At 42.9% G+C, this 72,089-nt stretch overlaps 3 protein-coding genes across 8 annotated transcripts; 2 read left to right on the top strand and 1 right to left on the bottom strand.

Annotated features, from left to right (window-relative positions):
• The first annotated feature begins 25,447 nt into the window (after positions 1-25,447).
• On the top strand, positions 25,448-29,354 carry LOC136460589 (receptor kinase-like protein Xa21). Its single transcript, XM_066460232.1, has 3 exons — positions 25,448-25,582; positions 26,104-28,663; positions 28,990-29,354. Exons 1-3 carry the CDS (start codon positions 25,448-25,450, stop codon positions 29,352-29,354), a joined length of 3,060 nt encoding a protein of 1,019 aa, XP_066316329.1.
• A 16,877-nt stretch (positions 29,355-46,231) lies between these two features.
• Positions 46,232-49,697, bottom strand: LOC136458243 (uncharacterized). 2 transcript variants are annotated; one of them, XM_066458220.1, is made up of 3 exons: positions 49,110-49,697; positions 48,575-48,749; positions 46,232-47,698 (listed from the first exon to the last, which is right to left on the bottom strand). In XM_066458220.1, exons 2-3 carry the CDS (start codon positions 48,695-48,697, stop codon positions 46,376-46,378), a joined length of 1,446 nt encoding a protein of 481 aa, XP_066314317.1. In that variant the 5' UTR covers positions 48,698-48,749; positions 49,110-49,697; the 3' UTR covers positions 46,232-46,375. The 2 variants fall into 2 exon arrangements, with proteins under 2 accessions (XP_066314317.1, XP_066314316.1); XM_066458219.1 differs by having other exon boundaries at positions 48,575-48,730; positions 49,110-49,696.
• Positions 49,698-49,969: 272 nt separating this feature from the next.
• Positions 49,970-69,559, top strand: LOC136456013 (uncharacterized). 5 transcript variants are annotated; one of them, XM_066455767.1, is made up of 4 exons: positions 49,970-50,324; positions 50,419-50,532; positions 65,212-65,359; positions 67,795-69,559. In XM_066455767.1, the coding sequence occupies exon 4, from the start codon at positions 67,812-67,814 to the stop codon at positions 69,246-69,248; it is 1,437 nt and encodes a 478-aa protein (XP_066311864.1). In that variant the 5' UTR covers positions 49,970-50,324; positions 50,419-50,532; positions 65,212-65,359; positions 67,795-67,811; the 3' UTR covers positions 69,249-69,559. The 5 variants fall into 5 exon arrangements, with proteins under 5 accessions (XP_066311864.1, XP_066311863.1, XP_066311862.1 ...); XM_066455766.1 differs by having other exon boundaries at positions 65,206-65,359; XM_066455765.1 differs by having other exon boundaries at positions 50,416-50,532.
• The last annotated feature ends 2,530 nt before the right edge of the window (positions 69,560-72,089 follow it).

Below are 72,089 nucleotides of genomic sequence, written 5' to 3'. Positions count from 1 at the left end.
CCCATCGTGCCCGTCGGCTTGGTGTTGAGCCCCGCCCAAAAGAAGTGGAGTCATAGCTCCTAGTGGGGGGTGATGCCTAGGTACCCCTCGTAGACAGCGACGAAGATGGCCGCCTGCGCGATGGAGTTGGGGTTGAAGTTGTGGAGCTCCATGCCGTAGTAATGCGGGAGTGCCCGCATGAACCGGTCCGCCGGCAAGCCAAGACCGCACTCGTGGAAGGCCACAAAGCTCATGATGTAGCCATCGCATGGCCTCGGCTCTGGCTCACCCCCCAGAGCAATCCACCCCAGTCTGTTGGGGTCAGTAACCGGGCGAAGGAGACCATCATCGATGAGCGACTGCAGCGTCGCCGCAGACATGTTGGACGAACCCCAAGGATTCGCCTGGACAACAACAGTGCCACCGGCCATGGGTGTGGTGGAGAATGCGGCTACGACGGTAAGGCGTGCTCTCGCTATCCCTCTCTCTCTCTCTCCTTTCCTCCCCCTTCTCCCTTCTTCTCCTTGGCGCTTCTTCTCCTTGGCGCTCTCTGTTCTTAGCAACCACTCAAGGGCAGAAAGGGTGAACGCGGGCAGGCAAGGTAAGGAGGGGCGGGGCGAGGCTCGTCATGTATTTATGAGGGAGGGAAGTGGGCGAAATGGACGGGCGATGAAACCAGGGAAGTTTCCCTCAGATCTAGCACAGTTAATCCAGATCCGACTAAACCGCCCACGCGTTCACCTCTTCCTTATTAACCACGCGCACACAGTAATGTCCCATCCACGGACATCGCGTCACATCTGACCACAGCAATGGCAGGTGCCGTTCTATCTCCCTAAGGAACCACCTCAAAAGGTGCACCCGCCGTTGTCAGCCTATGGGAGGGGAATATCCCCCACCCGATTCCTTTCAGACTAAGGAACTGGGCACCGAGCCTGTTACGGTCCAGGGGTTCGAAGGATGTGCCCCCGAGGGTCTCGACAGCCACCTTAGGACAAACAGAGTTAGGGATGACTATGGGCGAGCCCGTACATGGCCGAGGCCTAAGCAAGCAATTGCTTGGGATGCCCTAAGTCATATCCGAGACCGGCAGGGAGGTCTTTGAATAGGATCCCACCATAGGGAGGCACCGAGCCCCTAGGGCCAATTGAATGGCCCTAGGACCCACTAGAGAAGCCCTCTAGTACTCTTGGAGTGTGTCTCTAGACCGCTAGCCAACCCCTATCGAATGGGGAATGGGCCTCCACTTGGACTTACCCGATAATAGCTCACCGGAGGTGTCACTGCTTGCGCCCACCGAGGGTAGCCTGGCATACTCCACTCCTCCTTCTGAATGAAAAGGATGCACAAGGGCTGCACAAAAAAGACAGGGAAACTCCTGATCGCCCTCTTGCTCCACGTAGAGGCTTAGGGGCTCTTCCTGCAAACAAGCCAAGGCCCAGCAACCCAAACTCGCACTCGGTGGCTCGGCAAAAGCGATAAAAGGCACCGAGCCTATTACGGTCCAGGGGTTCAAAGGCTGGGCCCCCGAGGGTCTCGACAGCCACCCCAGGACAAACAAAGTTAGGGATGACTATGGGTGAGCCTGTACATGGCCGAGGCCCAAGTAAGTAATTGCTTGGGATGCCCTAAGTCATGTCCGAGACCAGCAGGGAGGTCTCTAAATGGGATCCCACCATAGGGAGGCACCGAGCCCCTAGGGCCAATCAAACAGCCCTAGGACCCACTAGAGAAGCCCTCTGGTACTTTTTTAGTGTGTCTCTAGACTACTAGCTAACCCCAATCGAATGGGGCATGGGCCACCACTCGGACTTACCCAATAATAGCTCACCAGAGGTGTCACTGCTCGCGCCCACCGAGGGTAGCTTGGCATACTCCACCCCTCCTTCTGAATGAAAAGGATGCGTGAGGGCCGCACAAAAAAGATAGGGAAACTCCTGATCACCCTCTTGCTCTGAGCGGAGGCTCGGGGGCTCTTCCTACAACCAAGCCGAGGCCTTGTGACCCGAACTCGCACTTAGGGGCTCGGTAAACGTGATAAAACCCCTCACTCAACATGAGAAAAGCCCCTGGAGGAATAAATCCACTCCTCCAGGGCCTTAGGGGCTACACCTGGTGGGTGCGCTCATGCGCACCCACTGAAGCCTCGAGTATGAAACACCATCCTGCTAGGAGCTGCCGTGAGCCAAGTCTCGTCAAAACCTTAGGAAGAGCGCTCATACTCTCCCCAAGGCTCGGGGGCTACTGTCGGATACCATAAAAAGGGGTCCCCTAAGCAAGAACCAAAAAAATCGCTTAGACCTTGTAAATATTGAAGCCAAGAGACAACCACCGGCAAACCCCCACCTTATCTGAGGCCTGGCTGGACCACCTGGTCCACCTCGGATAGTATCCCGACTCACCCAAAGTGGGCTCAGCCCAAAATGAAACCGTAAGGCCTCGGACAAGGAACCAATTCTCCGCCTCGCCCGAGGCCCCGCACGTAAGGCCTCGGACGAGGTACCGATTCTCCGCCTCGCCCGAGGCCCCGCACGTAAGGCCTCGGACGAGGTACCGATTCTCCGCCTCACCCGAGGCCTTGCCCATAAGGCCTCGGATGAGGTATCGATTCTCCACCTCGCCCGAGGCCCCGCCTGTAAGGCCTCGGACGAGGTACCAATTCTCCGCCTCGCTCGAGGCTAGCTCAGCAACAACCCCATCGCCTCTGCCTTGACTGACTTCTCTGACAAGACGTCATGTCCAACTAACACATTCAACCACTCCCACGATGTCAGCCGAATGATGGCTCGATACGGCAGAGTGGCCGACAAGACGTGAGTCACATCGACGCCATGCCATCCGAGACAGGACGAGGTAGGGGTTACCAGCCGCTGTGCTCGGTACTATGCCCACGACTGACACCCGTACTACACTATGCTACCTAACCCCTGCTCCGAGGATAGTGCGGCGTGGAGAGTCATGTCCGGGTCCCTATAGCCTTGGAATCGATGTACAAAGACCAACTGCTCCCTCCGAGCCTCGGCTATCTGCTTCTGGGTCCCTATAGCCTTGGGACTTGCACCCGCTGAGCCCCCCATAATGGTTCAGCCTCTGCACCAACTAGGCCTTAGCTCTCTACGTTGTCAACATACAGCGCCCGGTATGTCGTCCGCAGTACACACCATACCCTACATTAAGCCGCAGGAGCTCCCACGTCGCACAGGATCAGGCATGACCGACGCATCGCTCTAGTGCACCGAGGACAAGGCCGCTCCAACAACCATGTCACCATAGTAACAAGCTATAGGGCTCAAACATGCCGCCTCTACTCACAGAACGACAAATAGCAAATCCATGTACCACCCCCGTGCCTCCCTTCGACTATAAAAGGGAGTGACCGAGGCCGCTTCTAGAGGACAGACACACACACAGGCAAGCAACACACAATGCTCTATAACACACACGCTTCCTCACTGCAAGAGATCAACATCTCAAGCAACCCACGCCACTCTACGTAGAGACCTGGGACTAGCTCCCTCTCTCGCTCAGCTTGTAAGCCCCTACTACAAGCACCTCGGTGCAAGGAATACAAGATCGCTCTCTCAGACTGGACATAGGGCACCTATTACCTGAACCAGTATAAACCTTGTGTCTCTTTGCATCACCATCCGGGATTAGGGGCACGCAGTACACTTTCACTTATCGGTTGAGGTCCCGCCGGGCCCAAAACACCGACACAAACTCCAACGTATTCTTAGGGTTTATCATAGCTCAATCTCCATAATCACACAAAGGAGGTTCCTCGAGTTGTCTAACTGTGGCTAGGTGCTTCTCCTTAGCCATCATTGGTGGAGGGTTAGGGGGGTGGAACCCACTGCTTGAAGTGCTCACGTGGATGTCTCCCTCTAAACCAATCATTGAAAAGGAGGTACCTAGGATCAAACTTGTCTACACCATCGATCCACTGAAATAAAAAGCACCTCTCATGGTCCTACACAACGAGATTCCAACAAAATATTAGTACCATACTTACACAAATAAAGAAAAAGGATAGTGGAAACAATTTCTTACATTAAAACGACTGCATGCGTAGAAGCAACACGCCGCTGTGTCTGAATGTTTCGATTGAAAAATATGGGTCGGGAAACTACAGTCACAGTTAGGGATAGGGAGGTCAGGAGGGACGGGGGCATCTTTGCTGGACGCGTTGGGGTATAATTCTCGAGGACGACCCCATTTTCGCCAAAACTCCTCCCGAAACATTTCTTGCATCTAACAAAATGGATGTAATTTAACAAATATAAATCAAAACATCACAAATAAATGTCAATGAGAACCATAACTACAATACAACCAATTTCTTTCTAAGAACCAAAAGCAGTTAACATTAAACCCTAAACCTAGGATTTCCCATTTGATGCACAACAATGAACCCATAACATAACTACATGCGCCTAGGTTTGCTAGCTTTTCCATGCCTTGGCATCATCCTATGGTTGTATAATACATATATTGAGGGATAGAATGAAACCCTAAGTGATGATAATTATTACGTTCAAAAATCTGACTAATATATACCAAATCGATGCGAAAAAACTAGGAGGGGAGCGAGGATACCTTGCTCTCGAAGATCTATGGATCAAATCAAAGTTTCTAAGGTCTAATATGCCAATTCGTGAGGTAGGGTGAAGTGGGGAGAGAAAAAACCCGAGAAGGAGGAGAAAGAAGAGGAAGAATGCTCGGACAGGAAGGTTGGCCCGACATTAAATGGCAGGGAGCTCAGCGCCTAGATCTATGGCGCCGAGCTCGACGCTAGAGTGACTGGCGCTGAGCTCCCTGCCATGTCATCTACCAAGCCCAAGAGCTCGGCGCCAGGGATGTTGGCACCAAGATGTGTTAGCTCGCTGCCAGCATTAATGGCGCCGAGCTAAGGGTCCATTTTCTGAAATCTTTCCTCCAGGGGTCTATTTATGAGAAACTTTAAAAAAAAGGCTATAATGTAAAAAATTCAGTCATTTGGTTGAGCAGTTGTGGCTTTCGTAACGCTGTGGTCAGGTTCTCTCACTTACGGGCTCGCAATAAATATTTATCTACCTATATGCAATCATAAAACATTGAGTTTTCACTGATTTACATGTAAATGAATTATTTTTGAGAAAAATTTACCTTTTTTAGAATAATAAATTTTATTATATGGTTCATGTAATTTCACTAAAAAATAGGCAATTTGTATGTGTACTCTCCCTACTCCGCCATCTACTTCCTTCTACAGCAGAAAATCTAATCTCAGTTTCAAAAAAAAATCTAATCTCCACCATCTTCTATATGTATACTCTCCCTTCACCATCTACGATAAGGTAGGCAATCACGTGCAGCATCTCAGTGTCCTTGTACTCATTGGCAGATGAAGCACATGGCATTGTCCTCGGTAGCCCTGCTAGATTCTCTTCTCTAAAACCCAAATCACAGAATCTGCTTTATGTTGACACTTAATTAGGTAACACACTCGATAAGGAGCTAGATCACTCGATGTAGGGCCTAGCTGATTTTGGGATCGGTCGGTGCCTAGGTGATGTCCACACCTGGACCTTGTGCCTCCAGCGATTAGCGCAATATGCAAGACATGTCGCCGGAGGAGCCTCGCCGGGAGCGCGATACACAAGACACGCCGGCAAGGGACCCCGTCGGGGTGTGAGGCGGCTATGGGCTGCCCTAGTTGGCCTGACTGCTCTAGAGCATCGTTGTCATCAATCCTCTAGCCATGTATCACCGACGAAGAACAAGGAGAAGAGGTAGAGGGGAAGAGAGGGTAAAAAGAGGTAGTAGATTGATTTGTTGTGTTTTTGTGTTGATTGGATAGATGGGAACTCAATTGGCCATGATCCTCTTATATATAGAGAGGGGGGTCTTATCCTAGTAGGAAACCTCTCTAAGACTTATTTTCAAGTTTTCCATGAGTTTGGAATAGTTGAGATCGAGTTTGGACTCCCTAATTTGGACTGCGAAAATTAGAAGTTCTGACAGGGGGTTAGAAGTTCTGATTTTCGTGCAATGCTAGCACCTCTAGGTGAGCATTAGAAGTTCTTATAGGGGGTCAGAAGTTTTGAGTTTCACACAAAGCCAGAACTCCCATGCGAAAGTCAGAAGTTCTGGTAGAGGGTTAGAAGTTCTGATTTCCGCATAAAGCCGTAATTCCTATGCGAATGTCCAAAGTTCTAGTAGGGGGTCAGAAGTTTTGATCTTCGCACAATGGACAATTTTGGTTGTCAACATATGCCCCTGTTTTTAGGTGAATGATGCATAAACCTAAAAACACCTATCAAAACAAAACCAAACAGCGACGATACCCATCTCATCGGCTGCTCAGTGGCTAAGGGCGATGTATACATCGGCCATTTTTTTCTAAGGGCGATACATGTATCGGCCATTGTTTGGAGAGCACTTAGGCTTCTTGTCAAACACTTGGAAAATACTTTTTCAAGTACCTTCCATTGAATGCTTTGTTGAGACGTTCACCTTTGAATGTCTCTAGCAAATATGAATTACCGATATCACTTTGATCACTTTGTAAGGACCTTCCCAATTTGGTGACCACTTGCCGAACTTGTTGCTATTCGATCCAATTGGTAGTATGGTTTTCCACACTAATTCTCTCACTTGGAATGATTTGCTCTTGACTTTCTTGTTGTATGCCTTGGCAACTCGAGCTTTGTCTTTCTCTTTTTCCTTGAGAGCTTTTAGTCTTACATCAACCACCTCATAGATATTATCCATCATCAGATTATGATACATAACAGCAGATAGATCATTTTGTTTAGCAAGCCTATATGCATCCCAATTCACCTCAACAGGTAACAAGACCTCTTGACCATATACCAACTCAAAAGGAGTAACTTTTATAGTACCATGCCTTGAAATGCGATATGCCCATAGAACTTCAGACAAAACTTCATGCCACCTCCTTGGATTCTCCTCGATCTTCTTTTTAATAAGCTTGATCAAAGTCTTATTACTAGACTCAGCCTGGCCATTGGCTTGAGCATAGTACGGAGATGAATTGAGCAACTTGATTTTATATAATTCGGCAAATTCCCTAACCTCCTTAGACACAAATGATGTCCCTTGATCTGTGGTTAATGTTTGAGGGATGCCAAATCTATGAATAATATGCTTAGCGATGAACTAAATTACCTCCTTATGTGTCATATTCTTCAAAGGAACTACTTCGGTCCACCTTGTAAAGTAATCTGTAGCAACCAACATAAAATGGTGTCCCTTTGAAGATGGGGGATGAATTTGGCCAATGAAGTCTAGCCCCAACCATGAAAAAGCTATGGTTTGATGATAGGATGAAGCATAGCAGCAGACACAAGCTGAATATTTTCAAACTCCTGGCACTCTTCACAACCTTTGTAATAACAAAAGTAATCGGCCATCATAGTAGGCCAATAGAAACTAGCTCTATGCAATAACCACTTCATATTTAGGGCCAATTGATGCATACCACAGATACCTTCATGGACTTTTCCCATAGCCACTCTCACTTGATTAGATCCCAAGCATTTAAGCAACAAATCTTTGGCGGTTCTCCGATAGAGCTCATCATTATGCAACACATATTTAAAAGCGCTCCACCAAATATTCTTATCAATTTTGGCATTAGGATCACGTAAATATCTCAACAAGAGAATCCTCCAATCTTCTAAATCAGCTCTAACATCACTGGAAATTGCATCGGGCATATTTGGTAGCTTCTCGGGCGAATTGATTGGGCCGGTCACAAAGGAGTCGGTTGAGTCGACTGGGTCAGTCGACCTAGCCTACTAGGATAGTCGGCCTAGCTGACTTGGCTGCTACAGGGGTGGAGTCGGCTGAGCCAACTTTGTCAGTCAACTGAGCCGACTGGTCTGCATCTGCACAGGAAAAATTTAAATTTTATGCATCGGCTTTTCTTTCATGCGAAATTTATGCCCACTGATGCCAAAGCCAGATGCTTGTTGAGTTAACATGTTGGCCTTATAATTCTCATGCCTTGGAATATACTGAATTTGGAATTCGACAAATGTATTAATAATGCTAAGGCACATATCACTACTACAGATTGACTTTTCACCGTTGCCACATTCACTGCCTTAGCGATAGAAGCGATGGTGTGGTACCTCCACCGTCGGTTGACCGATAGCAAGGCCTCCTAGGGAAGGAAACCGACAGTGAAAACTGCTACAACCAATGGGTTAACGGTAGATGAGGCAACGGTATTGGGGTTGCATTTCCTCTATCGCATGAAAAGTCAGGCCGACTAGGATACACATTTTGGCTAGCAGTCCGAAACAAGCGTTTGGTCAACCAGCAATAAAAAATCAGCGTGAGTGTTGAATGCCCTCAACTTCCAAGACCGTCAAATCACCTTTACTTCTGTCGCCTAAAGCTAAAGAGTCGTACCCACTGCTCTACATATTCTTCAAGCCCGGTGCCCTCTGAAACCACCCCTCTTCTTTATCCGTCATCCCCTTCTCTTCCAATCTGCAAAGAAAATATCAGATAGCCCCATCAAGTTTCCAAGCAACTTGTCATCCAACGAGGACGACTTGCCATCCCACCAGTCCTCCGAGAAAGTCATGTCCTCCAACAACTGGATGCCTTATGATTGTAGTCCTCTGTGGAGCTCCGAGAAGGAGGACCTAGAGGAGGAGGACAACGCCGATGACGACAACTCTGACTCTGACTTTGACTCACCTCCTCCCAAGCGATCGATTAAGTAGTTTATAGTTAGTATAAGTAGTTTTAATAGTTTAGGTTAGTTATTATGTTTTTGGCAAGTACAATCATATACTCGTCCAAATTGTATGTATCTGTATATGCAATGAATCAATGAAAAAAGGGCCTGATTGGTTTATGGCCAAAATTTGCCATGACAAGGATTTGGCAAGCTAAAATTAGGTAAAAATTTTGCCATGGATTTGGCAAGTCAAATGTCAGAGGTTGGCAAGTTTTGGTAGCAAACCAATCAGGCCTAAAGTTCTTTGAAATATTAGGTTTCCTACTACTGTTCTTGCTACCTATCTTTGATCCTTGCTATTCCAGGAGATATTGCTATGCAACGAACGTTTTTTTCTTTTTCTGTATATATATGAATGAAAAGTAAAAACTATCATGTACAGTTCTGGTTGTTTCTAGGAGAATCTAATAGCATTTCAACTGCTGACAATCACAGTATTATAATGTTGGATTAGGGTGGCAATGGTCGTCTGAATACGGATATTGTTTATCTTATCCCGCGCCATCCGTTCTCGCTGCCGATCAATCTAGACCGTCCATTTGGAAAGGAACCTAGAACTACCCGGGCCATTTCTCAACTCCCCTCGGCCCTATCGGCACATTGGAGGCTGTTGGACCCACTAAAAACCCTAATACGAAGCCATTAGTTCTCCCCACCCATTGCTTCATCTTCATTCTCTCCACCAATTGCTTAATCCTCATTCTCCCCAACCACCTGTGCTTGCCCTGCCTCGAGCACCTTCAATTATCATCGTGGACAATGCCCCAAGATGGTTAGATGGATTCGGTCACCCCCTCCCCTCCTATTTGCATTTGGTTCCAATTGGTTTTAGGTTCGGTATCAGTTTTATTCATATTAGGCATTTCTTTATTGCAACAGATGTCATACTATGGAAGAAGCCATTTCAATGCGAGCAACCTTGCCTTTTGGCAGCTAGGGTTGGCACCAGGACCCTAGATGATGTTGTTTGCTACTTGGGAACGGAGCATTCACTCGGACCAATGGTTGATTATTGAAGCCACTATTCGTCACCTTCTTGGTCCATAAAATTTGATAAGAATCGTTGAAGACCCTATTTGTGGAGAGATTTTTGTGCTTTGTAGGACTAGACAGGAAGTAGACACACTTTATAGATACAAGTCCATGGATGGAGATGCTGTCATCTTCACTACGGTTCACTACCTCTGGCTTTTAGGACCGCATCAACCAATTGAGTACCTTAGCAACTGCCTACCCCTCCGACATTAAGTCTTAGAATTTGTAAAACTTTTATGTTAATGAAGTTTATATATACTGATGAAGCATGTGGATTAGTATGTATGAGTACTACATAATCATTGAACTATTACTTCGATTGAACTTTTAATTGAATTAGTTGGTCTTGATTGTGGTCCACGTGTACACCTCTATGTAAGCACAGAGGATGCAAAACAGGCCTTCTTCTATAGGCAGATATTACCCTGAACCGCCGGTGATACAATATTTCATCTTGGCAGGAGTGCGAGCGTTTTTCAAGGATGTTTTGGCATCTTGGCAGGAGGCAAAAGCATAGACAATAAAAGACCCGGGCCAACCTCTTCACTCAAAGTGTGCAACACTTTGAACCCTGACTGCTCCATGGCTACATCTAGCTCCAACTCCTCCCAGTGGTCGGCACCATCCCAGGGCGCCGTCGCAAGAAGAACACCGGCTTCTAGTGGAGGAGGATGCAATGGGAGGGGGCTGCCCATCCCGTGCCATGTCGACAACCACCCCTACGCATACTAGCCACCACTTTTGTGTTGTTGCAGCTTGAAGATGCCTTGGTGAATTTCGTGGAGTGATGGAAACCCAGGACGTCAGTACCATAGATGTTGCAGGGCAAATAATGTAACTCGATTTCTTTCTTGTTCATTCTGTTTTCGTAATGCAAGTGCTAAAATCCCACTGTACTTATGGTAATTTGGTTTTTCGTAGCCTAACTTAGATTGTGGGTTCTTTAGGTGGCACGATCCCCCATATGGAAAATTTCTAAGGACTTTGATTTTGAATTTACGTAACAAGATTTGAGAGCTGAAGGCGGAGGCCAATGTTACAACAAATGAATAACATCTGCAGGAGGAGGAAGAGATTATTACACAGATTGAAGAAATGGCCGGGGTTCCAACAAAGATGATGGAAGATTTCATACCATTGAGAAAGAAATGTGCTTCATATTCTTCTTTCATCTATTTTGTACTTACCTTAGTTCTTGGCATGTTTATTGGCAAGTTGCTTAGTTCACCGCAGTAGATTCAAGTATCAATTTATGATGTATCGGACTAAAACCTGTCACTTTTGTACAACTATTGTTAAACTAAATGCAAGGCAATTATCCAGGTGTTCAATTTATTGAAATGTAAATGCTAGTACATCCAAGTATCAATTGATATGTCGGACTGAAATCTATCACTATTGTTAAACTATTGTTAAACTAAATGCAAGGTGATTAACCAGGTGTTCAATTTATTGAACTATAAATGATAGTTGATCCAAGTATCAATTGATGTGTTGGAGGCATCCTACTTCCCTAGACACTGGGCTCTGGTACATGGGCAAATAATTTATTGAACTATATATACACTCCTATGGTCCTACCACACCTTCCTCCCATTCATTCCCCACTCTGCTCCCTTGCTTTGCTTCACCCTGCTAGTGTCGAACAAAAAGCAGCCTCTCACGTGCTCACTACCCCTTCACCACCTACCTCCCTGGCACACAAATCTTTAGCACGCCGTACTTGCTTGTCTGCTCCATCCGGATCTAAGGTAACTACACTGGATTTGCTCCTTTACTGGATTCTATATTCCTTTGTAATGTTCAGTCATCCTCTCTGCTCCTTCAAGCTAGCTACATTAATTTTTTTTATCTGTAGATGAAAATGCCTCTTCTCATTCTAGAGTTTGTGGCCTTTTACCTTCGTGGAGTGCAGCTTGTGAGCCTTATTATCCTCAGTATTGGTTCACTGAATCAGTACTTTGTGAACAAAGTCGATGAGCTAAATGAAAGTGTACCAATGAATGTGGGCAAGGTTGTAGTGGTCAAGGCTCAGGATGACATGGAGATTGATAACAATCCCATGGACGTCAACAATGATCTACAGGATCTTATCGAGATTGACAATGATCCCATGGACATCGACTAGGATCTGCATGGAGAGTGATTAATTATGTAACCAATGATGTACATATGAAGGCCTTTTAACTTTTGCATAGTATTGGCCTAATTAGTATCTGCATTTTAGCTTTCAACATGCTTGTTAACTTGGTAGTGTCAACCTATTTATTCGGTATGAACGTATGGAACTCAAGTTGGATACCTTTCAATCCGAGGGTACTGGCATTGTGCTTTCCTTATGTTTTCTAAGTGCGCAATTTGGCTTTCTTTTAATGTAAATCTATGTGTCTTATTATTCACCATCGAGCTCAAGTTGGCTTCCTTTCAATCTGAGTACTAGAATTATGCTTTTCTTAGTTTTCTAAGTGCGTAGTTTTGCTTTGTTTCAGTGCCAAACGTTAAGATTGTGTGCCTTAGTGTTCATCACAATATCATACGGAGGTCTTCGGGTGGTAATAGGACCCAGCCATCAGTGATGGTACTGTGCATTCACCACCGCTTAGTTGCAAAATTTCCAATCCCGCGTTTGAACCCTCCCACATGGAACTGATGAAAGTTTGATTCCTGCGTGCATAAAAGTTGCATAGAAAACCCCTACCCCAACATCCCCCCTAATCCCTCCCCCGCCCCCCGCTGCCCCCTCCATCTCCCACACACATAGCTTTTCTTGTCCTCATTGCTGTTGTTTGTCATCGCCGCTTGTGCTCATCACCACTACACAGCTCTTGCTCCTCATCGATGCACATCGCTAGCTTGCCTACATAGATCCACAAGCATACGAGCTGCTGCTATCACCGGTTTTGCCACTCATGCTCACCACCACCAGATCCAAAAGCAAGTGTAATAAGGCCTTACTTGCATCGCCGTCCCTTCTCCTCAAAACTCATCTCCTTACTAATATTTATTGATGCAATTCCACGGTAGGGCAGCCTCATCTCTTTGGCTAGTGGTGTCCTTCTAGATGAAGGACGCCCACAACATGAGGAACACAGTGGATAGCCTCTCAGATGATGTGCTTGCCAACATCTTCAGCTACCTCCCGCCTGGTCCTTATACTACTGCAAGTGTGTCTGTCGCTCCTGGAGCACATCATCTCCGACTCCTATCAATGTAAGAAGCTTTCACAAACTGTTGTTGGCTTCTTCTATGGCAGTTGGTGGAAGGGAAATCACCACTTCACCAGCATCACCGGTGAACAGTCCTCCTTGTCCTTCTTGCCCTTCCCCCTTAAAAAGTCCTAGTCTCATATTGTTGCAGCGGCCTCATCCTTTGCTAGTGTGCTGGGCCTGATTGATTACATCGCTATGTTGTCGCAATTTGGCAACCCACAAATGGTATGTACTGCCGTGTAGCATCCGTTCTGTTAGTCAGGCTCGCTTAGGTTTTGACCCAATGTCCTCGCACTTCCATGTGATTGAATTTGTTGAGGTGGAGCGTGTGTGTGTAGGTGTGGAGATCTACTCATCTAAAACTACAGCATGGACCTTTAAGGAATCTAAATGGGGCGAGGCTAGTATTGTTCTACATTCAAAATCAAGAAGTGTTTTTCTTAATGATTTTATGCACATGCTTAAGTACTATGTGATAGTTGCTGTGGATATGGATGGAAATACATAGAGGACAATTCGTAAACTAGGTGGTGCTGAAATATCCATCCATCAAGCTTAGGGTCACCTGTGTGTGTGCTCTGCTGATTTTCTCAATAGGTCTTGGCTTTTAATGTGGATACTTGAAGACTATGGCACTGATAAATGGATTTTGATGCATGTTGTGGACACGGAGGATCTGTTTGGACACATGAATATTAAAATTGGTTCTGAGCTTTGTGATGAGGAGTACAGAGTGATTACAATTCACCTAGAATGGAATTTTATTTTCCTTGTTGGGAAAGATAGAACATTGATTGCATATGACATGAACCGTAGAAAGGTTCATGTCAGCCATGCCCGTGTCATCCACTTTTGTAGATCAAGAGGGCATTTTCATATGAATAGGCCTTACTATCTTCCTTATGTTCCCTTGTTCATGGAGTCTTTAGCAGAGCAATAAAGGTGCATTTTCTGCATTTCGTCGTCGCGATAGTTTTTGTTCAGGTAGGGAGTTGTTTTCATTCTATGTATGTATAGGCCAATTTTAGCTTGTTAACTAAAGGAATGGTACATGCAATGTTATTAATTCTACTACTTTGTTCATGTTATGGATCAGAGATGAATAAGAGGGGTTCCATGGTGCATTGGCTACCAATCCGAAGGATGCACTAATTATATTCATTTTGCCTTGCAAGGAGTGCCACATAGAAGGAACACAGCTACATCGTTTCAATATGTAAGCCTGTATAGATCAGTACCTTTAGTATGCTCTATGTGCCGCTTGTGTTAGGATCAGTTGAGAAAGATGTTATGGTAGCATCCATTGTTATTGTAAACAATTGTTTATGAACATGATTTATGGATGTAATGATTATATATATGTATGTTTTGTGTTCATGAAGCTATTAAGGGCCCAGTTGAATTAGTATCTATTGTGAAACCGAATGAAATTCTATCACCGTCGGATGTAAGCGCCATTCATTGTTTTGTTATCACCACCGTCGCTATATGTATGATGCGGCAGGGATCAAAAGAATATCACTGTCGAATCATTTAGTAACCCAACACTGACTAAACGATCATCAAAGGTGGATCATGGTGCAAGGTGATGGTGACCATGACCTTTGTACTGGTGGTTTATACGCTGAAGCAATGGTGGTGTTAACCGGTACATAGACGTCTCAGCCATCGAAGCGACAGCGAACCCACACCACTGATATGGAGTCGATCATCAATCGACTCTAGAGAAACGGGAACAAAGCCTCCTCTAATGACTCAAAACTAGCAAGGTCTCTCCCTAATAAGCAAATCATATCATCATGCCCCCCAAGCAAAGGGACATCGACCATGGTATAAGCCGATGAGTCTACATGGATGATCTCAACTTCATTATTCACCCACTGGATGAGGAACCGGTGCAAGCTAGAAGGCACACATCGATTGCTATTAATCCATTCGCGCCCAAGAATCAAATTGTAGTTCCCTTGCACTTCTGCAATGAAGAACATGGTGGCCAACATTTTGCTCCTGATAGTAAGTTTCATCAAGGCAAATCCCTTGGCCGAAATAGAATTTCCTCCAACACCTTTGACCGTCCTCTTGGTCTTAATCAGCTCCTCATCAGATCCACCAAGCTTCTTATAAAGTTAATATGGCATTAGATTTATCGTGGCTCCATTATCCACCAACATGTTGTTGACCAACTTGCCATTAATGAAGCCCTTCACATGCAGTGGCTTGAGGTGATTCACGTGGTCTGCTGGCTTCTAGAAAATAGCTTGACCTCTAGAAAGCTTGTCAACACCGGTGGAGACCAGATCAACAACAGCGGGAATTGAATCAACTAGAGATGCCTAGGAGGCACCCAAGCCTAAGAAAGTCGGCTCAACCAACTCTGAAGCTGGCTTAGCCGACTGGGGATCAGCCAGGGCAGTAGGTACCGGGGGAGTCGGCTCAGCTGACTCAGGAGTTGGCTTAGCCAACTGGGAAGTCAACTCAGCCGACTTTGAGCAGGCAGCTAGTTCTTTCTTGCTTGATTGAGACAAATTGGATCCTTGTTGAAGATTTCTTTCCCCACCTTTGTTAGCCCTTCTTCCTTAAGCTTCTTGCAACGAGCACGCTGGAGTTTGCACTTTTGTGCTCTCGACAAACCTGAAAGGCACCATGTCGGTTGGAAGTTCTCAAAAGCCAATGTGCTAATCTAGGCTTCATGATTATTAACATCAGCACCCTTTGATATCTTCTCCACATCAGATTGGTCCAGATTATCAATGACAATCGGTCCTTCGCTTTCTTTGATTGGAGCACTTGCAGGGCCGATTTTGATGACTATTTGCTCATCGGCTTTCCTTGTGGGATTAATTAGAACTTTCTTGTCCCTCAACACATATAGTTGCTTTGCTGATGCCTTACCCTTTTGTTGGACCTGATTAGCAAGTTTAACCAAAATTGGCTTAATCATCCTACCTTGCTGGAGCTTGATTGGCCGTAGCTCAATCGGCTCTGAGGGACATACCGTTGCTCATTGTGAGCTACACCAGCACACATCCTCCATCAGTGAGGATTTTGACATATTAATGGGTAAGGAATCAACACTCCATCTTTACATGTGTGCATGCAATTTTTGTTTGTAGCTAGCTTGACCGATTTAGGAAATCGGTCTTGCAGTTTTTTTCTGTCCACCAACATTAAAATCAGTTTGGTCAACTTTTAAAGTCGGCCTAATCAATCCTCTTTGAACAATAGTGTTAGTGGCTGATTTTTGCTTGTCGGCGGGAGTCTGAGCTTGCCCCACGAGCCCAGAAGATTTGATAGTGATCTTGAGACTCTTCAGATTGCCATTGGACTTTTCTAGCACCACCTCACGATCTAAGACTTTCTTTCCCTTCTTATGTTCTCTGGGCTCGCCGATTATCATTCTTTCCAATAGTGGAATCAGCTAGCTCCGGTCGTATCAAGATGGCTGGATTATTTATCCCCAAAATTTCAGCCATGGAAAGTGTCTTATTGCAAGGCAAAGGATGCATATCTCCGTCATGCGTAGCTTGCATGCCCAATTTTGCCTCTTTTTATTTTCAAAACCGATTAATAAATTTTTGTGAATTGGTTTGGGAATCATCACGTGAAGCCTCAGGCATTGGAACCACGCATGATGACTTTAGAGAGTTAGACAACACTGTAATATGATGCAATGAAGCATATGGCGCTGCTGTCTCATCATCGGTTTGAGAAGTACAAATCAAATTGGGTGTGTATGTAGCAGTAGGAAGAATAGTCAGTACTACAAAAAACTTTTTGGAGGCCGGCGTTTTGGATTTTTGGAGGCGCGCAAAGCAACCACCTCTAATCAAAGGTCACGGTTAATGCACAGACCTTGGTCGTCCACCTCGGTTAATCAATACAAAAAATAGAAAAAGAAAATCCTGTGGATAGGCCCGTCGAGCCCAACCACAGGCCCACCGAGCCCACCCACAGGCGGCGGCCACCGCTAGCTGGATCCGCAGCTCCACTCCCTAGATCCACCGCTTCGCTCATTGGATCCGTCGCTCCGCTCGCTAGATCCGGGCTGGGTTGGAGATGACTGGTGCCCGCGCATGATGCTAAAGAAGGAGAACACTTGGCCACACTGGAGGAGGAGATCCGGGCGTGGCATCACCTCACCGGGCCCAGCGCCATGCCTCCACCGGGTCCAGCAGCCGCCAGATCTAGCGTGGAGAAGCAGATCCCGTGCTAGCACTGCCAGATCCCGTGCGCCGCGCCTCCACCGGGTCCCGTAGCCGCTGGATCCATCGCCAGAGAAGGAGATCCCAAGCCAGCTCCACCCATGAAGGCAGCGGCCACCCCAGCCGGAGGCATGGCCCATCATCGCTACGAGCGCGTCAACCCGAGCCAAGGCATGGCCTGCCGCCGCCGTGAGCGTGGACCCTGCACCGAGGGCATGGCCCCTTCCCCGCGCGCCATGAGCAGTACCGAGCACGCCCCCCAGCTCGAGAGAGAGAGGAGTACCGAGAGGGAGCATAGACCAGGGAGAGAGAGCGCGCCAGTGGATCTGAGAGAGAGAGAGAGGGGAGAGGACTGAGGGAGATGGGCGCTCGGTGGGGAGGGAGAGAAATGGGAGGGGAGGGGTGGGCTGGGAGAGAGTGGCATGGGTTCAAGCGGCTCTAGGAGAGCGTAACCCTAAGTGCCGCTTATATATGAGCCCGGGGGAGGATAGATGTGGGCTTTCACTTGGGCTGCGAACCGGGCCACTATTTGTGGAGGCTGGCTTTATAGTGTGCCTGCTTCTGGAAATGAATTTTTGGAGGCGGTTGCTTTAAGATGACCGCCTCCAAAAATAGATGATTTTTGGATGTGGTTGTCTTAATACGCCCGCCTCCATAAATCAATTTTTGGAGGCGACCAAAAGTGCCTGCCTTGGTAAATAAAAAATGCCCGCCTCCGTTAATCGTAGGCATTAACAGAGGTGGTTGAATTTTTTGACCGCCTCTATTAATAAAAGTGCACCGTCTTGCAAAATCATTTGTGTAGCAGTGAGTGCTAACCCCTCCTGAATTGGTCTTATCGGTTTCAAGCGCCAAAGAGACCAATTCGGGTTGCTTTCTAAAAATAATCTTGCCATTTGGATCAATATAACAGTAAGACAACCTCTTACTAGGAGGTATAGTGCTAGCCCCTCCTAAATTGGCCCTATCGGTTTCAGGCGCCGAAGAGGCTAATTTGGATTGACTCTTTAAAATCACCATACCATGTTGATCAAAATAATACGGCCTCTCAGCAGGAAGTTTAGTGCTAACCCCTCCGGAATTGGACCTATTAGTTTCAGGTGTCGAAGAGGCCAATTCGGACTGATTATCAGAAACAAACATGCTATGTTGATCAAGATAGTAGTGAAACGACCTCTCATATTGAGGCTGACTAAAAGCTGAGGCCGATTCGCAGTATGTGCAGCATGAGGTAAAGTAACAATAGGAGCACCTAACATCCTTTCCTCTAATTCATCAAATTTAGACATAATCCTATTCATAGCATGACAAAGAAGAGAATCTTCGGTGGACCCATGTGCTTTTACCTCAGCTATGATTGTATACTTGACGATGCTCTCCTGACCCATTGGACCGGTGAACTCGCCGTTGCAACCGTTGTTCCACATCTTGATAAAAGGGGATCAAGACCAAATGCTATCAGCCTTTTGGACCAGATGCAACGGTAATGATAAACACAAGAAGGATAGATTGGAACCAACGAATAGGCTAGGTCAGAAAGAACGGCTATAGGAGATAGCCAAACCAATCGTTCCCCAGCGGAGTCACCAAAAAGTGTGTTGACGCTTAATTAGGCAACACACTCGATAAGAAGCTAGATCGCTTGATGTAGGGCCTAGCTGATTTTGGGATCGGTCGGCGCCTAGGGGATGTCCACACCTGGACATTGTACCTCCAGCGATGAGCGCGATACGCAAGACACGTCGCCGGAGGAGCCTCGTCGGGAGCGCGATACGCAAGACACGCCGGCGAGGTCTCTTGAGACCCGAAACCCCACACGCCCCGGAGGGACCCTGTCGGGGCGTGCGGCGGCTATGGGCTGCCCTAGCCGGCCTGACCGCTCTAGAGCGTCGTCGTCGTTGATCCTCCAGCCATGTAGCACCAACGAAGAACGAGGAGAAGAGGTAGATGGGAAGAGAGGGTAAAAAGAGGTAGTAGATTGATTTGTTGTGTTTTTGTGTTGATTGGATAGATGGAAACTCAATCGGCCATGATCCTCTCATATATATAGATGGAGTTGGGCTTATTCCAGTAGGAAACCTCTCCAAGCCTTATTTTTCAAGTTTCCCACGAAATTGGAATAGTTGAGATCGAGTTTGGACTCTCCCTGATTCGGACTGCGAAAATCAGAAGTTTTGACAGGGGGTCAGAAGTTCTGATTTTCGTGTAAAGCTAGCACCTCTAGGCGAGCATCAGAAGTTCTTACAGGGGGTCAGAAGTTCTGAGTTTCGTGCAAAGCGAGAACTCCCATGCGAAAGTCAGAAGTTCTGGTAGAGGGTTAGAAGTTCTGATTTCCGCATAAAGCCAAAACTCCTATGCGAAAGTCAGAAGTTCTGGTAGGGGGTCAGAAGTTCTGATCTTCGCACAATGAATAATTTTGGTTGTCTACACTTTGTTAGCTGTTAAAGATATGTCCTTAAGACTATCTAGTAGGTCCAGCCTGCTGTCAAACTCCTGCCTAGAGAGGCTCCTTTCAAAATCCATCACCCAGGATCCCTCCTCCGAGCAATCTGCCACTGAACAGGAAGGCAACCATCCTGCCACTGAACAGGAAGGCAACCATCCTGCCACTGAACAGGAAGGCAACCATCTTGAAGACATTCTCATATGAAATATTCAGAGGAACCTACTGAAACCAGCGGTCTTCCCAAAACATGCAATATTTGCCATTTCCCACTCTGTACACAGCTCCTCATTTGAACAGGTGCCTGACCTTGTGTATCCCTTTCCAGAACCAGAACTAGGAACCCCCCCCCCCCCCCCCCCCCCCCCCCCACCCCCCCACCCAAAAAAAAACCTCCTTCATCCAGATATTTAGCTTCAAGAATTTTGAACCATAGCTCATCAGGTTCTTGAAATTTTTTCCAAATCCACTTAACTAGTAGGAATTCATTCATTATCTTTGTGTTTATAATTCCCAAGCCACCCTGGTCTTTGGGTCTGCTAACCATTTCCCACCTAGCCATGTGGTATCTAAATTTTTCTTCAGCACCTTGCCAAAGGAATTTAGCTCTAATGCTGTCAATTTTCTTGTGGATCCCATCCTGAAGAAGATAGAAGCCCATACAATATAAAGGTATACTACTTAAGCACGAGTTGGTCAAAATCTGTCTCCCACCAGAAGTTAGGAATTTGCCCTTCCAAGCATCAAGTCTCTTGACCATTTTCTGAGTCACAGGAGCAAAGGCCCCCATGGCTAGGTGATGTCACTAATTGGGATCCCCAAATACTTCATGGAAGGACCCACAAAGAGCAGTTAAGCATATATGCCAGATTCTCCTTTTCTTCCCGTGACACTCCAAAAACTGGCCAGCCAGCGCCTCACTTTTATGGTAATTGAATTTTAAGGCCAGTTAGCCACTCAAAGCATTGCAAGATCAATTTTAGATTTCTAACAGATTGCTCAGAAGTATCAACCATACATTGATAGATTTAGATTTAGGAGCAACTAAAAGAATTCACCATACATTGCTGTAGGAATTAACGATGGCTTTCAAATTAGTATTATGGAGGATGGAGTATTTACAATTTTATTATAATTTGAGATGCGTATTGGACAACTCAGAAATTACAGTAAGCACTCTTCTCGTGCAAAAGACCAGAAGTATTAAAATGTAAGATCCAAAATTTCTAAGACTATGCACAACTTTTTTAAAGTAAAACTAATAAACATGGAAAAGTGGAAATCAAACTAATTAAAACAAATCAGTACATCATCCATGCGACCCATTGATAAAGACAACTAATAATGACATTACTTGAAACTATCGATACAAACTCATAGTTCACGTCTTCTCATCAGGGTTGGGGAACCAGAGCATCTGTGTTGGACATTTCCAGTTGTATCTTGTGTGTGTGTGGTGAGCTTGTAAGGAAGATTTCCAGTGAGATATGATGGTATTGCCAAAAACGATGTACAGATGTAACGCCTATCAAACGAGGACAACCGGTAGCTCTTCGCTTGTTATTTCAGTTTATTGTTTGCATTCTTTGCACTTTTCTTCACCCTGTAAATATTCAGACTTTGTTCTCTACTGAATGAAAAGGCAGCGCACCTGCCAGTTCCATTAAAAAAAATGGTATTGCCAAAGGAGGTGATTAATCACAGAACCCATATTATAATATAGGTTCTTTATTTATTTTTAGAATGAAATTAGGAATGATTATGAAATAGGAAATTGATAATTTTTTTTAGAATTATTATGAATCTATTCCAATCGAACATTGAGTAATGAAATCCTTCAATTCATTGTTTTCGAGATATTTTAGAAAGTGGATTAATCAGATAAGGATAAAGAGAGAGTCCCATTCTACATGTCAATGCTGACAACAATGGAATTTCTAGTAAAAGGAAAACCCGTCGACATTATAAGTCATGAGGGTTCAAGTCCCCATCCCCAAACCCTCTTTTATTCCGTAATCATAGTTGTTGTCCTTTTTGTTCTTTCATCAGTAGATTTAAAATTCACTAGCTTTCTTATTCTACTCTTTCACAAACGAGTGTGACAAGAGCTCAATGAATCTTACACTTTATTAAATGCATGTGACAGTGGACGGCATGACAAACTAATGCCGTGTCAATACTGCTAGTAGATGGCGTGACAAAGGAACAGTCCACTAATCTAAAAAAAAGGAGCAGTCCACTGGCGTGTCACGTCTATCACAAAGGAGCAGTTCACTAACAGTATGAATTATTAGAAGCAGACAAAAGTTCGAGTCACTTGATAGGAAGACCTGATGTGGTGACTAAAGGCAGTATTACTGCTAGTAGATGGCGTGACAAAGGAACAGTCCACTAATCTAAAAAAAAGGAGCAGTCCACTGGCGTGTCACGTCTATCACAAAGGAGCAGTTCACTAACAGTATGAATTCTGCCTGTTTGTTTGGCTGTGGCTTGTCGTAAATGATTGTAAATTTTCAGTCGAAACAGTATTTTTCTCTCACACAAATCAATCAGCAGTACTTCTTCACGAACCAGCAACGAAACGAACCAGCCAACCGAACCAGCTGAATTATTAGAAGCAGACAAAAGTTTGAGTTAGGCCTGGTTTAGTTCAAAAATTTTCACCCCAAACTATCACATCGAATCTTGCGGCATATGCATGGAGTATTAAATATAGACGAAAAAAAAACTAATTGCACAGTTTGGTTGGAAATCGCGAGACGATTGTTTTAAGACTAATTAGTCCATGATTAGCCATAAGTGCTACAGTAACTAACATGCGCTAATGATAGATTAATTAGACTTAATAAATTCGTCTCGCGGTTTCCAGGCGAGCTATGTAATTAGTTTTTTTTATTAGTATCCGAAAACCCCTTCCGACATTCCCGAAACATCCGATGTGACGCCCAAAAAATTTCGTTTCGTGAACTAAACACAGCCTCACTTATAGGAAGACCTGATGTGGTGTCACGTCTATCACAAAGGAGCAGTTCACTAACGTGAAATTTTTGCATTTTGGTCCCTTTTAAAAACATTTTTTACAAATAGCTTTCTGTCGAAACGTTTTCCGATAATAGACCATTTTTCGGCGTATTAGGACACGACGCCAAGGTATGAGGCTCGGCGCTGTGTCAGACAACGCCGAACTTTTGCCACGTCAGTGCGGACTCTGGTCGCAGTTGCCACGAAAGCGTTGGACGCCGCGTACCTCGGCGCTATGTTACTTCACGCCGAGCCGCTGACCTCGGCGTGGCACTGCTGGACGCCGAGGTCTGGGTAGTCACGCCGAGAGTCGTTTTGCGTCGTGCTGGCTGCTGCGAGCGCAGAATCCTCCTTGGCTGCCGCGTTGGCATCGATGGAAATCCCATATGTATGCATGCGCCATTGCGCCGATCGAATCGGCCCGTACGGGCATGCATGAACCATCGCATCGACTCCATCCATCTCACCTTCTGTACCTGTACCTGTACGTCCGTCCGTCCCGTCGAGTGTGCGTGCGAGCGAGCACCGAGCATGCACGCAGGCCGACCGGCCCCGTGCGTGTTGTCACCTCGTGGCCCCGTGCGTTTATGAACGCGTCCTTTACCACCAGGGCAAAGCGGGCCATGTGCTTGATTATATGTACATGCATCGATCAGCAACATCTATCAAATCTTGCTTGTAGATGCGAATGCATGCGCAGGACTGTGAACGTCGTACTTCAGTTTGACCAGACGCTCAGATATAATTAAGCTATCACAGACCGAGAGATTATTTAATATACATGCACATCCTACTAGTTAGCGATGCAAATCAGCATGCATCTTAGATATATACCGAATATTATTATGTACTCCATCCGTCCCAATTTATCTATCGTTTTCGGTGTCCGTGCCACGACTTTGACTCAATTTATACAAAATATGTGCAATATTTGTGTCTCCAAATCAATTTGTTAAAAAACTAGATTCAAACATCTTTCCAATGATGCTAATTATGTATCATAAATAATAATATTTTTCAATATATATTTTGTTAAAGTTGTTTCTCGTGAAGCGAGAACGACAGATATTCTGGGACGGAGGGAGTACGAGTTTTGGGAGTGCTAGAATTTCGAGTTGTATTTGATAATATAGGATAGAGTTGGAGTCGGACTCTGTAACCTAGTCTCCTCGTAAATATGATAGGAGGACTGATGTTGTAACCATGACGGCACAACGACATATTCACAAGAGGGCGGCAACACGTTGCCGGGACCTAAAACGGGCAGTTTTGCTGGTATTGGCGAGAAGCACCCGTCGTAGTCATGTCCCGGGGATGTCGTAGGCTTCGGTTGAATCTCGTTAACAAATATTGTGCCTCTTTTGTGTCGTCTGTGCATATTCGTTTTGTTAGATCTAAAATCGATGTTTCCACACGTGGAGATTAACAGACAACTTGTCGTTGTGGGTCTGATTTCTAACACAGCAGATGTAGTGGTATTAGTAATAGTACGTCCGTATCAGTTAACTATAGGGTTGTTGTAATTAACGGGTGAACAGGTGTTATGCCGGGGGGCGGGGGCCGCCATGTGCATTGTGCATTCCACTTCCACCCAGATATATCGAAGTATAATGCATGATCTGAGAGCTCGACGCAGAGAGACAGACCGTGTTGCCGTGCTCCTTTAGATCGTCCTACGCATGCATGCACACAGTGTATTCTACATTGCATGCATGCAGCTACGAGTACGTGCGGGAAAAAATCAGTACGGACCATCTCTACGGAAACACGGTGAGGATGTGTGGCTGACGTGTGGCCATAAGCATCTGCTTTACTATCCGTATGCTTAAAAATAGTACAGTAGTCCACCAACTAGTTGCACAGTCCGCACAACCGATGGTTCCCACCCAGTTTTTTTTCGGTACGTGCAGTGTGCTATTGGAATATACCGTGTTTAGTTGGTGAAAAGTTGGAATTTTTTGCTATTGTAGCACTTTCGTTTTTATTTGGCAATTAGTGTTCAATCATGGACTAATTAGGCTCAAAACGTTCGTCTCGCAATTTCCAACCAAACTGTGCAATTAGTTTTTTTTGTCTACATTTAATGCTCCATGCACGTATCGCAAGATTCGATGTGATGGGTACTGTAGCACTTTTTGGGAAAACTTTTCGCGAACTAGGCCTGTTTAGTTCCCAAAAATTTTTGCGCAGTACCCATCACATCGAATCTTGCGGCATATGCATGGAGTACTAAATGTAGACGACAAAAAAACTAATTACACAGTTGAGTGAGAAATCGCGAGACGAAACTTTCGAACCTAATTAGTCCATAATTAGACACTAATTGCCAAATACAAACGAAACTGCTATAGTAGCCAAAACCCCAAAAAAATTGGATCTAAACGCCCTCTAAACAAGTATATACATAGGCCTAGTATACTATAGGCTCTGCTCAGTCTCACTAGGTCTGGGCGCCTGGCTGGGCTGGGGCTAGCAAGCTAAACTAGCTGACGATCGCGCGCTGCCTGCAGCCCTGCACTGCCACTGGTCCACACTGCATGCAAGAACCAGCTGATGCTGATCTGAGCTGAGATTACCCCTGCCAGTATCCATCGCCCATCGATCGATCCATCAGCATTCAACAGCAGGTGACAACACGCACGGGGCCGGTCGGCCTGCGTGCATGCTCGGTGCTCGCTCGCACGCACACTCGACGGGACGGGACGGACGTACAGGTACAGGTACAGAAGGTGAGATGGATGGAGTCGATGCGATGGTTCATGCATGCCCGTACGGGCCGATTCGATCGGCGCAATGGCGCATGCATGCATATGGGATTTCCATCGATGCCAACGCGGCAGCCAAGGAGGATTCTGCGCTCGCAGCAGCCAGCAGGACGCAAAACGACTCTCGGCGTGACTACCCAGACCTCGGCGTCGAGCAGTGCCACGCCGAGGTCTGCGGCTCGGCGTGAAGTAACACAGCGCCGAGGTACGCGGGGCCCAACGTCTTCGTGGCAACTGCGACCAGAGTCCGCGCTGACGTGGCAAAAGTTTGGCGTTGTCTGACACAGCGCCGAGCCTCATACCTTGGCGTCGTGTCCTAATACGTCGAAAAATGGTCTATTATCGGAAAACGTTTCGACAGGAAACTATTTGTAAAAAATGTTTTTAAAAGGGACCAAAATGCAAAAATTTCACAGACAAAAGTTTGAGTCACTTGATAGGAAGACCACCAAATTTTTCATCATAATTAATTAGTAAAGAAATAAAAACTAGCTTTCGCTGAGTATATATAGGAGTGAATGACCCTGTGGCCTTGCAAGTATTCGCTCCTAGCACCAAACTCAAAACAATGGGAAGTTCTCGCTTCTTTCTCACCCTTCAACTCCTCCTTTTAAGCTCCTTTTGCTCAGTTCGTCTTTCCAAACCATTTACCACAGCCAAAACTGATTTTTTGGCACTTCTATCCTTCAAGTCCCTCATATCAAGCGACCCACTTGGAATATTGTCGTCATGGAATGGTTCAGTGCACCACTGTCTCTGGCCTGGGATCAAGTGTGGCGGCCGCCATTCTGATAGGGTCACTGCTCTTGTCCTAAGCTCCAGCCGTCTTTCAGGTCAGATATCCCCATCTCTCTCGAACCTCTCCTTTCTTCAGGAGTTGAGGCTCTCTGACAACCACTTTACGGGAATCATCCCAGAGGAGCTAGGGCAATTGAGCAGATTGCGCAACATGAATCTGTCTGTGAATTCCCTTGGTGGTAATATACCATCAACTCTCGGAAACTGCACCAGGCTACAGGACCTAAATTTGAGGCGAAATAATCTCCAAGGCACCATCCCTAACAGCCTTGGCTTGTGCAAAGAACTTGTTTACCTATTACTGAACTCTAATAACCTCACGGGTAACATCCCACCAAGCCTTGGTAATCTAACTAGGCTCCTACTGTTTCGTCTAGATGTCAATAATTTAACTGGCACTATCCCTGATTCTCTCGGCCAGCTCCAAGTCCTCGAAACCATTTGCCTTAATGAAAATAGTATTTCAGGTGAGATACCAAGTTCCTTGTACAATATTTCATCCATGCAGGTCTTCCAATTAGCTTACAACCAATTCAGTGGAAATCTTCCTTCGGATATCGGCGCTAATTTCCCAAACTTGTTGGCACTTGTAGTATTTGCAAATCAACTACAAGGACCAATCCCGAATTCCTTATCCAATTGTTCGGAGTTATATATGATTGCAGTTGCGTATAACAAGTTCACAGGTCCAATGCCTTCTAGCATAGGAAATTTACAAAACCTTGAGACTTTTGAGTCTGCATCAAATTTACTAGAGGCCACTGCACCTAGGCAATGGAATAATTTTATGGATGCACTAACAAATTGTACTGGTTTACAAGTATTGGACCTTGGAGATAATCAACTCCAAGGATTTATACCCAGTTCCGTAGGCAATCTTTCAAGCGATCTTTACTTTTTCAGTTTGCAAACTAATCCTATCTCTGGTAACATCCCTGCTGATATTGGGAAACTAACTGGCCTGACAAGAATTCAGCTGTCCAACATGCAACTTAGAGGCACTATCCCACAAGAAATTGACAGACTTTGGAGACTTGAAATGATAGATCTAGCAAATAACACCATTTCAGGAGAAATTCCACCGACTTTTGGCAACCTTACCAAGATGACCCGTCTCTTCCTCCAAAACAATGAACTTGTAGGGAGTATACCACAGGAGCTAAGTTCGATGCAAGCCTTAGAATCAATCAACCTGTCAACTAACAATTTTTTAGGAAATATTCCAAAGGAAATTATGCTTCCCTCCCTTTCTCTAGCCATGGACTTGTCACACAACCATCTTAGTGGTCCACTGCCGCTAGAAATAGGCAAGATGAACAATGTACAAAAGATTATCTTATCAAATAACAAAGTATTCGGTGACATTCCAAGCACCATCGATGGGTGCCAGATATTACAGACACTCTATCTTGACAGAAACATGTTTCAGGGTTCTTTCCCTTCATCCTTCAGCAACATGAAAGCACTGCTGGACCTTAATCTGTCCCATAACAATTTTTCTGGTCCAGTGCCACAATTCATCGATCAGATGGAGCTCCAACATCTGGATATTTCTTTTAACAATTTCGAGGGGAAACTACCCATAGGAGGAGTGTTCAAAAACATTACTGCAGTGGATGTAAGAGGTAATCCCAATATTTGTGGTGGACCACCACAAATGCATCTACCTGGATGTGTTGCACATATCCAAACACAAAAACAACATCCCAGGAGAATCATTGCAATAATCTGTATAGCTGCTGCATTAGCATGCCTATGCACAGCCATATTGTTCTTTGCTATTCGATACCGTAGAAGGCCAAAAAAGAATCCAGCCTCCATTATGAACTTGAAATTTGAGCATAAGAAGGTGTCGTACAATGACATATTCAAGGCAACCGAGGGTTTCTCCTCGGTTAACCTGATTGGAAAAGGCACATTCGGAACTGTGTACAAAGCCACCATGACCTTTGAGAATCAGCCAATAATTGTTGCCGCAAAGGTAATAGATCTAGAACAACATGGTGCTACTGAATCATTCTTCAGAGAATGTGAAGCATTGAGAAATATTCGCCACCGTAACCTTGTTAAAGTCCTCAGTTCATGCTCTAGTACAGATCACAATGGTAACGATTTCAAGGCTCTAATTTTCGAGTTCATGCCAAATGGTAGTTTGGAGACATGGTTACATACTAGAGCATGTACTGATAATAGATCATTGGAAGCTCTGAGGCTAATCAAGAGGATGGACATAGCTATTGAAGTTGCCACAGCACTAGACTACCTCCACCACCACGGAACTGTGCCAATTGTCCACTGTGATTTGAAGCCTAGTAATGTCCTTTTGGATGAGGAAATGACTGCACATGTTGGTGATTTTGGATTAGCAAAATTTTTGGTTCAAGAAGGTATGATGTCTTCTCAGTCAGCAACAAGCATGGGCATCAAGGGTACCATTGGCTACATTCCTCCAGGTACAGCCTTCTCTACTAATATACGTTGTTTCCTCAGTATCATCCTTTCTCAGTTGTTCTTAAGAAAAATAGATCAACTTATTTACCCTTCACAATTTTATCCGGTCCTTATTTATTCTGGAATGTCTGTAGTTTATGAGTTCTTTTTCATTTCCAGGAAAGTGGACAACATAGTATACCTTTCATTCCCTTTCTTTCTTTTATTCGGTCGACCTTTTCCCTGAAAACTGAATTAGATTATATTTATGTTAAATTATGTGATCATTTGAAGCTATAACTCTGCCAATGATATCTTGCGATCTCTGACTAATTATTTTCGTTGTCAGAGTATGGCATGGGGGGTCAAGCATCAACACAAGGAGACGTGTATAGCTATGGCATTCTGCTGCTTGAAATGTTTACCGGAGTGAGTCCCACTGATGAAAGATTCACAGACGGATTGAACCTACTCAGGCTAGTTGAGATGTCTTTTCCCGATAAAATAATGGAAATAGTTGATCACAAACTGATTCTGACAAATGGAGAAATAGAGACTGAAGACAATGCCTATGCGCCAGGAAAAATTTATGAATGCTTACTTTTGGTGACACAATGTGCACTCATGTGCTGCAAAGAGTCACCAAATGAACGCATCAGTATAACAGAAGTTGCCAAAGAGTTAAACTCAGCACGAGAGAAGCTATTGGCATGAGAGAAAATTTAACTGATTAGCGGGTGCAATATTGATAAGTTTCTCTATTTGGAGAATCATTGTGATATATATATATATATATATATATATATATATATATATATATATATATATATAGAAAATTATTGCAAAACTGTTTTCTTCTGGTAGTATAGGATAATTGACCTTCTTTTGGAGTTAGGTTTCCTTTACGCTTCATTTTAGGATTTCCGTTCGCAAGTCATATGATACACGTTGACTAATTGTATTTCCATCTTTTTTTTTTGAGGTGGGCTAATGTCTTGTAAGCAGGGTGAATGTGTGATAGTAATAGTATGTATAAAACATCCACAACAAGGATGATTTCAGTAATGTCATCCACAACATACATTAATGATGAATACATTCATACTATTCATATCTTGTGTTTTTGTTATAAAAAGTTTTCAAAATGTGTTCGCTTATAATGTTATAGAAAATTTTCAGGTTTTCTGGCCTATTTTTCGAACTAAATCCATCTTTGGAAGCTTCTGCAGATGTTTTTTGAGCTTTACATATTTTATTGAGATTTACCGTGTTCCAATCTATCTCTAAGACTTTTATTGAAATTTTTAAAAATTAAGATGTATTTTTTGTGGTTTTAAAATTCTTATCACTACTTAAAAAAACATTTGTAGGGACACCTCTTTTTTTATGGACGGCTCAACCTAAAATCGCTTCTAAAAATGGTTCCCAAAACAAGCCATCTTTAGATATACATTTGTAGGGGCAGCTCTATATCCTTCCACCCTTAAAAGTTGATTTCAAGAGACATCTGGATCTACAATCACGTCTAAAAATAGGCACCGAATAGTAAAATTATGTATTGAAATTAGAATTTTTAAACGATTTGATCGAGAACGACCAAAACAAATGTTGTAGATCTCGAAAAGTTATATAACTTGTAGTTGATAACTTTTTCATTTAAATTTATCTATTCAAGGAAAATTACGTTTGAACTTCTCATATTTGAAATTCAAATTCTTCAAACGACTTTGAATAGAGAAATGACCAAAATGAAAGTTGTAGATCTCAAAAAGATACAAACCTTTGCAGTTGACAACTTTTTTTATTTGAAATCATCTATGCAAGGAAAATTACGTTTGAATTTCTCCCTTTTGAAATTCAAATTCTTCAAATGACCTAGGATATAGAAATGACCAAAACCAAAGTTGTAAATCTCCAAAAGTTCTAAAATTTTGTAGTTGACAACTTTATCATTTGAATTAGTTTAGGGCTCCAAACACTCATTTTAAAACCCGATGAAGAAAAAATGAGAAAGACGAATGTCCCGATTGGACACAAGTGTCTTATGGGTGGAGTGGTCAAAAGAGAGGAGCACGCAAGGGCTAAGATCACGAGGTTGAGTCCCGCAACCACGCAGCACGTGTTTTTCCCATGAAAAATCACACGACTTATGACGACACGTGCGTGTGGCTGCTCTGTAGGGGTGTCTTCAGAATAAAAACTTTTTTTTATTGTTTAAAGCCTAGATTTGTGATTTCAGAGAAAAACGTTTTGCAGGAGCAGCTCGTTTTTGAGCCACCACTAAAATACCCAGCTGCCTTGTAGCCGTCCTAAAGATCCTGTACTAGTGTATCCTATGTTTACTGGATATATTAAATAAAAAAGGATGAGGCACTTGTCGGGATTTTGTACCACCGACTAGTGATCTTGGTGAGACACAAAGTTCAGACAGAGCTGGGTGTCCTACTAGGCACTTGTCTGTACTACTTATGCCCCGAGTGCTTGTTTGATGTCAAGTATGGGGTGAAATGTGAATTTGAGATTTATGTACGGTCTAGTGCTGTGTCATGTCATTTGGTGATGGGCCCTCGCATGGTGGGAGAGCTTGTGCATATTTTTGTTGAGAAAGCACGGTTGCATATGTGTCGATTGTGATATCCTCATAGCCCTTGATACTTGAGCAACCAAAGGAGAGTTTCATCGAGTTCTTGATCGAGTATGACCTGACCTAAATATTAGTATTTGTTAATGCAAAAAGATCCGCAAGCGCATGGAATATCATTGTAGATTTCACCTGGGAGTATTCTAAGATATTGACTTTTTAGAGAACGAGGAGTGTACTAATCAAGTATCAAGTTTGTCAATAAAGATAGAAGAATCAATAAATGTTTTTGTGGGTAGGGTAGATTTTCCTAAGATTTTTGTGGGTTTACTCAAATTTACTTTCTTCCAAGCAGCGATACGTTTTCGACCCTCAGTGGGGTGAGAAAACAAGGTCAAAGGAAGGTTGATAAAAAGCTCTACGTTACATCAATCCAAACGTGGTGCATTACATCAACCTAATAGGACTATCACCCCTAGGACTAGCTACCACAACTATATCCTGGTGTTGGGCGCAACCTCAGGTATAGTCTAGACACCACATTGACACCAATGATAGCTACTCTAATTCAACGTTAAAACTAGAGCACTTAATGTGAGCGGATATCCCATAAGTAAAGTAAAGCTAGTAAGGAGTAAATTAAATAAATAAATCAAAGTTATAAATAAATAAATCAAAGTTATCAGAGTAGTACTTTTTTAGATAAAATCATAGTTAGATATTACTAAAGGAGTAGTTGCATATGTCGAGATACTAACTAGAGGAGGCATTGACAGGTCAGCTTCTCCTCAGCTCTCACCTCACCTCACCTCACCTCTCTCTTGAGTATGGATGGTATAGGACCCGATAGGCATGGGTACGTAGGAAATAATCTCGCCCGCGGGTACATGTGGGGCAGGTACCCGCAAATATGCTGGTAGGATACGGGTACATGTCTTCGCTCGTGGGTATCTATCGGGTACCCACAATTTAAAAAAAAATACACATCATGCCTTAGACAGCATATAAAGAGGCCCATTTAGTTAGCCTGGCCCATAGAAAACACTAATATTCCACTTTCCACATGACCATATCCACCCACCCGGCCACCCCAGTCGCCTAGGGTGTGTTTGATTTCCTTCATCTGACTAGCTTGGCCGGCTGGCCTGGCTATGACCAGCCAGAGTCTGGTCCAAATGGTACAAATGACTATGATTGATCGCATGTTCCTTTGCAGAGCCGAGCTCAAGTGAGAACGTGTTTGTTTGCTTGTACAGAAATAGTATGGCTACCTTGCACAAGAATGTGGTAGCCTTACCATCAGAGCTCCTCTCAACGCTCCTCATTAGCATTTCATCGAGCAGTTGGTGGGCATGAGCTGCTAATAAGGGCAGGCTTCTCCATCCCGTTTGCTTCCCTCATGGAGCTGCTGCCGTTGGCGATGGCCGACGGTGGCGTAGGGGCCCCGGCCCTAGGCTCGGGTACCCCAAGACCCAAATCGTGGTCATGGACCGGCACGTGTCGCTCGCCAACATCCAAGCGCACCTCTTGTGGTCGCTGCTGGGCGGCCGCCCGTTCACGCTCAAGTATGAGTTACCCAACTAGGACCTCGACTCCCTCATCTCCGACGAGGACCTCGACAACCTCATTGACGAGTATGACTGTATTGCTGCGACCTCCTCCGGCGAGGGATCCTCACGCACCTCCCAGATCTGCCTCTTCCCCGCCTGGCCTGACTCCTTGTCCTCGCTCGGCATGGCGGCGGCGGCACCATGCCCGCGCGTGGTCGGCTCGGCGCGGCGGCGGTGGCCAGAGCGGCAGGGAGGATGGGTGAGAGACACGGGGGCATTGAGAGGTGACGCGAACTTGTGCTTCAATGCTTCACCCAGCCAGGCTGTGAAAAAATGGAGATGGATTGCGTTTCCCCGGAGCCAGGAGAGAGAGCGTGTTTTGCATCAAGCTGGCCAAGCTCGTAGGTGGCCCGAGGAAATCAAACAGCCGGTGTTGTATCTCACGGGTTTGGCCAGGCCGACGGGCCAGCAGTCAAACATGCCCCTACTCCCCGCCTCCCCCGCAGGCCATAGTCGACACTCGGCGCTCGTCCTTGGCCCTCCGTGTCTCCACCAGGCCCCGCCACCGCGCCAACCGTTCCCCGGCCCCGCCCAGCCCTGGTGCCCCATGCCCTTGCGAGCTCCATTCGGCGCTCTAGGTGGCGAGGCCTGACCACCCAAAGCCAGTGGCGCTCGCTAGCTCGCCTGCTTGAGGAAGGCCATGGCAGCCGAGCGTCCTGCCTTCCTGCATGTTCATGTGTACTTGTGATGTTGTGACTTGTGTGATTGACTTCAAGTTCGAGATGGCTTGTTGGCTTCCTGCATGTGTACGTGTGATATGTTGCGAGGCTGAGACATCAAGTCATTAATTGATTGTGTGATCTAGCAACTACTGTAGTTATGTTGTGATATTAGCATGAACTATGAATGTTTTGTGGCTTGTTCTAGAATTCCAGTCACTGAGTCACCGGTGCAGGACCGAGCATCAGTCCCGGTTGGGAAAACCCCTTTAGTCCTGGTTTCCCAATCGGGATTGCGAATCTCGGACTAAAGGCCCCTTTTTAGTTCCGGTTCTAGGAATCGGCACTGAAAGTGTACATTATCAATCGGGACTAAATGCCCCCCCCCCCCCGATATTGCACCGGGCCTGGCATGTTTAGTCCCGTTTGATGTTTCCAACCGGTACTAAAGGTTCTTTTTTTTATTTTATTCCTTTTTATTTTATGGTTTCTTTTAAATTCAATTCTTTTTTATTCGATTAGCTTTTCGTATACGAATTCTACACTGTTAATATACGTCCATATATACGTACGTAAAAGGTTCCGTTCGAGCATTATACATAAATAACACACTAAAATGTATGAAACTATATATATATACAAATATGCATGCATGAAATATGTACATATATAATAAAGTCACAAATGTACTCATGTCCTTGGGATTTCTTGCAACCCTAATCTTCCTCCATCGTTTGGCTACTAGGTATGAATTCTTTAGGGTCATATTAGTACGCGCCCTTAGCATCTATGACCTGCTCCAAAAGAAATCCTGACAATGCCTCTTGAATTGCTTTGATCTGGTCACATCGTATGACCTTTTGCTTTCTCCATTCAATTTTCAATTCGAATGAAAGTAAAAGTATGAATATATATGATTATATATATCAACACATTGGTAATAAATAAATTGTGTATATTTTTTTATGTACTTCGAGGATCTCTTCACTTGTTCCCCTTGAGTACTCCATGAGGAACTCGCAGATGTAGTATCCACATAAGTTGTTTCCCGATCCCTACTGCAGACACCACTTTATAAGAAAAAGATTCATCATCAACCAATGAAGCATGGTAATAATGAATTGAATTAAATAAAGATGCGGTGACCTAGATAGTACTTACTGGGTATTGGACTATATGCAGAGGCACTTCCCAATTACCATAATGGTGTTTTTCGGTGAATGTTTTCCAAGCACTGCTCAACAAAATAAATAAATAGAGTTATATCATTAAAATGGCATAAGAGAGTATACAGTGTGTGCGAGTCCGAAATTACCACTGGAGTATATCGATGATTTCTTGGTAATCTGCTCGGGATTTTGTCGCTGAGTCAAAGATTTTTACACGACTCCTGGTCATATCGATGACTAGCAGTATCCAGTGAAAGCTACATGTTTATACGCTAGCATAACTCATTAACTAAAGTCAACATGCAGTAAGCAAAATAAAATATGCACAAGACATTCACACTCACTTGAAGCCGTATGGGAAGAGTATCAGTGCCTTGTTAGTGTTCTTATCTAAGAACCTGAACATAAGCTTCTCCACTTGAGGTTGCCATTTATCATATGGAGTAACCCTGTCCTTGAATACATGATTTGGATCAATGAAACCAACCTCAGTCATCGCTTTTTTCTTTAATTTCAGTATATGCATATATATAGTACAATATATATAGTGTGAAGAAAACTATATATGAACAACGAACTAACATGCAAGTTACTTCAATTCAATTGTAGAAAGAATCACTTACAGACACCAATAGGTGACGAGAGATTTGTCGAGAGCATCTCAGTGTAATAGTTGGTGTAATTCATTGAACTCAATATGTACAACTTCATAGCCCAAGTAATGCTCTGGTCTCACTCTGGCAACAAGCCATGCTGCTTTGTCATTCTCGGTCACTTTTAAGAACCACTTGTTCAACAAGAACATCTGCGTACCCAGTGATGAGTAGTACTTAGGGTTCACAAGACTCTGGCCATACACATAGGTCCGATAAATATCATTGTTGCCTGTTGGTATCGATGCTCCCCTCATGAGTTCAGCTGTGAGACCTGTGGTGACCATGAAGTCTTCCAGTGCCTCCTTATTTATTGAACCGCCTTGTGCGTTTGTGAAATCACCCTCAACAACTAGCGGGTCGATAGATTGCTTAGATTGCTGCCCGAGTTGTGCAATATCTTTCCCTGTTCTCTTCGCTTTCAGCGATGCCTTATTTGATTTGTTGAGAGAGCATTCATAGTCTGATAATGGCGAGGGCTTACGTGTATCATGCTGCTTTTTCTCGCGCTCATTGATTTTTTCCTTAGTTCCCGTTGAGCTATGTAGTGCGGCTTTGGCGGGTTTTTCTCAAGTTCTAATCTCCTTACTCTTGATTCTGCTAAACCTTGCATCCAGTTAACCAAATCCTTTTGTGCCGCCGCTTTTGATTCCTCTTCAGACTGCTCGTAAGGTAGCTTCTCCGGAGGGGGCTTTGTTTTACGATGGCTGGCTTTCTTCTTCATTGGGGACTTCACCGGGGGCGGGGGCCTCTTCTAGCTCTGCGGCGCGGGAGGCGGAGGAGGGGGAGACTACCTTGGAGGAGATGGAGATGCAGCCGTGCCATGGAACACATCATCATCGTTTAGAGCACTCTGATGATCATCATGGGATGGAAGTGGACTCAGCTTGGGAGACCTATGAGTACAAAAATGATTTGGAGTAAATGGTTATTATGCGAGAAGCCAATAATTGAGAATGATTAATTATTGAAAAACAGCTTCGTTCACTTTCATCTGCACCTATCATGAGGTATTTGAGGAGGAGGCGATAGTACCCTAGCCGCCACACCGGAAATAATGATGTAGCGCTTGCGCCATAAAATGAATGAATGCTATGCTTATCCTAGGGTCTTCTCCCCATCACCTACAGGAAAGTCAAGAGGTACTTCCCTATAGTCTTTGATAACTCTATCCACCGAGACACTATAATAGCTAGATGAAATTGGATTCCCATGGATTGTTGGAGTCTTGTCGGGGACCACAGGAGAAACAATACCATGCGCCACCAAGACTATGGCACCGGTATTCCCCAAGGGAATGTGCAGCTCACATGGCGTCAAAGGCACGGTGATGTCATCCACGGGGAAGTGCTGCAATGCTTCATCTTGATTTGGGAGCTCAGTGAAAGCGCAACTACTTCTTAGCTGAGGGGGGCTAATGTTGGTTGCATGGTTTGATGTTGATGACTATCTTTGGCTACTCAACTGTAGTGCCACTTGCCATTTGATTTCCTCTCGCATTCTCGCCTCCATGCTTAGTTCTTGTGTACCTCGATATACGGATCCACCAAGGAGGAGTTTTGTAGAACTATGTAGTGTGCTTTACAGAAATAATCATCCTCCATGCTAATATATGCTTTCTTCCCTAGTGTTCCCTTTCCATTTAGTCTCCCCTCATGCCGTGATTCAGGAACACCAATCGAGTTGAGGTCAGGAATAAAATCAACGCATAACTCAATGACCTCCTCTGTTCCATAGCCCTTGGCGATGCTTCCTTCTGGCTGAGCATGGTTGTGAACATATTTCTTTAGGACTCCCATGAACCTCTCGAAGGGGAACATGTTGTGTAGAAACATAGTACCGAGAATATTAATCTCTTTGATCAAGTGAACTAGGAGGTGCATCATAATATTAAAGAAGGATGGCGGGAACACCAACTCAAAGCTGACAAGACATTGGACCACGTCATTCTGTAGCTTTGCTAGATGCACTGGATTGATCACCTTCTGAGAAATTGTGTTGAGGAATGCACATAGTTTCATGGTGGCTAATCGTACATTTGGAGGTAGAATCCCTCTCAATGCAACCGGAAGCAATTGTGTCATAAGCACGTGGCAGTCATGAGACTTTAAGGTTAGAAATTTCTTCTCTACCACATTTATTATCCCCTTTACATTCAAGGAGAAGCTAGATGGGACCTTGATGCTATTTAGGCATTCAAACATGCTTTCCTTCTCTTCTTTGCTAAGAGTGTAGTTGACAGGACTTAAGTACTGGCGTCCATCATCTACCTTCTCTAGATGCAGGTTCTCTCATTCTTTCATACACGGTAGGTCCTATCTTGCTTCTAGTGTGTCCTTAGACTTCTCATACACAACCATGAAGCCTAGTAGGTTCACACAAAGATTCTTCATCAAGTGCATCACGTCGATCATGCTACGGACCTCTAGGACTTGCCAGTAGGGTAGCTCCCAAAATATAGACTTCTTCCACATGGGTGCGTGTCCGTTAGCATCATTCGGAACAGGTTGGCTGCCAGGTCCTTTCCTAAAGACTACTTGTACATCCTTGACCATATTGAATACATCCTCACCATTACGGTTGTTAGGCTTTGTTTGGTGCTCTACCTTACCTTTAAAATGCTTGCCTCTTTTTCCTAGGGCGTGATTCAATGGAAGAAATTGACGATGGCCCATGTATATGCCCTTTCGACATTTTTTCAAAAATATACCTTCCATGTCATGAAAATAGTGCGTGCATGCATTACATCTCTTGTTTGACTATCCTAAAAGATTACTAAGAGCAGGCCAATCATTGATTGTTATGAACAACAATGCTCGTAGGTCAAAGTGTTCCTGTTTGTACTCATCCTACACACATACGCCTATGTTGCTCCACAAAAGTAGAAGTTCCTCGACTAATGGCCTCAGGTACACATCGATGTCGTTTCCAGGTTGCTTTGAGCCTTGGATGGGCACTAGCATCATAATGAACTTCCGCTTCATGCACAACCATGGAGGAAGGTTGTAGATACATAGAGTAACAGGACAAGTGCTATGACTACTGCTCTGCTCCCTAAAAGGATTCATGCCATCTGTACTTAAAGCAAACCTTAAGTTTCTTGCGTCATCTACAAACTTTGGGAATTCTCTATCGATTGCTCTCCACTGGGACCCATCTGCGGGGTGTCTCAACATATCGTCTACCTTACGGTCTTCTTTGTGCAGTCACAGCAACTTTGAATGCTCTTTATTTCTGAACAAATGTTTCAAGCGTGGTACTATAGGAGCATACCACATTACCTTGACAGGGATTCTCTTCCTAGGATGTTCACCATTGCCCTCAACATCACCAGGGTCATCTTGCCTGATCTTATACCGCGATGCACGGCATACTGGGCATGCATCCAAATTCTCATACTCCTTGTCGCTGTAGAGGATGCAGTCATTAGGATATGCATGTATCTTCTAGATTTCTAATCCTAGAGGGCAGACGACCTATTTTGCTGCGTATGTAGTGGCAGGCAATTCATTTGCCTTCAAAAGCATCTTCTTTATGATAGTCAGTAACTCCCCAAATCCCTTATTGGATACACAATTCTTTGCCTTCCATTGCAGCAATTCCAGTGTGGTACCTAACTTTTTTTGCCCCTCTTCGGCAGTCGAGTATAGCAATTTATTGTGATCCTCTAGCATGCGCTTGAACTTGATCTTCTCCTTACCACTTTCTCATTCTCTTTGTGCATCACGGATGGCCTGACCAAGATCATCATCGGGCTCATCTTTTGCCACTACCTCTTCTTCAGCTTCCCCCATTGCAGTATCATCAAAGGCACCGTATTTAGCAAAACTATGAATAATCATGTTGTCATCATCCCCTTCTTCTTCATCATCTTCTTCCATTATAACACCTCTTTCTCCGTGCTTAGTCCAATAAATATAGTTTGGCATGAAACCTGACGTAAGCAGGTGTTTGTGAATTTTCCTTGAGCAAGAATAATCCATCTCATTCTTACATAGAACACATGGGCAGCATATGAAACCATTCCGCATGTTTGCCTTGGCCACATTTAAGAAATCATGCACACCCCTCATGAACTCTAGGGAGTAGCAGTCAGCATTGTACATCCATTGCCAGTTCATCTAGATCACATGACATACACCATATCAAAAACTTGTAATAACCCATATTATACAACATGCATGGTTAGTAGTTAATTAAAAGATCCAAAATATCCATCAATCAACATGATTAATTAATATCCTATACCACACATCTTTTTCACGTACTCTCGAACATTAATTTATTAAAGCCTTGATACAATGTAGACAATTCCAAATAGCACTAAACAAACTAAACCTACAATGCACTTCAGCAGAATAAGGATTTCGTGACCAATTCCAACTAAAACAGACAGATCATTCTTCTGTTGGTTCACTGCCTCATCATACATAGGTGCACTCTCATCAGCCGCCACAGTCTCCTTTGCAAGAGATTTTTGGACGTGCTCAATATACTCTTCCTCCTAGTACCAACCGTCACATGATCCAGTGCCATCCCACTAAAATTACAACAACAAATCAAGAACTTTAATCAAAATCATCACAAAAAATGGCAACAAAATATAGCAAAACAAGACAAAAAAATTACTCACTTCATGATCCAGACACGTGTAGAAGATGCGCCCTTGGTTGGGACCCTTCTTCTTCACCCTGTACTCCCTCACAATCTTCTACCCACACTGGCAGCACGCAATGAGAGGGAGGTCCAGCCTCAGTCGCTTAGGGACCCCATGTGAGGCCGAGGACCCAAAAGCAGTCGCCATCTACGACTCTCTATACTCATTTTCATTAACTATTATAAGTTTCTCATTTTGTGAACCATGAAATTAAATGAGCTATATACTAAAAAAACCTTTTATTTCTTAATTTCTAAACCATGCATGAAATGAGATAATGAAAGGTGCATACTAGTTTTGATGAACTACTATAAGATTCCTTTATCTACATATGCAAACTATCAAGTGATTTTGAGCTCAAATAGCATATAAATAAAAAATATCCACCATTATTCCCAATCTAGAAAACCAAAAATTTCTCTATTTCTAGACCATAAAATGAGGCAATGAAAGGTGCATACTAGTTTTGATGAACTACTATAAGCTTCCTTCATCTTCATATTCAAACTATCAAGTGATTTCAAGCTCAAATGGTATATAAATAAAAAAATCCACCATGATTTCCAATCCAAAAAAACCACAAATTTCTCTATATTCTAGAGCAAGAAATGAGCCATGCTAGTGATGAAACATGGGAGGATGAAGTTGTTAACCTTTAGAACCAAAGAATGGATGGAGGAATGAAGTCTTCACCAATCCCACAAGCATGAACTCCTTCCACGAGCTAGAACAGAGAGCAGGCAGAGAGCTTGAAATGGCTCGGGCTGGGGGAGAAAGAAGGAGAAAGTATATAGCCTGGGACATCTAGTCTCAGTTTGTGGTATAAACCCGGACTACAGGTAGAGTTCTAGTCCCGGTTGGAGCCACCAACCGGGATTAAAGGTTTAGTCACGACTGGTAGCTCCAACCGTGACTAGAGGGTGACCTTTAGTCCCGGTTTGAACCACGAACCAGGACTAAAGGTCCCCTCCTGCTCCCCTCCTGCAAAAACTGCACCTCTAGCCGTTGGACAGGGGACTTTAGTCCCGGTTGGTTGCTCCAACCGGGACTAATCCTGTCTTTAGTCCCAGACCCAAAAGTGGCCGGGACTAAAGCCTAGAACCAAAAGTCTATTCTCTACTAGTGAGTATATGTATGTGACACTGTTATTTGCTTTAACTAGTTGCTATATAAGTCTTCCCTTGTTGGTATGGTGGAAATAAATATGTGCTAGATTTGAATTATTCTTACTACTGTGATCACTATGATATATTATTGATATGTACCCGACGGATACCTAATACCCGGCGGGTGCTGGACCACCTAGTTTTCCTAAGAAAACCAAGCACTCGCTATATGTGTGCCTAGGAAGTCTAAACATACAACAACAAAAATAGAGATTACCAGAAAACAATGTTATATAGTGAAAACAATCTTATATTAACACTTACATCCAATCAGAGTATAGCAGATTGGTTGCTAATCTTTTCTTTAGGCTCCAACTTCATAGGAACTGCTGACTGGGGGTAACATATGCCTAGCACTCCGGGTACTTCTTAAAGAACTCACTAAAATCCAATATTTGGTACCCATCTAGGACTTTGCCAAACTATTGAAAGTAAAGCAAGCATAAGCACATGAAGTACTCGACAAATATAGCATGGGGCATATGAAGGCTCAAAAGGCTAAGACGGTTGAACAACGTTAAGCACTTCTAGTAGGTCAATTTTTATCATTAAAATCTAAGTTACTAAGTTATGCTTAAGCTCCAATTCCCACATGGTAATAAATAATGGCAATATGAAATGAACAAGCATAAATAACATCATATAACCACATTAAACATCTATTCATAAAGACACTCTATAGAGGTTGTACAACTTTACCACGAGTCATGATTCCCATATGCCCAAGGGGATCAACCACTTGACTCACTTGCAAGGTAAGCTCCAAAACACATCCATCCTTTCTCCAAACTTTCAGAAATGTGGGCAACAAATTATTCAAGAGAGAGTCAAGTTGGATCAAAGGTGGGGGTCACTTGACATCACATAGTGTCGACTGACCCATCATTGGCCCAAAGACGCCACAAATTTTTGTCATAGGTTCATCTCGAATTCATAAGTTTGAAGGAAGAGAGGTTGGTTTGCAGCTTAAGAATAAAACTTACAAAATTTAAGAAAATGCCTATAGAAGTAGGGATGAAATACGTGTCAATTTTTACCTTGAGGAAGGGCTCATGATTTTGAGTCCTCGAGCTGGACTTCTCTTTTGATTTTATCTTGAAACTATTTCATCTGGCTCCAGAGTGGATGACATAGGTGATTGCGCTCTTTTCTTACGCCAGACTTGCTTCTTGGTCTTGATCATCATCTCATCATCTATGGGGAGTTAGCGGTAGTTACTTCATCATTTACAACTCTTACGATGCATGGAGCATTGCTCAAATCATGGTTTGAATAGAAACCTCTCTTCCTTCTCATTGATGTTCAGGTGAATAAATTCTCTGGCTCCTACGTCGATGTGTGTCTTTGTAGTTCGCAGGAATGGTGTCCCAAGAATGAGTGGTGTTTGTGTCAATGCTCATATCCACAACCACAAAGTCAACTGGGACAAAGCAGTTTCTGATTCTCACAGGAATGTCTTCTGCTATGGCCGTCGGGTAACGGACTAATTGATGATCGGCTAGTTGTAAGCACATTGAGTGGGGGATGTTGGTATTTATGAGTGCAAATTAAAATATACAAATTCTGCAAGCGCACAGAGTACCATTGTAGCATTTCACCGGGAGTATTTCAGGTATCGTTATTTATATTTTTACCACTAGGTGGAATGATGGCAAAGGAAAGATTGGCAATATATATACACTTATGATGCAACCATTAACTAAACACTTCCTCTAAGTAGGGATAAACCAAAAGATATGTGTATGATAAATATATAATAATTTGGAGATAGAGATAGATGCTCATAAATGTGAAATAGCTAGTCTAAGCAATAAACAAGAGAAAGATTCTTAAGTTATTTCTACTTATTATGTCATAATTCACACAAGTATATACTCTTTACAATTATAATTCACCCTCCATCAATGCATAAGGGACATCTCTAAAGAGGAGCATAGAAAAATATAGTACCTCCCTCGTGACATGTGTAACAGAACCGTCCAATTTATAAGAGCACAAGTACAATGGCCACCACCGAGGCAGTCAAACCATCACACTTGAGCCCATATAAATCCGGTAGTCCGTCGAGTATCACGAAGGATCTCGAATCAACCAACATACAAGCCAAGATCGTACATGATTCAACATACAAGTCACATGTTACAACAAGTTCACAAATAGTTTGTCATACATCGGAGTTCCATCACAGTTGTTACAACAACAATTTAATAGTAGTGGAAGAAACATAGTTCTAAACGACATCAATAGTAGTTTAGATACATAGCCAGTTTTCACAGTCATCTCCAACCAAAAGCACAAGGGTGAGATGATATATAGAATGACCATACCCATGGTCTTATTCCTCATCCACTGCAGGAGCAAAGCAGTGCTTACAGTAGCCGTGGTACATCACGTTATCTACAACAATAGGGAAATGAACTCTGAGTACGAGAAGGTACTCAGCTAGACTTACCTGTCATAAACCAAAAATAAGAGACACAAAGGATCATGCAAGGCTTATAAGTGGAGCTGGTTGACATCCTTTGCCTACAAGCCAATATTTATCTAGTATCTTTTAACTTTGAAATAACAAGTTTATTATTCCTGTCCCATTCTAGATTAGCATCTATCCTATGCCAAACATGTTGCGTACCATTAAATCATCACAATAGTAACCATATCAAGTTGAGTATTTCCATAATCCACATAACCATTACTTTCATCAATTACTACGATGAAGGGGGCTCATGTCAAGTTCTCACTATCCGGGAGAGACGGTGATTCGAATTGATTCCTACCTAGCTGGGGAATTATTCCTAACACACCCCCATACTCCCCTGGCCAGGGTCGCATCGGGTCACCTTTGGTACAACTCAGGTCCAAATCGTGGGTAAGACACTAAGACCAGCGCTGCACCCTCAAAGATACTACCAATCTGCCAGGAAGCTCGGGACTCGAACCCGCCCTTGGACTCGTGCCATTGGCTCTCCGCATATCCTTACTGTCTCCAGGGTGCGCACTTTAACTGCTCGTGTCTCCGGACTGAGTTGAGCTACTCGACTTCATGGTCGGAATGACTTATCTAGCCAACTATGTGAGAGGCATGCGTTCAACATGACAAGAGGGCCTCCAACGGCCGGTCCTTAAACAACTATTTGGCTACTCAATCCAATCGCGTGTTGAATTAAGCTTTCTGTGATCCTTTGCATAAACTTAAAGCTAATCATAACTATATCAAATGCATACTTAGAGTAAACTAGTAGCATAACAACTAGAAACATAATATATAATAAGATCAAATTCATAGTAAATATGAAATATAAAGGGATACAAGGGCTATACCAATTCTCCAAAGACAGATCCGAAATCTTGAGCAATAGCCCAACTCTACTTAATCTCACTTGACTACCTTATACTTTAACAATCTAATTCCTAAGAGCTTCTTCTCTTCTCTAGATCGATTTCTCTCTTGGATAGAATGATGATGGAATGATGCCTTTCTGGAGGGGGTCGGGGGGTCCTTTTATAGGGGCACTTGGCACCCTGTGGGCCCATGAATCCATGACAACGATCCATCTCATCCCTCGATATGAACCGACCTTCAATCACTGTGGAGATTGATCCTCGAAGGCGGTGGAGAATCCACGTCGAAGGGGAGACTGACAGGCCAGGCCCACAGGTCAAGCGACCAGGGGGTGGGGTCGGCCAACCCCACCTCTCCTCCATCTCCGTTGATCTTTGGCGGTTTGTCTTTGACGGTGGATTAGAGGTCCTTGGAGTCAGTTTTGTCGCGGATAGTTTTGTATTACTGACATAGCATGGCCCACATATCTATTTTCTGGATAAAATAACCTGCATACAAATATTCACCAAAACTTATGGTATTCATTAGTTTAAACCCTCTAACCTATGTTTTGTGATTAATTTTAAGAATAAGTGTAGGTGAAATTGACGGTTTATTCTTGCAGTAGAGACTGTCAACAGGGGACAATGGTGTGTAATTTAATTTGTAAAACTACCTTGGGCATGACACTGACGCTTGCTCCAAAATCACACTATGCATGATCGAATTCTTGTGTCCCAAATGAGAATGAAATTGTGGGGATTCTGGGATCCTTCTTTTCTGGCACTTGAGGAAGTATAGCTTCTGTTAATTTTACCACATCCATGCTTTGCATCGGTCTCTTATTTGTTGAGGATGTCCTTGAGGTATCTGGCATAAGTTGGTACCTGCATAGCATCAAGTAACGGTATATGCACATAAAACTTTTGAATTACCTCAATGAACTTTTTGAATTATTGCTTATCCACAGATGGCTTGTGGTTACGAGTGGGGAATGGCAACACCCCCGTGTCAGTAGAATCCGCATGGTGTTGTCTTCACTGTGTCTCTTGAAATTGTTTGTGTTTCCTCCTCTGCTTCATCATTGCTTATTGCCTTCTTCTTTCCTATTGGGTTAGGATGTGGTGGATCACGAGTGCCGCTTTGCAGGAAGCAGCCCACCTTCTCAACTTTTGGGCAAACCTTTTTGCTGTCAGCGGTGGTTATGCTGCTAGTATTTAGAGTACATCTCTAGCTTCTGCCCAGCTAGCTAGTTCTGTTGCAAGGACCAGTGGCCTCTGCATCAGCTGGCCAAATTCATCAACGACTATGTCAAAAATTCCTCCAGTTCATAATTTAACTGCGAAATGAACATTCTCCTAATTTGTTCTGATGTTAGGCATTTGGTTTATCTGGGGGTAACCTTGTAAACGAATAGTCGTATCAATGTACACTGCGAAACTAATAAGATTGGATCATTTGAGTCCCTAAGAACAAATTTTTCTTCCTCCACAATAAATGATAATGAGTCCTTTTTATGTGAGTTCCCTATTGAACAGTTTTGAGTTATTTTTTCATTTGATGCACATCTCACAATTTTGTATGGGGTCATCAGGGTGTCGGCGTGTCGCGCATGATAATTGTGAGTATAGAATTTTTTTTTTCGAAAATGAATGTATTCCAAAATTGTATGTCGTGTGTTCTCCTGACAAAATTTAGAATATCTGAATGTATCCTTGCAACATATAGTCCACGAGATTGTTGATTACTAATCAATCCATAATAATCAGATAAATTGTACAGAAAATACAAATAATTAAAGAATTCCCACTCAATTGGGAGGCTGTTCGACATTTCCATTACATGAACTAAAAAAAGGCGTACAACAGATCGTTAAGATGAGGTCAAACTGTAAAAAACGTCACGTCACTTAGGGTCATTAATGAACAGCCAAGGCAGCCATGACCCAGAATGCAATCCCGGCCAAGAAAATGGACATATGCGCGGAGAAGGAAGCATGGTTGGCAGCTTTGAGCACATACGAGGGTGGTTCAGCCTCGTGCGTGAGGAGCCTCCATAAGAGGCCCAGGATAACGGTCGCTGCACTAAACAACACAAAAAATATGGACGGGACGCACACGGAAGCACTGGTCACGCTGGGTACTGCCACGGCCAAGAAGCCCGTAAATGCCACCTTGGTCAATTCCAACGAGGCCGGCTTAGGCTTCTTTTCATCTGATGATGAATCGGATGATGTGCTGCTGCCTGTTGCTGATCCCTGTTGCCCTGCTGATGAACTGGATGATGTACTGCCTGCTGCTGGCCCCTGCCGCTTCATCACCTCCCTGCTGTAACGCACTAGCAACACCAGAAGCACTATGACAGGAGGGAAGAGCGGCAGGAACACCGCCAATTTCCATGGGTGTGGAAGCACATCCAACGTGATCAAGACCACCACGGCCGTGATCGGCAGAGCCTGCATGACGAAATTCAGGCCCCTCATAAACTCGGCTGTCAAGACAACGCAGCCGCTGATGACATGGGGGGTCGTCCACACGTTCATGAGGGAGACGCCCAGCGCGCTGGCCACGAAGCTGATGAGCAAGGCGGCACCAAGGAACGTCTCCTGCCCTTTGACTGGGCCAGGAGCCTGCACCTGACGAGTGTTTCTCAGCAGGCCTTCCAGTGCCACGAATTCTAGCACCAGGAACATCATGACGGTTTTTCCGGCCGACAGCTCAAGCAGGTGCTCCAGCTTGCTGTGGTACTCCGCCTCCGCGTCGCCTTGTGTGGCATCGTCCCCGGCATCATCGACGACGCAGCAGCAGAGGTACCAGATGTGCACGGCAACGACACCGACCGCCATGACGGAGCAGAACGTGAGTACTAGCAGGGCGTTCTTGTGGAAGAGAAGTAGGATCCCGCAGCCCAGGGCCATGAGCAAGAAGTTGGAGAGGAACACCAGCACCTTGGACGCAGCGACCAGCCTTGGGGCGACGTAACTGAGGGGCGGCCTGCTGGCGCATGCTTCTGAGATCATCACGCACAGGAAGGGCATTATGCCCATCTGTAGAGTGACGGCTGCGAGGTGGGCGAACCTTCGTTGAAGGAGATCGATGAATGCTCCAAGCGCTCGTATCCTCCCCTGGTACTTCCCGGCGCCAGTTAAGTTGACTTTCTTGAGCACGATGGCAAGGAGCACAGGGGAAATCATGACCACGAAAGCTCCGGTGAAAGCTCGGACACGATTCTTCAGTTTTTCCTGTACACGATGATAGATGGTCAATGTATGATCAAATAATTGCGAAACTATATTGTAACTACATGTTAATTCTATGTCAAAATCTATAACCCGGAAATTAAAAACCCGTGTTCCTATTATGAATTTCAGCGAAAATGATTAAAATTTGTTAGAGATAAGTCAGTATGATTGTCCGTTACTTTTATATACATTGTGTGACTTGATATATATAATATGTGTGTGGACACCACGTCAAAACAAAAGGTCCCAAAATTTGAAGCTCGCATTCAGACATTAAAATTTTAGCAAAACTGATTAAAATTCGATGGAGATTATTCAGTATGATTCCCCGCTACTTTGTACAAATTGGTGTAACTATGTATATAAGTGGGCCCCATGTTGAAATACCCTAAAATTACAAACCTCATGTTCACCCTTAAAATTTTAGCAAAATCAAATGAATTTTTAGATGATTTAATATGATTGTCCGCTACTTTGTACAAGCTAGTGTTACTAAATATATATATGTGGGTCCCATGTTAGGGTCAGGCCTTAAAATTATATATAGATCTCATGTCACACTTTAAAATTTTGACAAAAATAACTAGAATTTATTTCAGATGAGTGAGTATGATTGCTCGCTACTTTGTGCAGATCGGTGTGCTAGATATATACTTGGGTCCCACGTCATAAACTTAAAACTTTATATTAAAGTCTACCTCTCAAGTAGTTAGGTTCAATTGACTATTTGAGTTATGTCCAATGTATTTCAAATTTTGTTGGATTAAATGATTATATGGACATCCAATGCAAAGAGTACAAACAAATCCACCACCACCTTTAATCACTCATATGTTGTACTAGTAGTTATTTCTTTTTTGAGAGGAAAGTGCTCACTATTTCATCTTGCAATAATGCTTGTCGCTGCATCTTCTTCTCAGTGCTTTTCTTTGCATTTGTATCTTGTGAACCCCCATTGATCTCCAATGTTACATGTTTTGCATCAGATTGACGAGCCATAGTATTTCCTCTTTATTTCTTACTCCCGCGCAACTGCATAATCATAAATAAACTATTCGTAATATGTTATGAATATATCTGTCATGGATGCATAAACAAAAATAAACCACACATATTAAGAGCTTGTCTGTATAAACTGAGTCCTTCCTAAGTCTTATTACATGAGCATCTGAGAGTAAGCATCGTTTTACTCTAAAAAAAATATCAATTGATGAAGACACGAAATGGGCCAGGACCATTTTCAATACCAAAAGAAGTTTAGATTTGCTCGTTATTAACCTCTCAACATATGTTAAATTTAATTCAAATAAGTTGAGAAAAGGAGGGGCGGGGGGTGATATTTGTGCTTATAGAGATGTTTTGGAAATAAATATGAAACCATATCGGATATTCAGGGATGGAAGAGGCTTACGGATTGATGAATCCTGATGATGCGACAGAGCGAGCTTGTTTGTAGGTAGAAACAGAATCAACACGAAGAAGGTCGTCGAAGCTGTTGCCGCCCGGCGCGAGGTGCTCTATTCTATCTCTCTGCGACAGAGAGTAGCTTGTGAGTCTCAGCTCGTGTCGTCAGCTTTAAGAAGAAGAGGGTGCGGGGGAGAAGAGAAGCTTCGTTGGACGAGCGAGCTTCGATCCAGTGCCCCTAGGACTAAGAGCAGACCATCTAAGGGCGGAGCGAACGACGAATCAAGAAGGCACGCCCGACTGCTTCAATCACGCGCAGACGGAAAATCACTCGGAAAGACGACCTTAAGCTCAAGTCAATGGGGCCAAGCCGCGTTCTGGCTACTGGGAGAGTGAAAAAAAAAAATCAAAACGCGCTACGTACGCGTGGTGTACGTCCACAGGCTCAGAGCACACCTAATCAACGATAGATTACATGGAACATAAGCGGAGCTATGTAATATACGGTACAGGAACGCCATATATTCATCAAGTGCTAAAATATGGCACTCGCGCGCGCAACGCATGTTAGGGGCCGGCCGGTGTCCTGATCTCGGAATGGACAGAGGAAGAAAACGCTGCTGCGGGGTCGTCCTCTCCAGTCTCGTCTCTCCTCTACGGCTCCAACCCCCGGCGGCCCGGCAGAAGACGACGACGACTTGACCCAGCGTATGCTATGCAATAGCAATAGCCTGACAGGCGACAGCTGACCAACTCACGAGGACCGATGGAGTAGTGCCAGCAAGTCGCACACACGACATCGTCCTCTCTACACCGCGTCCGCGGCTCTTCCCGTAGGATCACCCCCGGCCGCGTGAGATCCACCAGCCTACCATTAATTATCATCGCGTAGGTATTAATTAAGGTCCTCTCCCCTTGTTTCTATCTCCGTCACTTATTGATTTATACTGTTGCCTCAAGCTGAGTCCGCCCGTCTTCCCCGGTTCTTCCTCCTCTGCCAAGTTCAGTTCCATTCCAATTCCAACCGCGCGCATTCAATCAGCAAGTCTGAGCTCGCGGCACTGTTGGTGTTGGCCAACAACACGGCCTGCCTGTATCTATTACTAACTCCTCAGTGCCGGCCCTTCCGAGTTTCGACGGATCTCGGGTCGGCCGGGGCCTTTGTTCCCCAACTATACTACACGGGCATTGTCGCCGCCGTCCGTGATTCTTCAGAACTCCGGTGAGCCACCGTACCCAACCCAACGTCCCAGCTCCCAATCATATCCAGGCCTGCCGGGACCTACACCTAACCAGCTTGCACTTCTTTGCAGCAGCAAGCCCCAGCGCCGCGCCATGGAGCTACTAGCTCTGGAAACTCCGACACCCTTCTGCAGCTAGCAATTCGATCTGGTGCCGCGTACTGCCTCGCCACCTCCCTGAACCACCCGGTGAGCTTCTCTGCAGCCCACAATGCCCTCCCTTCATAACCATGCCCTTCATAACTATGCTACGGTGGCGGATTCAACAAAAATATATAGGAGGTTGAAGAAAAAGATCTAGACCAACATAAGAGTAAGTTCATTATGTCCAACAAAAGACTGATATATAGTACAGTAATTTAAAGCAGTTTTAATATTTAGTGGAAACATACAACAATTTGAGAGGAGAATGTTATTTTTTTTTTGTTTTCAACATTTTAAGTTCATCACAAATGATAATCTCAATTGGAAATTTCAGTGCCACTCGAGCTAACCTGAACTAGATTTCGCAAAAAAAAAAAAAAAAACATGAAAACACTCTCATGTATGGACATATATGGACTAAGATACAAAAAGTTTAGTTAAAATTTTTCAGCAACCCAGTCACTAATTTCCACATAGCTGATGAAATCGATAGCTTTTATTTTAGACTCAAACTGCAAGCACATATTAACTAAGACATATCTCAAATCTACACAATCAAATAAGGCACAAGCAACAAGCAAATGTAGGGATATATGGAACTTCTGGTCAGATTGTGCCAGGAGCCGGGTTCTCAATGTTTGTGTTCTTCACTGTTGAAGTGTTGTATTATACCGGGTATAGTCTCAGGTAGTTAGCATTAGCTTTGACAGTGAGGTGCCCATGACGTCGCCCACGCTCCTCCCGTGCACGCACAGCGCCGGTTCCTATAACCTGTATATGTATACTCCAGAGAGCAACACGATAACTTGTTGGCTCAATCTCTCTTCATGGTATCAGTAAGTGCAGGTTAATCCTTCCCCTGCTGTTCTTTGTCCTCCACCTCCGTGGCCGCCAACCGCTGCTCCCGATCTCCATTGCTCCGCCGTTGATCGATCTGCGGCCATGGCGGACCTGGAAGACAACCCCCTCTTCGGCTTTCACCTGTCCAGTCTTCACGCTGATTCCTCTGATGCGTCCTCTGTCAAGGACGATGCTCCTCACGTCGCTCCTCCATCCATTGCCATCCTCCAAACAGTAAACATCCAATCCCATGTTCCTGTTGTTCTTGATCTTGTCGAGCCGAATTACGATGAATGGCATTGTTTCTTTGATGCATTCATCGGGAAATTTGGTCTTGAATCCCACCTCTCCTCCCCACCCACTCCGGCGCAACGCTGTGATCCGGACTGGCACCTCCATGACCAGTGCATCTTGAGCTGGCTTTACAATTCTGTTTCCAAGTACGTGCTTGCCATCATGTGCGTTCCACAACCCACCGCACACCTCATCTGGACCGGCATCCATTCCCAGCCGTGACAATGAACTCCATCGCGCCGTGTACCTTGAAGCTGAGTTCGCAATCTTGTCCAAGGCGATATTGACATTACTCAGTACACCGGCCGCCTGAAACACCTTCAGCCTGTTCGGGAGGCCGTATCGTATCGTGGATTATTTACTGCTGGCTGGTTTGGTGTGAGAGAAAAATACTGTTCCTGGCTGGAAATTTACGATCGTTTACGACCAAGCGAACAGGCTGCTTGTCGATGCCCTCCGTGATGTTGGCCAGCCCGTGCACGACACAAGCCAAGTCCTCAATATGCTGTGCGGCCTGAGCTCGAAGTATCGCCACGCCATCCCGACGAAGCAGCCCCCCCATACGTTCCTCTCGGCGCGTTCTTATCTGCTCCTTGAGGAACACTATGACAAGGAACAAGCAAAGACTGCTGCACATCAGGCTCTTGTCGCCACCGGCGGTCGTTCATCTGCTCCTCCGGAGATTCCGGCCGAGGGCGGTTCCAGCTCTGCCACCGCCCAGCCTCCTGCGCGTCCTTTAGTGGCGAGCCATGGTGCGCCTCCGTGCCATGACAACAAAAAGGGTCGTGGGCATGGCCGTGTTCATGGCGGTTTACAGCACCCCTGTGGTTCCAGCTCGTCCGCGCCGCGTCCCTCCACAGCCTGGACACCGGGCGTCAATCCATGGACTGGGATGGTCCAAGCCTGGCCAATGCCATTCCGAGTGCCAGGCACCAACGTGCTTGGTTCCCGTCCTGATGCTCCACCCCAGCAGGCGTAGTTCGTAGGAGCGCCTGTTCCTCCCCCACCAGGCACGTTCCAACCACCGTCTTCACCCGGCGACGTTTGGAACCATCAGGCCCTTCTCGCCACGCTCGCTACATCCGGCGTTCCACCCGGCGGCCCCTAGCCCCCTGAGTGGTTCTTGGACACTAGCGCGACGTCACACATGGCATCCAATCCTGGTAACTTCCACTAGTGCAGGACTGGGTTGCAATCCCGGTTGGGAAACCCCCTTTAGTCCCGGTTGCTCAACCGGGATTGCGAATCCGGGACTAAAGCCCCCCCCCCCTTTAGTCCCGGTTCTGGAAACCGGGACTGAAAGTGTACCTTTAGTCCCGGTTGCTATTACCAACCAGGACTAAATGACCCTCAAGACATTGCACCGGGGTGGCACGTTTAGTCCTGGTTGGTGTTTCCAACCGGTACTAAAAGGTTCCTTTTTTCTATTCATTTCTTTTTCATTTTATGGTTTCTTTTCAATTCAATTCTTTTTGGTTTCGATTAGGTTTTCGTATACAAATTTTACGCTGCTAATATACGTCTATATATACGTACGTGTAAGGTTCCGTTCGAGCATTATACATAAATAACACACTAAAATGTATGAAACTATATATATACAAATATGCATGCATGAAATATGTACATATATAATAAAGTCACAAATGTACTCATGTCCTTGGGGTTTCTTGCAACCCTAATCTTCCTCCGTCGTTTGGCTACTAGGTATGAATTCTTTAGGGTCATAGTAGTACGCGCCCTTGGGATCTATGACCTGCTCCAAAAAAAATCCTGACAATGCCTCTTGAATTGCATTGATCTGGTCACATCGCAGGACCTTTCACTTCCTCCATTCAATCTTCAATTTGAATGAAAGCAAAAGTATGAATATATATATGATTATATATATCAACACAATGGTAATAAATAAATTGTGTATATTTTTACGTACTTCGAGGATCTCTTCACTTGTTCTCCTTGAGTACTCCATGAGGAACTTAGAGACGTAGTATCCACATAAGTTGTTCCCCGATCCCTGTTGCAGACACCATTTTACAAGAAAAATATTCATCATCAACCAATGAAGCATGATAATAATTAATTAAACTAAATAAAGATACGGTGACCTAGATAGTACTTACTAAGTATGGGACTATATGTAGAGGCACTTCCCAATTACCATAATGGTGTTTCTCGGCGAACGTTTTTAAGCGAAGCTCAACAAAATAAATAAATAGAGTTATATCATTAAAATGGCATAAGAGAGTATACAGTGTGTGCGAGACCAAAATTACCACTGGAGTATATCGAGGATTTCTTGGTAATCTTCTCGGGGTTTTGTCGCTGAGTCAAAGATTTTTACACGACTCCTAGTCATATCGATGACCACTAGTATCATGTGAAAGCTACATATTTACACACAGACATAACTCATTAACTAAAGTCAACATGGAGTAAGCAAAATAAAATGGGCACAAGACATTCACACTCATTTGAAGCCGTATGGGAAGAGTATCAGTGTCTTGTTAGTGTTCTTATCTAAGAACCTGAACATAAGCTTCTCCACTTGTGGTCATCATTTATCATATGGAGTAACCCTGTCCTTGAATACGCGATTCGGATCAATGAAACCAACCTCAGTCATCGCTTTTTTCTTTAGTTTCAGCATCTCATATCTGCATATATATAGTACAATATATATAGTGTGAGGATAACTATATATAAACAATGAAATAACGTGCAAGTTACTTCAATTAAATTGTAGAAAGAATCACTTACAGACACCAACAACTAACAAGAGATTTGTCGAGAGCGTCCCGGTGTAATAGTTGGTGTAATTCATTGAACTTAATATGTACAACGTCATAACCCAAGTAATGCTCTAGTCTCACTCTGGCAACAAGCCATGCTTCTTCGTCATTCTCGGTCACTTTTAAGTACCACTTGTTCAACAAGAACATCTGCATACCCAGTGATGAGTAGTACTTAGGGTTCACAAGACTCTAGCCATACACATAGGTCCGGTAAATATCATTATCGCCTGTTGGTATCGATGCTCCCCCCATGAGTTGTTCAGCTGTGAGACCTGTGGTGGCCATGAAGTCTTCCAGTGTCTCCTTATTTATTGGACCGCCTTGTGTGTTTGTGAAATCACCTTCAACAACTAGTGGGTCGATAGATTGCTTAGATTGCTGCATGAGCTGTGCAACATCTTTTCATGCTATCTTCGCTTTCAACGATGCCTTATATGACTTGTCAAGAGAGCGTTCATAGTCTGATAATGGCAAGGGCTTACGTGCAGCACGCTGCTTTTTCTGGCGCTCACAGATTTTTTCCTTAGTTCTCGTTGAGCTATGTAGTGCGGCTTTGGCGGATTTTTCTCAAGTTCCAACTTCCTTGCTCTCGATTCTGCTAAACCTTGCTTCCAGTTAATCAAATTTTTTTGTGCCACCGCTTTTGATTCCTCTTCAGACTGCTCATATCATCAAAGGCATCGTATTCAGTAAAACCACGAATAAACATGTTGTCATCATCCCCTTTTGTTTCTTCATCTTCTTCCATTATAACACATCTTTCTCCGTGCTTAGTCCAATAAATATAGTTTGGCATGAAACCCAACATAAACAGGTGTTCGTGAATTTTCCTTGAGCAAGAATAATTCTTCTCATTCTTACATAGAACATATGGGCAGCACATGAAACCATTCTGTGTGTTTGCCTTGGCCACATTTAAGAAATCATGCACGCCCCTCATGAACTCTGGGGAGCAGCGGTCAGCGTTGTACATCCATTGCCGGTTCATCTGCGTTACGTACATGACGTACACCATATAAAAAACTTGTAATTACCCATATTATACAACATGCATGGTTAGTAGTTAATTAAAAGATCCAAAATATCTATCAATCAACATGATTAATTAATATCCTATACCACATAGTTGTTTCACAGAGTCTCGAACATTAATTTATTAAAGCCTTGATACAATGTAGATAATCCCAAATAGCACTAAACAAACTAAACCTACAATGCACTTCAACAGAATAAGGATTTCGTGACTAATTCCAACTGAAACAGATAAATCATTCTTCTGCTGGTTTACTGCCTCATCATACACAAGTGCACTCTCATCATCTGCCTTAGTCTCTTTTGCAAGAGATTTTTAGATGTGCTCAACATACTCTTCCTTCCAGTACCTACTGTCACATGATCCAGTGCCAACCCACTGAAATTACAACAATAAATCAAGAACTTTAATGAAAATCATCACAAAAATGGCTACAAACCATAGCAAAACACGACAAAAAATTGCTCACTTTGCGATCCGGACACATGTAGTGTAGCACCCGGTTTTAAGAAAAAAACCAGATACACACCATATGTGAGCCCAGGAAGTCAAATCTCACATATAGCTACAAATAAAGGTAATATCAAAAGACAATGCTTAAATACATAGCGTAATAGTATAAAGATTATAACCTCAGAGTATAGACAAACGTAAAGACAACTCCGATCTTTAGGCGAAGACTCCAAATCCACAGGGACAACTGACTGGTTGACCACAAGCCTAATTCCTCAAAACTCTAGCAATCTAGTACCTATCCGAGATTTTTATCCAAATAATTGAAAATAAAGAAAGCGTAAGTACATGTCGTACTCAACAAATATAATATGGGGTTCATGAGGCTTAAAAGGCTGACACTGGTTTAACTGCGATTAGCTTTTAATGAGTCATGATTTTAGCAATTGAGTAGCAACAAGTTCACCTCAAGCCCATAAACACATGATCAGGTAAACATGAATAATGAATAGCTTAAACAATTAACCATTAGTGAGCATCTTCATCATCCATATCATTAGTGTTCATCATCTATTCCGTAAATGTTCCAAGGCCACTCGTGACCATGAGCACGACTGATATATCAGTTTTACACTCTGTAGAGGTTGTACACTTTCACTGTGAGTCGTGATTTATCCTTTCGCCCGAGGTGATCAGCCTCTTGACCCACTACCAAGGAAGGCCGGCAGGGTTCACTATGAAACCTTTCAAAGGTTCGTCTAACAAGTTAGGGCCGCTAGGTTTCTGTGGCCTGCGAATGTAGAGCTCCCCTTCCGGTAGGCACAATGACGCGCAGCCTATACACTAATGGACAGAGGCCACACTATATTCAACCTGAAACACACCCCTCTTGCGCCATAAAGGTAACCACTAACAAGCTAGAAAAGGTCCTCATACTGAGCTAAAGCCAGAGCCATGTAGCCCTCACAGCTGTACTGTAAGTCTCGAATGATCACTTACAGATAAGTCCTTAGGGAGAGAAATCTAGAGCACCATAAAAACAGCCCAATGCTCTAGCCCCCTTGTTCCGTATTGCTAAAAAGCATCTTTTAATGTTTATTTAATATTCCATTAGTGAAGTTACAAGATCATGGTTGTAGTTGAGCATTAGCATCATACTACCTAATGCAGTACCCCATAGGAGTCAAGGTACAAGTACAAAAGACTAAGATATCCTTAGTGGTAGTCAAGGTAGACACATGCAGTATGAATTAAATGATTAACAGTGAATAGGCAATAAGGATGGTCCTATGCTATACTTGCCTTAAAACATCGATCCTTCGGTAAGCTTTAATCTTCAACGTACTCCTTCTTGATCACCACGTATATCTCACCAACTGGACGTAATCATAAAGCACCACACAAACATCCATACAATCATACACGAAGCAAATAATAGATCTAAATTAGAACAGTACACCAAATATAACATCAAATTCAGATGAAAAGTTTGTAAAACGAATCTACGTCTTACTATGAACACACAGACGCGAAAAGCACGCTAATCGGAGCTACGATTAAAAAGATACAACTATCGATAGATTTACTCATAAAACTATTAGCTTCATGTGTCTTAATGGTATAAAAACATATATAAGATATTTTATAGAGATTATAATTTAAGTCAAATTTAGATTTGATTTATAAAACTAAAGTGAAACAAATCATATTCTATTTATAAAATCCAGTTGCATAATTGTTATTTAAGATATGATTCAAACCATGAAATTCCAGTATTAGTGATATGATAAACACTATTACTAACGCGTAGATCTTGACGCTATGAATCTAACGCAACTTGAATGGACTAAAGCGGATCTAAGACGAAGAAGATATGATTTAAACAAGATTTCTTTTAGTTAAATATTAGATTAAATCTAATCATGAATTTTAAAAGTTAAAAACATACTGAATAGTAGTATAAACACGTAGATTATGAAATTATGAACCTAACGCAAGTTGAACGGATCAAATCAGAGTTAAAACAGAGAAGTTATGGCTAAAACAAAATCAATAACAATTCTGTAAATAGTTGAAAACGTATTTTGGATCTAAACCAATGAAACTACGCTTTTAAAAGAAGACGACGAAGTCTGGGAAAACATTTTGGATGGAGGTCTTACCTAGGGGTACCTCGGCGGCGTAGGAGGAGCAAGACGGCAACGGCAACGGCGACGACGACGACGACGGCAATGGCAACGGCGAGAGAACGAGGAGAAAAATATAATTTACTACATAAGGGATTTCCCAAACTAGGGGCTCTCCATATGGTAGTTTTAGTGTGCTTTGCCCAAGGGGTTGGTTGATATATATAGGAAGAAAAACTCCCCACATCCACGTCAACTAGCGATATGGTACTAATTGATGTTACCCCCTCCACATTTACTAATGAGCCTAAATAAACATTAAAGCCCATTAGTAAATAAATGCATGGGCCTTTAGGATTTATTAGGATTATTGCACATGGGCTTTGAGCGTTGGGATAAATGAGAGATTTATTATTTTCAGAATTAATTAATTTCGTGCATAAAATAATTTTAGAAAAGTCCAGAATTGATATTTAAGCCACAAAAAATACTCCGGGACCTCCGAAAATTTGGGGAAAATTTTCAGAGACACTTTGAAACATGATGAACCCAAATAAAGTATTTGAAGCTCATAGAAATATTGTTGGGAACTTGGAACATAAAGATTAAAGTGAAGGAGGCAGGAACTAAATTCCAGAAAGAAGCTGGAAAATTCCTAGAGATAGATATTCATCTCCTAAACGTATAAAAAACACACATTTTGCACATAGAAACACGAGGTGTGACCGGCATGAATGCAACAAACACATTTCTACCTTATGATAAATTTTAAATTAATAAATTTTTTTATTTTCCTATATTTTCATGTGCATAAAAATTCACAAATAAATCATTTTAACTCTATTTTTAAAAGTGGCAAATTTTGGGGTGTTACAATTCTACCCCCCTTAAGATGAATCTTGTCCTTGAGATTCGGAAGACGTTGACTAAGAGATAGGGAATACTCCGTCGTTACACTCTTCTTTACTTTCTCGTGTAGTTCCATCGTCTTGATAAGAATTCCGTCTTACTTCGCATACCTGTGAATCTTACTCCAAGTAACTTGCCCAACTAATTCCAAGATTTTTGACAAATGCTCCAAACAATGATCTTGGTTAAACCTCCCTTGAACCTTTAATCAAACTTTTTTGAGACTCTGAGTTTCTCTCATATCTTTGGGTACCACCACGCTTCTGCTGCGCAAACTAGAACGTAGGATACTTCATCTTGTAAATTCCTCAACTTGGCTACCCCCCTTAAGAAGAGATAAACTAGGGGACACCAAAGTATAGCTTGCACATTCTTTTAGATGAGCTAACTAATATCAAGATGTTCTGACATCCCAACGATACTCTTGTGTATGGGCAAGAACAAGAAATCTGGAATGCCTCGCGAGATGAAAAACAACAGCACAGTAAAATAGCTGTAACTCTCATTCTACTAATCCGATGAAGTCGTAGCTTATATCGTTGGAAAGCTTATCAAATTCTCCACAACTTCCTTATAGAATACTTTTCCAAATTCTGCTGTTAACTTGGTCAAAAACAGGGTACAACAGAAACTACTCCAAGTTCCAAACAGCACAGATGCATCGCCTTGTGATTTTCATATCTCCATAACCAAAATAGCTATTAGGGTGATTCTTACGCTCAGAGAAAGATATTGAAGTCTACTGTTGTCCAGAATTTTCTTATGATTTATGATAGTCCAAAATCAGAGATATAAGCCGAAGAGTGCAGGCTGCTCCGGAAAGACAGGATAGAGAGAACACAAGAAAACCATACCCCAACTATTTGTTTCACTAATCCTTATACCTTAAGCCTATAAACTAAATGAAATTGTGGGAACACCCAACAAGATCATTGCAATCATTACATAGATGCAAAACAATCATAAGCATAATGACAATTCATCAAGCAATAAAGATGCACAATTCAATCATTGACTCAACTTACGATATTATCGTCTTTATTGTACTAGGGGTAACAATCCTAAGACTTATCTTCTGAGTACGCAAGAAGGTGGTAAGAGATGGTTCTAAAAGCATATCAAATCATGGGGTGAAGATGAGAACAAAGGCTTAAAACAAGCATCAAGGAGGAGATAAATATCAAGGATAGATATATAGTAGAGAAGAAAATATCAAGATTTATAGAATAAGGATTTTATAGCAATTTCAAAACCTTAAGATGGCCAATTTCTAACTAGGCTTTACGTCCTACAGTCAGCATTGCTCTGATACCACTTTGTAGCACCTGGTTTTAAGAATAAAACCAGATATACATCATATGTGAGCCTAGGAAGTCAAATCTCACATATAGCTACAAATAAAGGTAATATCAAAAGACAATGCTTAAATACATAGCATAATAGTATAAAGATTATAACCTCAGAGTATAGACAGCGTAAAGACAACTCCGATCTTTAGGCGAAGACTCCAAATCCACAGGGACAACTGACTGGTTGACCACAAGCCTAATTCCTCCAAACTCTAGCAATCTGGTACCCATCCAGGATTTTTATCCAAATAATTGAAAATAAAGAAAGCGTAAGTACATGTCGTACTCAACAAATATAACATGGGGTTCATGAGGCTTAAAAGGCTAACACTGGTTTAACTGCGATTAGCTTTTAATGAGTCATGATTTTAGCAATTGAGTAGCAACAAGTTCACCTCAAGCCCATAAACACATGATCAGGTAAACATGAATAATGAATAGCTTAAACAATTAACCATTAGTGAGCATCTTCATCATCCATATCATTAGTGTTCATCATCTATTCCGTAAATGTTCTAAGGCCACTCGTGACCATGAGCACGACTGATATATCAGTTTTACACTCTGTAGAGGTTGTACACTTTCACTGTGAGTCGTGATTTATCCTTTCGCCCGAGGTGATCAGCCTCTTGACCCACTACCAAGGAAGGCCGGCAGGGTTCACTATGAAACCTTTCAAAGGTTCGTCTAACAAGTTAGGGCCGTTAGGTTTCTGTGGCCTGCGAATGTAGAGCTCCCCTTCCGGTAGGCACAATGACGCGCAGCCTATACACTAACGGACAGAGGCCACACTATATTCAACCTGAAACACACCCCTCTTGCGCCATAAAGGTAACCACTAACAAGCTAGAAAAGGTCCTCATACTGAGCTAAAGCCAGAGCCATGTAGCCCTCACAGCTGTACTGTAAGTCTCGAATGATCACTTATAGATAAGTCCTTAGGGAGAGAAATCTAGAGCACCATAAAAACAGCCCAATGCTCTAGCCCCCTTGTTCCGTATTGCTAAAAAGCATCTTTTAATATTTATTTAATATTCCATTAGTGAAGTTACAAGATCATGGTTGTAGTTGAGCATTAGCATCATACTACCTAATGCAGTACCCCATAGGAGTCAAGGTACAAGTACAAAAGACTAAGATATCCTTAGTGGTAGTCAAGGTAGACACATGCAGTATGAATTAAATGATTAACAGTGAATAGGCAATAAGGATGGTCCTATGCTATACTTGCCTTAAAACATCGATCCTTCGGTAAGCTTTAATCTTCAACGTACTCCTTCTTGATCACCACGTATATCTCACCAACTGGACGTAATCATAAAGCACCACACAAACATCCATACAATCATACACGAAGCAAACAATAGATCTAAATTAGAACAGTACACTAAATATAACATCAAATTAAGATGAAAAGTTTGTAAAATGAATCAACGTCTTACTATGAACACACAGACGCGAAAAACACGCTAATCGGAGCCACGGTTAAAAAGATACAACTATCGATAGATTTACTCATAAAACTATTAGCTTCATGTGTCTTAATGGTATAAAAACATATATAAGATATTTTATAGAGATTATAATTTAGTCAAATTTAAATTTGATTTATAAAACTAAAGTGAAACAAATCATATTCTATTTATAAAATCTAGTTGCATAATTGTTATTTAAGATATGAGTCAAACCATGAAATTCTAGTATTAGTGACATGATAAACACTATTACTAACGCGTAGATCTTGACGCTATGAATCTAACGCAACTTGAATGGACTAAAACGGATCTAAGACGCAGAAGATATGATTTAAACATGATTTCTTTTAGTCAAATATTAGATTAAATCTAATCACGAATTTTAAAAGTTAAAAACATACTGAACAGTAGTATAAACACGTAGATTATGAAATTACGAACCTAACGCAAGTTGAACGTATCAAATCGGAGTTAAAACAGAGAAGTTATGGCTAAAATAAAATCAGTGGCAATTCTGTAAATAGTTGAAAACGTATTTTGGATCTAAACCAATGAAACTACGCTTTTAAAAGTAGAAGACGAAGTCTGGGAAAACATTTTGGATGGCGGTCTTACCTAGGGGTACCTTGGCGGCGTAGGAGGAGCAAGACGACAACGGCAACGGCGACGGCGACGACGACAGCAACGGCGAGAGAACGAGGAGAAAAATATAATTTACTACACGAGGGATTTTCCCAAACTAGGGGCTCCCCATATGGTGGTTTTGGTGTGCTTTGTCCAAGGGATTGGTTGATATATATAGGAAGAAAAACTCCCCACATCCACGTCAACTAGCGATATAGTACTAATTGATGTTACCCCCTCCACATTTACTAATGGGTCTAAATAAACATTAAAGCCCATTAGTAAATAAATGCATGGGCCTTTAGGATTTATTAGGATTATTGCACATGAGCTTTGAGCGTTAGGGATAAATGAGAGATTTATTATTTTTGGAATTAATTAATTTCATGGATAAAATAATTCTAGAAAAGTCCAGAATTGATATTTAAGCCACGAAAAATAATCCGGGACCTCCGAAAATTTGGGGAAAATTTTCAGAGACACTTTGAAACATGATGAACCCAAATAAAGTATTTGGAGCTCATAGAAATATTGTTGGGAACTTGGAACATAAAGATTAAAGTGAAGGAGGCAGGAATTAAATTCCAGAAAGAAGCTGGAAAATTCCTAGAGATAGATATCCATCTCCTAAACGTATAAAAAACACACATTTTGCACATAGAAACATGAGGTGCGACCGGCATGAATGCAACAAACACGTTTCTACCTTATGATAAATTTTAAATTAATAAAAAATTTTATTTTCCTATGTTTTCATGTGCACAAAAATTCACAAATAAATCATTTTAACTCTATTTTTAAAAGTGGCAAATTTTGGGGTGTTACATATAGAAGATGCGCCCTTGGTTGAGACCCTTCTTCTTCTTCACCCTATACTCCCTCACAATCTTCTACCCACACTTGCCGCACGCAATGAGAGGGAGGTCCAGCCTCAGCTACTTAGGGTCCCCATGCGAGGCCGAAGACCCGGAAGCAGTCGCCATCTACGACTATCTATACTCATTTTCATCAACTATTATAAGTTTCTCATTTTGTAAACCATGGAATTAAATGAGCTTTATACTAAAAAAAACCTTTTATTTCTCAATTTACTAAACCATGCATGAAATGAGGCAATGGAAAGTGCATACTAGTTTTGATGAGCTACTATAAGATTCCTTCATTTACATATGCAAACTATCAAGCGATTTTGAGCTCAAATGCCATATAAATGAAAAATATCCACCATTATTCCCAATCTAGAAAACCAAAAATTTCTCTATTTCTAGACCATGAAATGAGACAATAAAAGGTGCATACTAGTTTTGATGAACTACTATAAGATTTCTTTTTCTTCATATTCAAACTATCAAGTGATTTCGAGCTCAAATGGTATATAAATAAAAAAATCCACCATCATTTCCAATCTAAAAAACCATAAATTTCTCTATTTCTAAACCTAGAAATGAGCCATGCTAGTGATGAAACATGGGAGTATGAAGTTGGTAACCTTTAGAACCGAAGAATTAATGGAGGAATGAAGTCTTCACCAACCCCGCAAGCATGAACTTCTTACATGAGCAAGAACAAAGAGTAGGCAGAGAGCTTGAAATGGCTTGGGCTGGGGGAGGATGAAGGAGAAAGTATATAGCCCGGGACATGTAGTCCCGGTTTATGGTATAAACCCATACTACAGGTAGCGTTCTATTCCCGGTTGAAGCCACCAACCGAGATTAAAGGTTTAGTCATGGCTGGTAGCTTCAACCAGGACTGGAGGATGACCTTTAGTCCCGGTTTGAACCACGGACCGGGACTAAAGGTCCCCTCCTACTCCCCTCCTGCAAAAGCTGCGCCTCTAGCCGTTGGGCAGGGGACTTTAGTCCTGGGCCCAAAAATGGCTGGGACTAAAGCCTAGAACCGAAAGTCTGTTCTCTACTAGTGTTCCCCACCTCTCAACCTCTTTCTCATTCGGCTCCCATTACCGTGGGCAACGACGATCTCTTGCCGGTCACCCACCGTGCCTCCACCGCTATTGCTACTCACCACTCTCCTCTTCTCAAAAACATTCTTATTTCTCCATCTCTAGTCAAGAACCTTGTTTCAGTTCGTTCCCTCACACGTGACAATAATGTGACTGTTGAATTTGATCATTTTGGTTTTTCCATCAAGGACATCCCGACCCAAGCGGTACGTCGCCCACGCTCCTCCCGTGTGCGCACAGCGCTGGTTCTTGTAACCTGTATATGTATACTCCAGAGAGCAACACGATAACTTGTTGGCTCAATCTCTCTTCATTCACAAACTTGCGGTGGAGCACCCCCAATTACAAACTTATTTTGAACATTTTCAAATTCACAATAACGATCTCAATCTATTATTTAGCCATTCAATCAACATAGGAGTACATCTAAAGAAGATTTCAAGCGACTCTTGTATCATATAAAATTGTGCAACATAGAAGTACTCCTTATTCAAAATTTGAGCATTTTAAAATAGTGTAAAAACAGACAAATAAAAAAAACCCTGTCTATTGGCTGATGGTGCCAGCGGCTGGCCCCTTGGCTGTCTGGTCGGCTACGGCCTATGGCTACCTTGAAAAGCGGAATAAAAATACTATTCTTTTTTATATACTTGGCTAAAGTTGAGTTTCATTAACTTCTCAAAAAGCGAGAACAATATTCTTTTTTTTGATGGAGTGATTATCATATAAGAAAAAGTGAATCATTCTTCTCTTTTCTCAATCAAATAGAGAACTTTTACAATTTTCTCTTTTCATGTGATTTTATTGTTCTTTTTAATTATTGTGGCACATTGACTCTAGTAACTTCATTTTTTTATTAGGAACAGGAGGAACATATATATTGCATTGGCTGTGCAGTAATTGGCTACTCCCCCTTTGCGAGGATATATGCCAAGGTGGTTAACTTTGGTGAGGAGACTTGTTTCAACAACCTTACAATCTACGACCTACGTCCCAAAATATAGCTACTTCCAGGTTTGTCCTAATTCATATCATTTTAACATGACCAAGTTTTAGAAATGTTAATTAACATCTACACACCACCAACTAAGTATGTGAAAAATTATTAAATAATTGTTCTTCTTTTATGTCTTTAAATAATTGTTCTTCTTTTATGTCTTTAGAAAGATTTAGTAGAGTGGAATGCAGAGGTACTTGTCCAAATATAAAATATTGTTGTGCTCACAATTAAACTGATCATAGCTTTGGACAAATACATATTTATACCGCGGGTCTCAACAAAATAAGTAGTGAATGTGTTTCTCTCGTCTCTCATTAGTGAGTGTTTGTTTAGGAATTTTCTTTCTAACGATTTTTATGTTTCCCATACTGTTAGTGTAACTGAACTAACTGCAATACGACTAAAATCGTAGCATCATTTCCGTACAATTCTTATGCCTATTATTCGTATTATAGTTGCATACATTACTACAAAAACGATTTGTAGCAACGTTTTGTTTTCTTTGTAGGGGCGGCTCTATATTGAGCCGCTCCTACAAATGGTTGCCAAATAAGCCGCCCTTACAAATGGATTTATAGGGGCGGCCGGTGTTATCAGCCGCCCCTACAAATGACCCGATTTTTAGGGGCGGCTCTATATCCAGCCGCCCTTATAAATCGGATTTGTAGGGGCGGCTCAATATTGAAGTGCCTCTACAAATAGACGCCGAGTATTAAAAATTAAGCACTAAAATTCAAATTTTGTAAACGACTTTGGATAGAGAAACAATCAAAATGAAAGTTGTAGATCTCGAAAAGTTATGAAACTTTGTAGTTGACAACTTTTTCAGTTGAGATCATTTACTACTTGAAAATACTGTTTGAAATTAAAATTTGAAATTGTTGAAGAACTCTGATTTCTCTTTTTAATCTCTGGCTAAAACTTGTAACTAGTCTTTCTCCCTCGTACTAACTTTAAATTTGATGATTTTTTTTCTAAAAATTTCTAAAATTATGCCCTATCAATTTATTGTGTTCTTACCACTATTATTTTATCCATCTTTTCATGTGACCGTGTTTTATCTATTTGAATTTTGAATTTAAAAAAATAACAACTTCAAACGTTATTTTGGAACACTATTTGATTTCAGATGAAAAAATCATGAACATAGAAGTTGCAGAACTTATCAAGATCTACAAGTTTTATTTTGGTCATTTTTTCATCCGAAAAAGTGGTAATAATATTGTTCATAAAATTTACATATCTCTCTTATAGTTTCATAAACAATAAGAGGGATATCTAACATTTGTGAACAATGTTACTACCACTATGTCGGATGAATAAATGATCAAAATAGAAGTTGTAGATCTCGGAAAGTTATGGAACTCTGTAGTTGACAACTTTTTAATTTGAAATCATCTTGTTAAGGAAAACTACATTTGAATTTCAAAAAATTTGAAATTTGAATTTTTTAAATGACCTCGGGTGGACAAACAGCAAAAATGAAATTTGTAGATCTCAAAAAGTTATGAAACTTTGTAGTTGATAACTTTTTGATTTGAAATCATCTTGTCATCGAAAACTACGTTTGAATTTCTCAATTTTGAAATTTAAATTTTGTAAATGACCTTGGATGGAGAAACTACCAAAATAAAAGTTGTAGATCTCGAAAAGTTATAAAACTTTGTAGTTGATAACTTTTTCATTTGAATTAGTTTAGGGCCTCAAATAATCAGTTTATGCTCAGTTTTGTATAATATGTGGGGAACCAAAATGGAACGTAGACATAAGTGATCATGAGGTGCAGTGGTAGAGGAGTTTTCGCACGAGCGAGAGGTCTCGTGGGTTCGAAACCTGGCTGGCGCAAAGTGTGCAAAAATCATGAAAAAATGCTACAACCGTAGAGTGAGGGTGTGTTTGGCTGCCGGTGGGGTTCTCCTCGGATTAAAAAAAATTGCTATTTTTTTGCCCCTTTTTTCGTGATTTCTGGAAATTGATTTGTAGGGGCGGCTCAATATCCAGCCACCCCTACAAATCGATTTGTAGGGGTGGCTGAGGGTGTGTTTGGCTGCCGGTGGGGCCCTCCTCGGATTAAAAAAATAGCTATTTTTTGCCCCTTTTTTTGTGATTTCTGGAAATTGATTTGTAGGGGCGGCTCAATATCCAGCCGCCCCTACAAATCAATTTGTAGGGGCAATCTGAGAACCGCCTCTATAAATCAGTGATTTGTAGCCGCCCTTACATACGGGCAGCTAGCAAAACCGCCTCTACATAGGGTTACCAGCCGCCTCTAAAAACCTTTTTCTACGTAGTGATATGTTAGATCTTGGTCATTATAATGTAGCCACATCAAATGTCGTGTAGATGTTTCGTATATATGTTTATGAGATATTTTGCTAGAATATTATTTACTCTGTTTCCGTCGACATTCGCTGAATTATTGCTTCTGTTTTCTAAAACATGCATGAAGCTTGTGGCGTCAATATAATGGAGCTAAAGAGCAACAGTGAAAATTTATGTGACAGCTTGACATTACATACGGTATCTGTCATGATAACGGTTAGCTTGTTCAGAGGACCGGAGGGGGAGGACGTGTTTGTTGGATTTTCATTTATGCTTGGCTTCTTTGTTCGGAAGTATTTGTGGATGCTGCGTTCCGAGAGGGCCCGATTCATCGGTCTGGATATTTACACGAACACGGTTGCTGTAGTGGTCACTGCATATGCACTGTTACTCGCAAACAGTTTGCAGTACATCATCCTTGTTCCCTTCCCAATCAGTGTGGCTGGCTTCATCATTTATCTGTACAAGGAAAGATTGGAGCACCATGGCACTACTGGAGCTGAGGATAGTAGTAAGGATAGAAAGAAACCTCACAAACCTGGGGGAGCACCAACTCACCTGAGTACTGGATCAAAGGTCGACGACGATGGCTTGTTGGAGAAAGATGGCAAGAAAACCGGGGAACTTGAAATGGTGATAATACCATATTTTATGCTACTAATCAGTGCAATAGTAATCCCATACAAAGACAGCCCTGTTCTGTCTCACTTCCTGCTCTTCTCATGTTGCGCGCTAGGGACACTGGCACTGCTCTATTCCAGACTGGCTGAAGCAAGTCCGGCCTTGAAACCGGCACTGGAATGTATCCAGATGGCCTACATGGTGATGCTGTTCATAACAGTGCACACGGTGGCTGCAGAATGGCTGGGAGAGATCACGGCATTGGTCACCATGCCTGAGCTGATTGCAGGGCTTGTATGGTTCTATACTACTCTTCTCCACGGCGACACTTATAATAGTAGAGTCAGATCAGATAAAGATAGTAGAGTCGGTTCCAGTAGTAGTTCGGATGCAACTCAAATCCCAAGTTCGGAAACAAAACAGGTTTCTGCTAGTATCTTTGTTAAAGGCTTCATCTTCGATGGATCCATGTTCATTCCCCTCGGAGCTGTTTTGGCAGGCTTAATAACATCCACTTTCGCATATGACGGCGAACTCCTGGCCACATGGAACACCATGGCGACTGTCGCCTGTAGCATTGCAGGGTGCTTGCCATATCTCAGCATATGGATGGTATCGAGGTGGCCTGGCCGCATACCTAGCTCAGATAAGGCGATTCGGTTGCTAAAGTTTGCTGCAAATATGTGCTTGACTGGAGCTTGTCTGATGCTGTTTGCCTTGCTTGCTGAGAAGACACTGGCTTATCGTTTGTTTGGTTTGGATGAGATTATTGATCCTAGTCTACTCAAACATCTTCCGGCTGTTTACTTCAGTACAGCGGTAGCCCTGTGTTTCTTTGGGAAGCATCTTGCTCGTGCATTGGCAGATCTAGGGGAGGGGCTAGGGGGACTCCAGTCCTCCCCTGCTGCTCGTGCTTCAATGGAGACGAAGGGCAGGAGGAGGAGGAAGAAGAAAATATAGATGAGAAGAAGATGGGGACGTCGACAATGAAGAGCTAGAGATGACCTTCGTTCTAACATGAGTCCGCCTCTGCTTTACCTGTTGTTGGTTTTGCTGCTGAGTGTAAAGCACTCCGACCAAGCGACCTTGCAAAAAAAAAAAGTAAAATGGGACAAACAAGATTTGTAATCCCCATCCAATTGTATGTTTATTTGTCTGCAAAGTGAAGCTGTGTACTTTGTTTGTCATGTATAAATTGTACCATATGTTATCATAGGTGTAATGAGAATAATCATCAACAATGACAAAATTGCATCTGTTACCAGGTTGGAGATTTCAGGCCAATATCTCTACTGAACTGCTCTATCAAGCTGATCACAAAGCTCCTAGCAAACAGGTTACAGGCTGTAATTCTTCAACTAGTGCATCAAAATCAGTATGGTTTCATTAGATCAAGAACCATCCAGGATTGTCTTGCTTGGTCTTTTGAATACCTTCATCTGTGTCATCACTCAAAAGGAAATTGTGGTTCTAAAATTAGATTTTGAAAAGGCCTTCGATAGAATAGAGCATAAGATAATTTTGGATGTCTTGGCACATAAGGGCTTTGGTATGAAATGGATTTCCTGGACTGAAGCAATTCTTAAGTCTGGTACTTCTGCTGTGTTGTTAAATGAGTACCTGGCAAAACCTTTCACTGCAAAAGAGGTGTGAGGCAAGGGGACCGTCTCTCTCCTCTGCTCTTTGTTTTGGCTGCTGATTTGCTACAGTCCATCTTAAATAAAGCAGCACAGCTTGGTCTTCTTAAGTTGCCAATTCCTGCTCCAAGTCTAGATTTTCCCATCATTCAATATGCAGATGACACACTAATTGTGCTTGAAGCCTCAGCAACCCAGTTCTTTTTCCTTAAAGGTGTTCTCCAATCTTTCAGTGACTCAACGGGGCAGAAAATTAATTTCTCAAAATCAATGATGGTCCCTGTCAACCTGAGCAATGATAAGCTAAGTCATTTAGCTAGAACCTTTGGCTGTCAAACTGGTTCTTTCCCATTTACCTACTTGGGGCTCCCTATTGTGGCAGAACCACCCTAATTATATGGCCCACTTGAACCTGTCATTCTCTTTAAGACCTCTGACTACTGCACACGAGAGCCAGATAACTCAGATAGTCTGTCGGGTGTCCTCGGGGAACCCCGAATCATCCATATTTTATTACTCATATAGGATCAACAATGGAGTTGCCACAACATTACAACATTTAGTACAAAAAAAGTATACACCGGAGTGTGGAAGACTTATAACATTAGTTTACAAAACATGTTTAAGTATAACTTAACTTTAGATCCAAAGGGTGAATAGGACAGCAGAAGCAAATTAGAAGAAGCACCTAAGGTAGAAGAGACATCCAGATCATGTCGAGCCCACCAACATGACCTTGATTAGTAGCACAAGCAGAACCTGTAACAGGGGTTAACAAACCCTGAGTACTTGAGGGTACTCAACAAGACTTACCCGACTAAAAGAAAAGACTCCAAGAGTATCAAGGCTTAAAGGAAGGTCTGAAGCAAGAGTAACTTTTGCAGAAAAGCTTACTACGAGTGAATCCTTATTTTCAATGTTTAAACGGTGTATTAAGTCCATATCAATATCCAGTTTGCACATAATCTAAATCAATCACTTTTTTAAACATCTCAACTCATTTCTTCTCATATCCATAAGTCACCATGTTTCATTGATTAACTACGATGATGGTGCGAGAATCAATTCTTCTATTACCGTAGAGCAAACCCAGCTGGGGATTTGTTGGCCCCTCAATTTGAGAGTCCTTAGTGCTTCCGTATTTGCACCAAGATCACACACAAATATGCACTAATCACAGGGATGGTACATAGATATATTATAAAAGGTTTCGAACTTTATTGATATCTAAAATAAGGTTAACAACAGTGGCCCAAAGGGCATTGTCATAGGCTAGAGAGTTGTCGGAAAACTACGGCCGTGAAACGACATTATTGGTGGTCTCTAAAGCGAGATTATTATACAGCGAAACGACATCCTATTCCACAGGCAACTAGAGCACAGATGAAACCCTAGCCTCGATGTCACATTCCTACGATCGAATCTCCTAACAAGAATCCTATTCCTCGTAGTATGCTTCATCTTCGAAGTCATAGTCTTCTTCTAGGTTGAGGTATGTGAGTTGACAACGGGTGAGTACATACGTACTCGACAAGTCCCAACCATGGGTGGTAATAGAAGTGTAGTGGTGATTATAATTTAAGGGTGGGTCCTAGCGGAGTATCACCATTCCCACTAGTGCCCGGGTTAATCATCAATTAATTACCAGTTTCATTGCACATAAAAGTAAAGCTAATCATAGTATCCCATCCTAGCATTTGCCCATTCCAAGGACGTGGCTATTCGAATAGATTTAATAAAACTCTGCAGAGGTGTATAAATTTCCTCACACGATAGGTGCAACCTCATCCATGATCAGTGGACAAAATAGACCTAACGAGATCCTGTACCCGCTTGGAAAGCTAACCTAGATTTCTATATAATCTCTACCATAGTTTCACAGGGGTTGGAACACAAAACCAGGAAGAGATCAAATCCCCGCAAACATGATGATACCAAATCATCACAAAAAAAACATGGCTTGAACATGGCCAAGAAAACAGTGGCTCAAATGCAGCCTAAAAACTTAACGCTTAACGTGGAAGATCACATAGCATCCACGCCAACCAAACATGGAAGAAAACCTATCCCCCGTGCCGGCTCCTGATCTTCCATTGCCTACACCTGCCTTCTAGTAGAAACTATACTTCTATCTAACGGGGTGTGGGATCAAGCCTACCCATAT

The sequence above is a fragment of the Miscanthus floridulus genome, chromosome 6 (genome assembly GCF_019320115.1).
Source record: "Miscanthus floridulus cultivar M001 chromosome 6, ASM1932011v1, whole genome shotgun sequence".
NCBI classification, from domain to species: domain Eukaryota; kingdom Viridiplantae; phylum Streptophyta; class Magnoliopsida; order Poales; family Poaceae; genus Miscanthus; species Miscanthus floridulus.
Note: the sequence above shows the minus strand (reverse complement) of the source record. Positions and strands in the feature narration are given on the sequence as shown.

Coding starts and splice junctions, on each gene's coding strand:
- LOC136460589 (XM_066460232.1), top strand. CDS start 25,448: ATGCATGCATATGGGATTTCCATCGATGCCAACGCGGCAGCCAAGGAG. Junction 25,583..26,103: donor TCGAGCAGTGCCACGCCGAG/GTCTGCGGCTCG, acceptor CTATCCTTCAAG/TCCCTCATATCAAGCGACCC. Junction 28,664..28,989: donor CATTGGCTACATTCCTCCAG/GTACAGCCTTCT, acceptor TTTCGTTGTCAG/AGTATGGCATGGGGGGTCAA.
- LOC136458243 (XM_066458220.1), bottom strand. CDS start 48,697: ATGGCTCGTCAATCTGATGCAAAACATGTAACATTGGAGATCAATGGG. Junction 47,699..48,574: donor CATTATTGCAAGATGAAATA/GTGAGCACTTTC, acceptor CATCGTGTACAG/GAAAAACTGAAGAATCGTGT.
- LOC136456013 (XM_066455767.1), top strand. CDS start 67,812: ATGGAGCTAAAGAGCAACAGTGAAAATTTATGTGACAGCTTGACATTA.